The sequence below is a fragment of the Panthera tigris genome, chromosome D4 (genome assembly GCF_018350195.1).
Source record: "Panthera tigris isolate Pti1 chromosome D4, P.tigris_Pti1_mat1.1, whole genome shotgun sequence".
Lineage (NCBI taxonomy): Eukaryota > Metazoa > Chordata > Mammalia > Carnivora > Felidae > Panthera > Panthera tigris.
Window position 1 is genome coordinate 80,838,377 of NC_056672.1, and position 60,948 is coordinate 80,899,324.

The 60,948-nt window shown below is 40.1% G+C and overlaps 4 protein-coding genes across 5 annotated transcripts; 1 reads left to right on the forward strand and 3 right to left on the reverse strand.

The window, feature by feature from the left end:
- Positions 1 to 14,517: 14,517 nt before the first annotated feature.
- LOC102964963 (olfactory receptor 1L1-like) lies at positions 14,518 to 15,462 on the reverse strand. The gene has a single exon (XM_007094511.2). The coding sequence runs from the start codon at positions 15,460 to 15,462 to the stop codon at positions 14,518 to 14,520; it is 945 nt and encodes a 314-aa protein (XP_007094573.2).
- A 4,875-nt stretch (positions 15,463 to 20,337) lies between these two features.
- On the reverse strand, positions 20,338 to 30,428 carry LOC102965258 (olfactory receptor 1L8-like). Of its 2 annotated transcripts, none has more exons than XM_042964062.1 (4): positions 29,409 to 30,428; positions 25,297 to 25,399; positions 24,708 to 24,770; positions 20,338 to 21,084 (listed from the first exon to the last, which is right to left on the reverse strand). In XM_042964062.1, exon 1 carries the CDS (start codon positions 30,426 to 30,428, stop codon positions 29,484 to 29,486), a length of 945 nt encoding a protein of 314 aa, XP_042819996.1. In that variant the 3' UTR covers positions 20,338 to 21,084; positions 24,708 to 24,770; positions 25,297 to 25,399; positions 29,409 to 29,483. The 2 variants fall into 2 exon arrangements, with proteins under 2 accessions (XP_042819996.1, XP_007094574.2); XM_007094512.2 differs by having other exon boundaries at positions 24,708 to 24,869.
- A 14,749-nt stretch (positions 30,429 to 45,177) lies between these two features.
- Positions 45,178 to 46,203, reverse strand: LOC102969528 (olfactory receptor 1L8-like). Its single transcript, XM_007094369.2, has one exon. The coding sequence runs from the start codon at positions 46,177 to 46,179 to the stop codon at positions 45,220 to 45,222; it is 960 nt and encodes a 319-aa protein (XP_007094431.1). The 5' UTR covers positions 46,180 to 46,203; the 3' UTR covers positions 45,178 to 45,219.
- A 10,460-nt stretch (positions 46,204 to 56,663) lies between these two features.
- On the forward strand, positions 56,664 to 57,674 carry LOC102969810 (olfactory receptor 1J4-like). The gene has a single exon (XM_007094370.2). The coding sequence runs from the start codon at positions 56,664 to 56,666 to the stop codon at positions 57,672 to 57,674; it is 1,011 nt and encodes a 336-aa protein (XP_007094432.1).
- The last annotated feature ends 3,274 nt before the right edge of the window (positions 57,675 to 60,948 follow it).

A 60,948-nucleotide genomic window follows, 5' to 3' on the forward strand; every position in this document is an offset into this window, starting at 1 on the left:
AGGATCTAGCATTTTTTATTTGATTTTTGTGTTGTTTTTAATTTTTAATTTTTAATTATGTTATTAATTCTTTTTCTTCCTCCAAAGTGACAAAATGAAGGAATTCACCCCAAAAGAAAGAAGAGGAAGAAATGACAGACAGGGACTTAATCAACACAGTTATAAGCAAGATATCTGAGCCAGAATTTAGAACCATAATAAAAATGTTGGCAGGGGTTGAAAAAAGCATAGAATCCCTGAGGAGATAAAAGAAGTAAAATCTAGTCAGGATGAAATTAAAAATGCTATAACTGAGATGGAATCTTGAATGGATGCCATGGCAGCAGAGATGGATGAAGCAGAGCAGTGAATCAGCGATATAGAAGACAAACTTTTGGGGAATAATGAAGCAGAAAAAAAAAAGAGGGAAACTAAGGCAAAAGAGCACGATGTAAGAATTAGAGAACTCAGTGACTCATTACAAAGGAATAACATCCAAATCATAGGGGTCCTGGAAGATGAAGAGAGGTAAAAGAGGTAGAAGGTTTATGTGAGCAAATCATAGAAGAAAACTTTCCTAACCTGGGGGAAGACACAGACATCAAAATGCAGGAAGCTCAGAGAAATCCCATTATATTCAACAAAAACTGACTATCAACAAGGCATATCATAGTCTAATTCACAAAATACACCGACAAGAAAGAATTATGAAAGCAGAGAGGGGAAAAAAGCCCTTAACCTACAAGGGAAGACAGATCAGGTTCACAGCAGACCTATCCACAGAAACTTGGCAGGCCAGAAAGGAGTGGCAGGATATATTCAATGTGCTGAATCTGAAATATATGCAGCCAAGAATTTGTTATCCAGCAAGGCTGTCATTCTAAATAGAAGGAGAGGTAAAAAGTTCCTCCAGATAAACAAACACTAACCGAGTTTATGACCACTAAACCAGCCCTGCAAGAAATTTTAAGGGGGACTCTTTGAGGGGAGAAAAGATGAAACAGAACAAAAAAGGCCAAAAGCAACAAGGACTAGAAGGGACCAGAGAACACCACCAGAAACTCCAACTCTACCGACAACACAATGGCAATAAATTCATATCTTTCAGTACTCACTCTGAATGTCAATGGACTAAATGCTCCAGTCAAAAGACATAGGGTAACAGAATAGATTATAAAATAAGATCCATCTATATGCTGTTACAAGAGACCCATTTTATTTATTTTTATTTTTTTAATGTTTATTTTTGAGAGAGAGAGACAGGTGAGCAGAGGAGGGGCAGAGAGGGAGAGGGAGACACAGAATCTGAAGCAGACTCTAGTCTGCGCTGTGAGCACAGAGCAAGCCCAATGTGGGGCTCGAACCCACAGACTATGAGATCATGACCTGAGCTGAAGTCATATGCTCAACCAACTGAACCACCCAGGCACCCCTACAAGAGACCCATTTTAGATAAAGACACCTTCAGACTGGAAGTAAGGAGATGGAGAACCATCTATCATGCTAATGGTCGCCAAAAGAAAGCCAGAGTAGCCATACTTATATCAGACAATCTAGATTTTAAAATAAAGACTGTAGCAAGAGATGAAGAAGGACATTATATCATAATTACATGCTCTATCCACCAAGAAGATCTAACAATTGTAAACATTTATGCACCCAATGTGGAACGCCCACATATGTAAATCAATTAATCCCAAACATAAGAAACTCATTGTAAGTGATTTCAACATCCACTTACGACAATGGACAGATCATCTAAGCAGAAAATCAACAAGGAAATAGTGGCTCTGAATGATACACTGGACCACATGGACTTAACAGATATATTCAGAACACTCATCCTAAAGCAGCAGAATACACATTCTTCTTGAGTGCACATGGAACATTCTCCAGAATAGATCACATACTGGTCACAAATCAGCCCTCAACAAGTACAAAAAGATCAAGATCATACCGTGCATATTTTCATACCACAACACTATGAAACTTGAAATCAACCACAAGAAAAAATTTGGAAAGACAACAAATACTTGGAGACTAAAAAACATACTAAGGAATGAATGGGCCAACCAAGAAGTTAAAGGGGAAATTAAAAACTACATGTAAGCCATTGAAAATGATAACACCACAGCCCAAAATCTCTGGGACGCAGCAAAGGCAGTCGTAAGAGGGAAGTATATAGCAACCCAGGCCTTCCTAAAGAAGGAATAAATAATAAATCTCAGATACACAACCTAACATTACACCTTAAAAATCTGGAAAAAGAACAGCAAATAAAACCTAAAACCAGCAGAAAATGGGAAAGAATAAAGATTAGAACAGAAATCAATGCTATCAAAATAAAAAAATAAAAACAGTGGGAATGCAAGCTGGTGCAACCACTCTGGAAAACAGTATGGAGGTTCCTCAAAAAACTAAAAAGAGAACTACCCTACGACACAGCAGTTGCACTACTAGGTATTTATCCAAGGGATACAGGTGTGCTGTTTCGAAGGGACACATGCACCCCCATGTTTATAGCAGCACTATCAACAATAGCTAAAGTATGGAAAGAGCCCAAATGTCCATCAACTGATGAATGGATAAAGAAGATGTGGTTTATATACACAATGGAATACTACTTGGCAATGAGAAAGTATGAAATCATGCTATTTGCAGCAACATGGATGGAACTGGAGGGTATTATGCTAAGTGAAATAAGTCAGTCAGAGAAAGACAGATCATATGTTTTCACTCATATGTAGAACTTAAGGAACTTAACAAAAGACCATGGGAGAAGGGAAGGGGAAAAAATAGTTACAAGCAGAGAGGGAAGGAGGCAAACCATAAGTGACTCTTGAATACAGAGAAAAAACTGAGGGTGGATGAGGGGATGGGGGAGAGGGAAAAATGGGTGATGGGCATTGAGGAGGGAACTTGTTGGGATGAGTACTGGGTGTTGTATGTAAGCAATGAATCACGGGAATCTACCCCCAAACCAAGAGCACACTGTACACACTATGTTAGCCAATTTGACAATAAATTATATTTTAAAAAAGGAAAATAAAAATATTTTTTTCTCTTTCTGTACTCAAGAATAAGAAAAGAAAAAGAAAAAAAAATTGAATATATGGACCAACACAGAATGAAATGCGAATGAAATTATGTCTAGTTTCCCCTAGAAGTCAAACTATGAAGAACTTTATAGTCCATAAACTAAGCAGGCAGAGAGACTTCTGGTGGTCCTCTAGAGCTTGGTTGGCGCAGTTGGATGGGGCTTGGTGTAACAGCTTTGTTCTCCACTAGATGGTGCTGCTTAGTGGGGTGGATTGTTGTGGAGCGTATGCAGGGGTAGGTGCATGTCTGGAGGAGGTGAAAATGGTGTCACCCAGCTTCCAGACTCTAGCATCAGAACTCTGTGCTCTCACCTACCGGCAATCAAGCACTCTCCTTTGTCTCTGGCTTCCATCCACTCCCTGCCTCTGTAGTGCCTGAAACCAAGCTATCAGCCTGCTAGGCAGCACCTCCCTCCTGAATTTTATCTCAGATGGGGCTGTGTTTCCAAACCCCTCACTTCTGAGGGCCCTGCAGCTTGGACCTGCTCTGACCCTTTGGGGGAGGGCCTTCTAAGGAATGTCTGGGTGCTGGCTTGCCCCTGGGAATGGCTACCATGCTGCTGCAGAGGCCCAGAGCCTTTGGCTGGTTGCCCCCCCCCCCCGCCCCCCGAAAAAGTTTGCGTGATTGTGCAACAGCAGCATTTCAGGGACTACAGCAAATCACAGCACTCATCTGGCACCAGGCTTCACCGCCTCCTAACATCCTTGTTCCAACACCAACAAATGTGGTTGTTCTCTGCGGTTCCCTGGGACCTTTGCCTGTGGGGAAGCCACATGACCTCTACCAAATGTCCTCTCAGCAGGGGAATTGCCTCTTCCCATATGGCCCAAGGACCCCTTGGACCTCTCTGTTCCTAGGGATTTGACCTTCCCACCAGAGCTCTGCCAGATAACAAGCTATGGAGTTTCCATCTCTGTGGCCCCCTGTTTATAGAGTCCTAGTGGTATTGCAACCTTCTCCTTTGTTTCTTGTTCAGTCGCTTATGGGTGTTTCCACTCTCACTTTCTCTCCAGCTGCTTTTGGAGGGAGTGCTTTTCATATACTTCCCCCCTGTCTCCATCCTCTCTCTGAAAGGAAAAACAGCTCGCTAACCTCCACGGCTTCTCTCTTCCCCCATTAACCTCTCCATGCCACAAACCTCCTGAGTTCTTTGGCTCAATTTATGCAGATTGTTGTGTTAATCTTCAGATCAATTTTCTAGGTGTGCAAAATGGTTTGGTGCTGATCTAGCTGCATTTCAGGGATGATAGAAGAAGAAAACTTTCATACTGCTCCATCATCTTGCCCCTCTTGCCCAAATCCACTGATTTAAATGTTAATCTCATCCAGGGGCACCTGGGTGGTTCAGTCAGTTAAGTGTCTGACTTCAGGATATGATCTTGTGGTTCAAGACTTTGAGCCTTTTGTCAGGCTCTGTGCTGACAGCTAGGAGCTTGGAGCCTGCTTCAGATTCTGCGTCTCCCTCTCTCTCTGCCCCTCACCTGCTCATGCTATGTCTCTCAAGAATAAATAAACATTAAAAATAAATAAATAAATAAATAAATAAATAAAGTATGTTAATCTCATCAAAAAATATCTTCACAGAAACATTCATAACAAAGTTTGACTAAATATCTGGTTATCAGGGCTCAGCCAAGTTGACACAAAAAGTTAACTATCTTCGTTCTTTTCCTCTCAAATGTCTCCATCTTCACCTTCAACCTCCATAAATGGACTACACTTTTACCAATATCAAAAACAAAAAACTAAAAATAAATAGAATCTTACATTTTTTTGTGTGTGTATATATATATATATCTATATATATATATGAAATAATGCTTATGATCAGAATTGGGACCTTTTATGAAGAAACAAAGTTTAAAAATCTATACTTTCACTACCCAGAGAAAACTATTGTTTCTATGTCTTAGTAGATTTCCTTCTCTGACTTAAAGTTATTTATTATTTATACCAAGTCTTCTTTCTGAAGAGCATAAGACAGCTTAGAAAAATATATAAAATACAAGACAGGATAAACTGAAAATGAAGTTAGATGCAATTGAAGAAGGTAAAAACAAGGGTGGGAACTTAAAATTGGGCCAGGGATGACTGAAAACACAGAGTGCAATGACTCTTGTTAGGGGTGGGCCTCGTATTTGGTTCCAAGCTTTCCAGTCAGTCACAGAGTTCACAGTAGCCAAAGATAAAAATAAGCCAGTTGCTTTGGTGAAATACTATCATGTGTATTCTAAGAACAGACACATATCATGGGCTTTCTTTCAATCAGCTTCAAAATAGGCTTTTGGCAATTACACTGGTATATAAAAATTTACATAGGCAGTAATTTGGAGGCAGAAATAATACCATCTAGATGTTCAGGTCTCCAGTGATCTGGGCTGGCAAGATGTTGGATTTTAGATTTGTAGGGAAGTATGGATGGGTTGCATGTCCTTTGCACTATCTTCTCTAAATGATTTTCCTTTAGAATTTTGATACAAACACCAAGTCCTTTGGTTGTCGCCTGAGCTTTGGCTGGTGTTTATTATTACTTGAGTACACATGAGTCCTATTCAGAGTTGGCAATCAAGTAACACACTGTAGTACTGAGAGCTGGGTTTGGAGTCAGACAGATATTACAAAGCCACTCTCTAACTGGGGCCATAAGCAAGTGTCAGGGTCCTCACATGTAGAGAGGAGATAATATTAGTACCCATCTTCTTGGGTTCTGTGGAAATTAAGTAAGATAATACATGTAAAGTATTTAACATAATAACTAGTACATGATAAGTGTTCAATAAATAATAGTTATTAGTTTTATTATCCCTTTATAAAGCTGAGGGACATAACAAGGACTCGTGCTTACAAAAGAATGCCATCAGACATCTGCTTCCAAGTGAGCTGAGGTAGCATCCATTGAATACACTCAAGGACCCAAATAAAATGTCTACCTTAGACTACTTAAATTTTGAACTACCTCTCAGGTTCAAGTGTATTCCATACCAGTGCTTTTCAGATATCAGTCTATAGCCCATTATTGGTCCATGAGGAAGTTTCCATTGGTCTTGAAGTTTTCAAGTGCATGTGGCAGGTCTCTCTCTCAGCTTTTCAGCCTTGACAGAATCATTGTACATGAATAGATTGTAGAGATAATTACCTGTTTTAGTCCATCTGGGCTGCAATAACAAAAATCCCATAGACTGGGTGGCTTAAACAGCAAACATTTATTTCTTATAGTTTTGGAGGCTGGGAAGTCTAAGATCAAGGTCCCTGAAGATTTGATGTCTGGTGAAGGCTGGCTTTCTGGTTCATAGATAGATGGCTGTCTCTTTGTTGTGTTCTCACGTGGTAGAAGGCGCAAGGGAGCTCTCTGGACTCTCTTTTATAAGGGCACTAATCTCATTCAAGAGGGCTTCACCCTTGTGACCTAATCACCTCCTAAGGCTCCACCTCCAAACACCATCACATGGGGGAATAGGGTTTCAACATAAGAATTTTGGGAGGATATAAGAATTCAGTCGCTGTGTTATTTGAGGTATGAGCTCGGTGTATTAATTCATAGAGGCCAATAGCTAGGTGACTCACCTCCAGCTTTACCAAGCAAGGCTAACTTGGTTTCAATAAATTTCAGGCTACTTGCTATATACGGGCTTGAAACACTGCCTCACATTGTACACTAAGTGTATGGATTTAAGTGGAACAAATGATTCCATTAATAATCATAGTAAGATAAGATCCTGAATATTTCATATAAATGGATATACGACAATTAAATTTTTTAAATATTTATTTATTTTTGAGAGAGATAGAGGCTGAGTGCGAGCACGGGAGGGGCAGAGAGAGAGGGAGACACAGAATCAGAAGCATGGTCCAGGCTCTGAGCTGTCAGCACAGAGACCAATGCAGGCCTCAAACTCATGAACTGCGAGATGATGACCTGAGCCAAAGTTGGATGCTCAACTGACTGAACCACCCAAGCGCCCCAATATACCACAATTTTTATATCCATTTGTCTGCTGATGGATAGCTTAGTTATTTCCAGTTTTTGACAATTTAAAACAAAAGCTTCATACACATGAATGTTTACAGCAGCTTTATTAATAATTGCCCCAAATGGAAACTGACAATACTTGAGTAGATAAACAAACTGTGGTACATCCATACAATGGACTATTACTGAACAATGGAAAGAAATGAACTATCAAGTCATGAAAAGAGACAGAAGAGCCTTAGAGGAAACTTACATGCATATTGCTAGGGGAAAGAAGCCAGTTTGAAAAGGCTGCATACTCTATGATTATAATTATATGACATTCTGGAAAAGGCAAACTATAGAGACAGTTCAAAAGATCAGTGGTTGCCAGGTTTTGTTTGTTTGTTTGGTGAAGGGGGGAGATGAACAGGTGAAATACAGAGCACTTTGAGGGCAGTGAAACTATTCTGTTGTAATCACAGCTCAAATTAGCGTTTCACTGGTACATACACATTCAATTTTAGTATGGAGAAAACATGTCAAATTGTTCTCCAAAGTAACTTAGCTAAATCATCCTCATATGGGCATTGTCAAAGTCCATCATTGTCCCCTACACTTGCCAACAGTCAGAATTTCCAGAAATATTTTTTTCCTTGCCAATCTGTTGTATGTGAAGTATCATCTTGCTATGGTTTTGATTTGTGTTTTCCTAATTACTCCTGAGGGTGAGCATCAACTACCTTTTTGTAAAAATCTTTCCAAAATGAATTATAAATTTTTCTTCCTTTTAAGAGTGGCTATTAAATGTAATTTGACTTTTCTGATGGGCCATGGTCTCTATAAAGTCCCATCTTCCTTCAGGGCATAATAGAGTGTGGTTTTTGGACAGTTTGCTCTTCAAATGAATGGCCCCAGTGGAAGTTGGGCAGAGATAAAGAAGAGGAATCATGATGGAGCCAGTAGGTTTGGGAAGGGAAGTGGGAGAAGGAACTGGAAATGTCAGCAGGGTGCTGATAGGTGTACCCAAGTCTACTGATACGTTGTAATACCAGTCAGGGGCCTGTTGGGGCAATTAGGGTGGAGTTAAAGTTGCTGAGCTCTGGCACGTTCTATTTCCTATGTCTTCCTGTGTCTTACAGAGTCTCTCCCCTGGAGCATGCAGCTGTACACATCCTGGCATGGAGTGGTCATTCCTAAATGGAGTGGTCATTCCTAAAAGGAATGGTCATTCCTAAATGCTGTTGCACAACACAGTACGGAGTCTGTTGCCTCAGATAATCTGAGGAGCATGTTCAAATCCCCTGAGCCTCTTTCTGGTGATGCTGGTCAACTAGTCTGGGATGGGACCCTGAAGGCTATGTTTTCCAGATCTTTCTGAGAGTTTCCCCGGGAACTGCCCCATGGAAAAGGACATGGTATTTTGCTTAAGCCTCCATGTCATGAGGCTAACCCTTGTGGGCTTGTTGCTTTGATGCATCTGAATAGAGGTTTTGCTGGTACCTCCCAGACTGGCCAGAGGAAGGAAACTCCCTGCTCCATATCCACAGCTACATTCCGGAATCTTTCCTAGGTGGCCAGAGCACAGTAAAGAAAAGGATCACCTATTATGATATTACTAAAGATTCAGAAGTACTAAAAGAAAATTTTACCACAGAGGCCACCTTACAAGTACAGCACAGGCCCCAAATTTCTCTAGGAACTCTTACCAGGCCAGTGACTTCCTGTCTTAACAGCGGACAAAGATATTTCACACCCCATCCCTGAGACAGAGGCCTTTTCCTGCCTCAGGGTCAGAGCCAAAGTGGCTCTCAAGACCCACAGAAGGAGGTGTTCCCCTTACCTGTGTCTAGCTCCACACCCCCAGTGTGCTTAGCCATCTAGAATCAGTTTTTATAGTTCTGAAGGAAGGATTAGTGACTAGTATAGAGAACTCTCCAAAGATCGCCTGTAACACCAAGTTCGTAAACAACTACAAGTTTCAAAATACATTAGAAATTTTAAAACATATCTGAACACACGACCAGAAATTTAATAAATTATCAGAACCTCATGCCAAAATGAATATCCTAGAATTGAAATGAGTTCTAAATAAACAGCCTAGAAAGTTCATAGTCTGGGTTGCGGGCTTTGAAAAGTCCCTTGAGGCAGTGTAGTGTAAACCCTGACAGTTGTTTTTTTTTCATTTTTTGTTCAACCCTGACTTAAGGTTGGATCGCCATGACATCCATTTCAAAGAAAGATCCTCTTCAGACAAACACACTGTGAGCCACACAACCAGATAAAGAGAAAGGCCATCTCCCCTGACTGAGGCTCCTTTGTTTTAGAAGTCTTGGTTGATTTTTTTAAAAATTTCCTTTCTTTTCTTTCCTTTTTTAAAAAAAAATTTAAATGTTTATTCATTTTTGAGAGAGAGAGAGAGACAGAGTGTAAGTGGGGAAGGGGCAGAGAGAGAGGGTTACACAGAATCTGAAGCAGGCTCCAGGCTCTGAGCTGTCAGCACAGAGCCCGATGCAGGGCTCAAACCCACGAACTGTGAAATCATGAGTCGAAGTTGGACACTTAACCAGCTGAACCACTCAGGTGTCCCTTGGTTGATTTTGATAAAAGGACCAATTGGGCCATTTGTCTTTTCTCTTCCTTTGCTCTAAATTCCTGCTCTTTAGTTTTTGGTTTGTTTTTTTTTTTTTTATTTTTTAAATGTTTATTTATTTTTGAGAAACAGGTTTGGGAAAAGTATGTTTCTGTCAAAGAACAATTTGCAAGAAGCTCTCTGAAACTAGTTGTGATTATGGGGTACTCTTAGGAGGCATGAGAAACAGGACAATAAGGTGGCAGAGAAAGGCCACCTTTATATGGACAAAGGTTGTGGTTTAGTCAAAGGAGGGAAAGTCAAAGGAGGGAAAATGAGGCTGTCTTCTCCACAGGCTCAGAGATGCAGAGAATTTCTTCCCACTGCAGGTGAGGACTGAGCCAAGCAGATGACCAAGATGACCTTAACAGTTCCCCTCAGCTTGCATTAAATGGTAGCCTTCTTCCTGAATCTGGGACCCCAACATTCCTTTTATTAGAAAACTTGTAACTGTGAATTCTTTCTTTACTTCTTTGAGATATAAATCTTTTAAAAAACTTCTTGCCAGTTTCTCAACCTAGGCTTATCTTTCTCAAGGACCTGGAGCTAACTCTTTGAAATGTAATCATTTCACATGAGATTGTGCCCCATCTTCCAATGTCTGTGGGTGCCTTGCTCCAAGTTGCAAAATTGCCTTCTATCACCAAGAAACAGGAAGTTTATTTTCCCTTTGCATAAAGCCAATTAGCAAACACAGATGGTGTATGACTCCCCTAATGTCCTCTGGTACTTTTCCTCTGGCTCAGCCCAGGGCTTACAAACCCTTTCTTTCAGACTGAATTCTGTTCTTTCTCCCTATTTTGAGAGTTTTAAATAAAGTCTTCCTTTATTTGGATTGGAAGAATAAACATTGTTAAAATGTCTATACTACCCAAAGCAATCTACACATTTAATGCAATCCCTATCAAAATAACACCAGCATTCTTCACAGAGCTAGAACAAACAATCCTAAAGTTTGTATGGAACCACAAAAGACCCTGAATAGCCAAAGTAATGTTGAAAAAGAAAACCAAAGCTGGAAGCATCACAACCCCGCACTTCAAGCTGTATTACAAAGCTGTAATTATAAAGAGAGTATGGTACTGACAAAAAAACACACACATAGATCAGTGAAACAGAATTGAGAACCCAGAAATAGACCCACAAATATATGGCCAACTCATCTTCTACAAAGCAGGAGAGAATATCCAATGGAAAAACGCAGTCTCTTCAGCAGATGGTTCTGGGAAAACTGGACAGCAACATGCAGAAGAATGAAACTGAACCACTTTCTTATACCATACACAAAAATAAATTCAAAATGGATGAAAGACCTAAATGTGAGACAGGAAACCATCAAAATCCTACAGAAGAAAACAGGGATCAACTTCTTTGACCTTGGTTGCAGCAACTTCTTATTAGACATGTCTCTGGAGGCAAGGGAAATAAAAACAAAAATGAATAATTGGGACATCATTAAGATAAAAAGCTTCTGCACAGAGAAGGAAACAATCAATAAAACTAAAAGGCAACCGACAGAATGGGAGAATATATTTGCTAATAACATATTGGATAAAGGGTTAGTATTTAAAATCTATAAAGAACTTATCAAACACAACATCCTCCAAATAAATAATCCAGTGAAGAAATGGACCAGAGACATGAATAGACACTTTTCCAAAGAAGACATCCAGATGGCCAACAGACACATGAAAAGATGCTCAACATCACTCATCATCAGAGAAATACAAATTAAAACCACAATGAGATACCACCTCACACCTGTCAGAATGGCTAAAATTAATAACTCAGGATACAACAGATGTTGGCAAGGATATGGAGAAAGGGGAGCCCTTTTCACTGTTGGTGGGAATGCAAACTGGTGCAGCCACTCTAGAAAACAGTATGGAGGTTCCTGAAAAAATTAAAAATAGAATTAGCCTATGCCCCAGAAATTGCACTACTAGGTACTTATCCAAAGGATAAAAAAATGCTGATTTGAAGGGGAATATGCACACCAATGTTTATAGCAGTGTTATCAACAATAGCCAAATTATGGAAAGAGCCCAAATGTCCATTGACTGATGAATGGATAAAGAAGATGTGTATATATGTATGTATGTACATATGTATGTATGTGTATATATATAATGGAATATCACTCAGTATCAAGAAGAATTAAATTTTGCCATTTGTTACAATGTGGATGGAACTAGAATGTATTATGCTAAGTGAAATAAGTCAGAGAAAGACAAATACCATATTATTTCACTCATATGTGGAATTTAAGAAACACAACAAATGAACATAGGGGAAGGGAAGGAAAAATAAGATAAAAACAGAAAGGGAGGCAAACCATTAGAGACTCTTAAAAAGAGCAAACTGAAGGTTGCTGGAAGGGAGGTGGGTGGGGGAATGGGCTAAATGGGTGATGGGCATTAAACAGGGCAGTTGTTGGGATGAGCACTGGGTGTTGTATGTAAGTGATGGATCACTGGTTTCTACTCATGAAACCAATACTACACCATATGTTGACTAACTTGAATTAAATAAATCAAAAAAGGTCTTCCTTGCCTGTTTCACTTTGCCTGGTGCCAGTTTTGCTTTGATACATGCCAAATATGTGTTTCTCACATTTACCAATCAGGTAAGACACTCATATTCCCTGGGATAGAAACCGAAACAGGGTGGGAAAAAAATGAGACAGTGCCTTAACTAAATCCTCTTCTCATGGAGGAAAAGATTGAGACCAGGAAAGCAGCATTCCCATCAGACAATGATGCTTACTTAAACTTTTTACTCTTAGATGTTCACTTATAATATAAAATTTTCCATCTCATTCTGAATTTTCATTTCTTGCCACTGGAAAAATATCTTCCCAAGGTAATTGAGACTGATATTTCTTTTAATCTCTATTGCCTAATAAAATTATAAAAAAATGTCTAAATCTAGGACATTCTCTAGAGTCAGCCTTACTTGGACATATACTTTATTATAAAATATTATTGTTGCCAGTTGCGAACATGAGGAATTTGAAACTCTTTAATATTAAATTATTTCTATGAATTGGAAGTGACCTTGAATATCATCTAGCTCAATTCCAGTCTGATATATAAAACGTCTTTGTACTACCCTTCTCCAGTGAGGGTGGATGTCACCTTTCAATAACTCTGACATTTGAGTTTCTTTCCTTATAGTGTGTTAGGAATTACTTTCCCCAGTCTTACAAATATTGTGTCTAGTTCTGTCTTCAAAAGCTACTCAGGGTAAACCTCATTACAGAGAAATATTTTTCTCACCTTAGAAAATAGATCAATAGATAGTAATGATGTCAGAAATATAGATACTTCCAGGGTGAATGACACCAAAAAGATGCTCAGAAGAGGCCATGGACCAAAAGCTGTCAGAGGAACAAAGGGAAGGAAGCCAGGGAAGACACAAAAAAGTAAACGTCAGTTCCATTGCACGTGGCTGGTCACCTGGAACATTGGACCTAAGTTGTTAAGTCAACCAGGTCCTGAGGGCCAACTCTTGATTCTATACTGTGTTCAGGACCCAAGACACTGCCAAGAGAGATTCCAAAAAACGAGGAGACATTATCTATTCTCTGTCTTGCATGCAAAAACTTTCTCTGCTGTTGGGGAGTTCCTAATCTTACAGGGAAGACAAAATGCAAAGCACCTGTGTGTGTGTGTGTGTGTGTGCGCACAATATCACCTTAAGTAATTTCAGGGACGTTGAAATTGCTGAAAATTGAATAACTAATTGAAGACGTTTTTTTTTTTAAGTTTTTATTTAAATTCCAGTTAACATACAGTGTCATATTTGTTTCAGGTGTACAACATAGTGATTCAGCACTTCCATAGTGATTCATCACAAGAGCACTCCTTAGTCCCCATCACCTATTTAACCCATTCCCCACCAACCCCCCTCTTGTAACCATCAGTTTGTTCTCTATAGTTCAAAGTCTGTTTCTTGGTTTGTCTTTCTCTCTTTTTCTATTTTTCTTTTTGCTTGTTTGTTGTGTTTCTTAAATTCCACCTATGAGTGAAATCATATGGTATCTTTCTCTGACTGACTTCTTTCACTTAGCATTATACTATCTAGCTGCATCCACATCATTGCAAATGGCAAGAGTTCATTCTTTTTTATGGCTGAGTAATATTCCATCATATGTATGTACCATATCCAATTGAAGATGTTTCTTAAATTACATAAGGATACTGGGAGCTCAGGTTTTTTTGTTAAATGTTTATTTATTTATTTTGAGATACACAGACACACACACACACACAAACACACACACACAGAAAAAGAGAGAGAGAGAGAGAGAGAGAGAGAGAGAGAATCCCAAGCAGGCTCCAAACTGTGAGCACAGAGCCTGACATAGGGCTCGATCTCACAAATGGTGAGATTATGACCTGAGCCGAGATCAAGTCAGACGCTTAACTGACTGAGACACTCAGGCACCCTGGGAATTCAGAGTTATTGACAAGGAGAAATCTAGTCAAGAAAAATTAGTGAGAAATTTTTAGTTGCACTTGGAAGGAGTGGATAGGAAAAGGGAATGGGAGTAAGAGAATGAGAAATGGGTGCAAAGACCCTGGGTCAGTTAGGTGGCCCTAATGAGGTGGCTTTGATTGGTGGGTATATGATAAGATATATTATTATTATTATTATTATTATTACTATTATTATACTGTAAGATAAATATAAAATATTATGAATATATAAGACTTGGTATATAATATTCTAGTCTGGTCACTTATACAATTTCCCACGAACACTCAGTTTAGGTATGCTAACTTCTAGCAGCTTGGTATGTAGACCAGGAATCAGCAGAAATGAAGGCTCAAAGAAGACCTGCTTCTGAGTGTGCTCACGAAAGTGCTGTCTGGGACCTCCTGCCCATCAGCTTCCTCAGGCCTTGCTTCATGTCTTTGTTCCTCAGACTATAGATAAAAGGGTTCAGCATGGAGGACAGAACTGTATAGATGACTGTTGCCACCCTGTCCTTGATAGTATAGCTAGACAGGGGTCGGAAATAAACATAAATAATGCTTCCATAAAAGAGGGTCACCATGGTGAGATGGGAGCCACAGGTAGAGAAAGCTTTACGCTTCCCCGCAGATGAAGGGATCTTAAGAACAGCAATGAGGATCCGGACATAAGAGATGACAACACACATAAAGGGGGTCACCAGGGTTATCAATCCTTCTGTGTTAATTACAATTTCATTGACAAATGTGGGGGAACAGGACAATTTCAGCAGAGGGTTGATGTCACAGAGGAAGTGGGGGATAACATTGGAGTCACAGAAGGTGAGACGGTTTATCAGAAGAACTAGTAACAGGGAATGGAGGTCAGAGATGGAGCAGGAGAAGGCCAGCAGCAGGACGCAGCGGCGGTGGCTCATGGTGGTGACATAGTGGAATGGGTCACAGATGGCCACAAAGCGGTCAATGGCCATGGCAGCCAGGAGATAACTTTCTGTGTTGGCAAAAGCCAAGAAGAAATACATCTGGGTCATACACTCAGCGTAGGAGATGGACTTCTTCTCTGACAGGAAATTCACCAGCATCTTGGGAATGATGGTTGTTGTGTAGCAAACATCAATGAAGGATAAGATGCTGAGGAAAAAATACATAGGTGTCTGGAGTTGAGTGTCAGAGCAGATGGCCAGGATGATGAGCAGGTTTCCTACCAGAGTGACCATGTACATGATGAAGAACAGGGCAAAAAGTGGCTTCTGATCCTCAGGCCGGGAGGACAGTCCCAGGAGGATGAACTCAGAGACACTGCCGGTTTGATTGACCCTCTCCATAATCCTGCATGTACCAGTGAATATGGAAAATTCCAGAACTTTCAATTCAACAAGTTCCAATTTATTCCTATCTCCCCAAGAATTCCTATAAATTGCCCATGATTCTGTCTTCCTTCCCTTCCACAAAAAGGAGTTGAACAATACAAAAGTTTAACCTGTGTTAAATGCAGGGACATCAGAGAAAGGATTTCCTTTCAGAAAGAATCCTTGGTGGACCTCAGTGATGCATGTTTCTCTAGCTACCCATAAATGCTTATTCAGATATGTCAGGTTGAGGCTCATCTCTCTACCCTCCTTGCAAACAAAACAAAGTAAATAAACGACAACAAAAAACCCCAAATACCTAAGTGAAACAGGTAAATATGAATGCTGACATAGGCGCACAGTGTTTATAGTCAACATTTCAGAGACAACATTTCATTAAAAGCTGGCAAAAAAAACCCTCTATTATATGTGAACCTATTTATTAGAACACTCTTAGACACTGGGGATTTATGGCTTCACAATTATTCAACACCGTTGCATTAAATACTCACTGGGAACTCAATTGCTTAGGACTGAACTTTGTACTGAGAGTACAAAGATGAGTCATTCTTGATTCCTAATCTTAAGGTGGTTATAGTCTAGTAGAGAAGAACTTTTTAAACAAATAAGCACAATAAAATGCTACAGGTGTAGTGACAGGTGCACTGGAAAGCAATGAGCTTAGTGTGGTGTCTCTGCTAAGAGCTCACATTTTGAAATCAGCTCCTTCATTTTCTGGGTGTGTGGTCTCGGACTGATTACCTAACTTTGATTCTTGATGTCCTCACCTGTAATATGGGGACAGTAAATACCTTCTCACCTCACCTTTACTTCACCCTTCTCCACTTGCTTTATTTAATTCTTTACTTCCTGCCAAAATCCTCTTGTCTGTCAGGTGTTCGGGGATGCTCTTGAAAGCAATTATTCTGTGTTTCTTGGCAAATCTCTCAGCCTTTGATTTTTCACTGTTTGACCACCCTTCACCTGAGTTTGTGAGACTTTAAGAGAGAAATATTTTTGTGTGCTTTTAGGATCTTAATGAGTATGCAATTAAGGCAAATAATAACAGGTATGCCTAAAACATATCAAGTCTTTGCTATGTATAAGGCACTGAACTAAATATGTACATTACTCAAAACAACTCTGAGCTGGCTCTCAACAGCATTCCCTTTTAACAGATAAGAAAATTGAGGTTAAAGTGTTGAATACTTTTCTCAAGATCATGCAGCCCACAAGGGCCAAAGCCTGGATCCCAACAAGGATGGTCTTAAACACCAAACGCTACCTCCTCACACTTTAGCAAAGCTTCAACAAATTTATGCCAAAAACAAATGGGCTGGGGTGTAATTTTTCACTGTAGAAATTTTCTACCTTAACATCCTTTTTCCAGTAACTGATCCACTTTCAAAATCAATGTTGCATGGAGTCCTTTACTGTAATTGCTAGAGACAGGACCTCCTTCAAATCCAGTGTTGACTGGGGCTGTGTTCATGGAGCTATGGCAGGGCACAGGAAAACAAACTTGGGATGCAGAGAAAGAAGCTGTGGGTTTGAATTTTGGCCCTACTAATCACAATGTGTCTTTGGCAAAATCCCTTCCCTGTTCTGTTTTGCTCTCCTCATACATAAGACAAAATAAAGCCTGTTCTCAAGAGAAAAGTGAGGAAGATGCATGTGGAAGCAGTTTGTAAGCCACAAGCTCAATAAACATTTTGGGGGTGACTGGGAAATGTCTGATAAAGAAGAAGCTGGTGGCTGGGAAGGAGAGGCGGGGCTAGACCAAATACAGAGTGGGAAGGGAAGGTCTTCTGTCTGTGACAACAGAGGGGGCTGGGGCTAGAAGCATGCAGGAAGACTGTGTTGCTGGAATCACAATCATTTTTCCATTTTTTTTCTGTCTAGTGCCCATCAGCATGGGCTTTGTTTCTCTAGGGATCTCCCATGTTTTACCTCATAAATATCTCTTGAATCTTGCAACCTTTTTCATCTCCCCACTCTGGTGAAAAGCCATCATTTCTGCCTAGATTATTGCAGTATTGTCCCCATGATGTACTTGGTTCCCACAGCCCCTCTGACACCCCCTCCGCCATCCATTCTCTGCACTGAAGCCACAGTTTTCTTTTAATAATAAAAGTGTGATCACCTGACTCTTCAGGCTAAAGTCTGGGTTAGCTTTCTAGGGCTTCTGTAATAAAGCACCACAAACTGTGTGGCTTAAAACCATGGAAATATCTTTTGTCTCAGTTCTGGAGGCTAGAAGTCCACCATCAAGTTGTTGGCAGGGTTGGCTCCTTCTGGGACTGCGAGGGGTCTGTCCCATACCTCTCTCCTTGGTTTGTGGATATTGGTCTTCTCTCTTAGTCTCTTCACATTGTTTTCCCTTATGCATGTGTGTTCCTGTGTCCAAATGTCCCCTTTTCATGATGACATCAGTCATATTGGATTAAGATCCATCCTAATAACTTCATTTTAACCTGATTACCTCTGTAAAGACCCTATCTCCAAATAAGGTCCATTCTGAGGTATTGGATATTAGGACTCCAGTGTATCTTTTTTCAGGGACACAATTCAACTCATGACAGACACTTTCCTGCTGCATAAGCCTCCCTATTACCCACAGACTGAAGGCCAATTCCTTCTTGTGGCTTACTGAGCTTCCGTGAGGTAGCTCCTGTGGGCTCTGTGGCTCATCTCCTGCCTCCCTCCTGGCCTTCGCCCATTTCACACTCCAACTGTAAGGCATTTTTTGCTTCTTCTTGACTCAAGCATTTCTTATTCCATCTGCCTAAATCATCCTTTCTCCCTGTCTGTTAGTGCTGGTGGGAGGTCCTCACCCTCTAGCCTCCAGTAGCACATTCTTTTGGACCTCCTCCTGCACACACAGTATGAACTGGAGCTGAATCTTAGTATTTACAACACTGTCTTCCCTGCTAGACTGTGACCTGCCCAAGTATGAAGACCGTGTCTGGTTCTTTGTTACACCACCCTCCCTGGCGTGCTGCCTGGAACATAATAGTCCCTTGATAAATATTTGCAGAATGAAAGAATGCCTAGATGGTCATTTTGGGTTCTGAACAGATGTAAGAAAGACATGCAAAGGACGTCAAGTGGCTGTCTAAAGAACGGCACTCTACTTAATTCACTGCTGGTGGGGCAGAGACCAGCCAGGAATGACAGGAGCCTTCTCTTCTGGAAGGTGCCCCTTGATTTCTTACTGCATCAACTTTAATTGTTTTAATGTTTACTTATTTATTTTGAGAGAGAGAGAGAGAGAAAGAGAGGGGGAGCTGCAAAGAGAGGGCTGGACTTGGGGCTCAATCTCACAACTATGAGATCATGACCTGAGCCAAAATCAAGAGTTGGACGCTTAACTGACTGAGCCACCCAGGCGCCCCTGCTTTAAAACAGACTCATAGGGAATCTGTACAGGAGAAACTCTTAGAGATCATGTAGTCCAATCCCTTCATTTTATTTTTTTGTATTTTTTAAATGTTTATTTTTGAGAGAAAGAGCGTGAGTGGGGGAGGGGCAAAGAGAGAGAGAGGGACAAAGAATCTGAAGTGGGCTCTGTGCTGACAGCAGAGAGCCCAATGGGGGCTTGAACTCATGAACCATAAGATCATGACCTGAGTGGAAGTTGGAAACTCAATCGACTAAGCCACCCAGGTGCCCCCAACCCCCTCATTTTCAAGAAGAGGGAAATTGAGGGCTGCTGGGAAGCTGGACCTTAATTATCATGACCATTTGAATTGGTAGAGTGAAGAATGGAACCCAGGTCTCTTGGCTTCTCCCTGAAGAGAGGAAATGCCTTGCCTGTTATAGAGCTCATACAGCATGGAGGCAAAGGGCATAGCTCTGGCCCACTTTCTACATATGGGGTCCTGTCCTTATCAGGCAAGTGGTTCAGGGCAAGTAAGTTAACCTCTCTGTGACACAGTCTCTCCATTCATAAAGTAGAGATAATGGGAGAATCTGTTTCACAGCATTGTTGGCTCAGTGAACATGTAAAAAGCACAGTGCCTGGCAGGGGGTCAGCACCCCTACCCCCAAAGTTAGTGATTTATATTATAAGTCAGAAGAAAATATTTTGATAAAGTTAAGTGACCAGTCACGGTCAAATTTTGGAAGTCTGCCTGTTCTGTACTTAGGTTAACCAAACATGTGAAAACCGGAGACTTAGTCATGGTGACCACCCGTTCCTTTTTGTACACATAGATAGCACTTGTCTTCGTTGGGCTCATTTTGACAATGACACACGGGTAATCCCTTCCTGATTCACTGATATCTTATCAAAACACTCAAAATGATTTTGACATGGACCCTTTGGAACTCACTGTTCTCAGATGGTGGACAACGTGGAAGGCATGCCTGGTAGGTGTGGACTGTGAATGGAAACTCTAGTCCTGGTTGTTTGCTATGTCCAGATGTTTTCTCTCCAGATGCAGATGTGTCTGTGCCATGTCTGAAAATTTATTCAGAATTTGCACTTTAGCTAAAGGTCCCAGCCTCCTTAGATCATCCCCTCACCTCTGCTGCAGGAAGCCAAGGAGAACAGGGAGGAGCAGCCCACATGCTCAACAGGTTTTCCAACACTGCTTCAAATTTCTTACTTGTCCCCACCTCTCGTCCCCAGCTCCAGCCTGACTCCTCACTTCAGGAGACCATTACCCAGAGTAATGTGTCCAGAGACCTCTCCCAGCCTGTAATGGTTTAATTCCTTCACTGGGCCTCCTTGGGGCCGCTTGTGCTCTGAGGGAACAGGGTATTCTATCTGCTATTCCCTTGGGGAAGTCTGCTCGGTGCCCTCTCCAAGGTTAGAAAGCAAAGCAGAGCCCAAGGGGATGGAGAATGGGGCCTCCTACTTGGTGTTGGCAATATTCTCCGAGCCTGCGCAGATTCATGGCTAGGTCTCATAGGTGTGACTCGGAACAATGGTGGGTATTTTGGAAGATGGGGATGTCAATGGAGGAGACTTGGTATTTTCATTTCAGGGGGGATAGTCTAGGTAATTAGGGGGGCAACAGTTTTCAGATAGTGGAAAGGTGGGTGTGTGTGCACACACACAAGCATGTGTGTGTTTGTGCTAGTCCAGGGACAAGTGATAAAGGTAGATTAGAGTCTGATGTTGGTTTATGAGGTAGTATCAGGTTCATTGGGTTCAAGGGGTATTGATGATGTCAGGGGCTCTTAAGTTTTGGATTTCCAGTATGAAGTCAGAGTAACATTTTACATGGTTTATCCATTGGGAAAGCTCTTAGACTTGTTCCAGTTTCAGCTGAAGTAGTGGCCCAGCTGATGTGGAGTCATCTGTCCTCTGAAGAGAACCTCTGACTCCTGGGTTAAGGAGGAGTGTGCAGGCATGGCTCTTTGGATGCTGGGAAGCATCCTCAAGAATTTCTGTACAGATCAAAGGAGGTGGGAGCATGCTCAGGAGAAGGACCAGACTTTCTGTTAATCTATATGTTGGGGGTCCTGAAAGTTATCCTCTGAAATACCCTAGTCACATGAAAAAGAACTAGTCGAATGCTTGGCTCCCTTCCTTGTTTGCTCTCTCCTTCACTTTCTTTTTTTTCTTTTTTCTTCCTACTTCATCCTCTCCTGAAAAGAATGGAGTTGTTTAGAAGACACATACAACAAACAAGAAAATAAATATATTTAACGACAAAATATCTAATTAGAAAATAAATTAAAAATAGCTGAGGGGCAAGACACAAAAAAGCAAAGTGTAGAAGATGATAGACAGTGTGAGGGAGGGCACAAAATCAGAAGGAAGCTCTGATACCCTTGCTGGAAACGCATTTAGCTCTGCGTTCGCTAATAAGCAAAGTGGAGAGGGTAAGAAAGTCATGTATATGACTCTCAGCATCTACGAGATAGAAGCAAATTGGTTTTGTAGGAGATGCATTACCAATTCTGGCTCTCTGATCTGAGAAATATCTCTTGTGGGTTTTCACGAAGAGATTACTGTGCACTGCAAACAAATCCTTCTCTACAAGACCCTTAGAGGAAACAGAAAATTCTTCTAACTGGATCAGTGGAGGCTTTGGGGGCATCCTGCCAGGATCCAGTTTAGTCAAAGTGATCCTTAGGAGGCCCATAGTGTAGGCAGGTAGGCAGTTCTCTGATGATCTGGCTTGCCTCAGTGTTAGTCTTTACTGAAGGACAGCAATTCTTTTTTTTTTTTTTAACGTTTATTCATTTTTGAGAGACAGAGACAGAGCGTGAGTGGGGGAGAGGCAGAGAGAGAAGCAGAATCTGAAGCAGGCTACAGGCTCTGAGCTGTCAGCACAGAACCCAATGCGAGGCTTGAACTCACAATGCGAGATCATGACCTGAGCCAAAGTTGGACGCCCAACCGAGCCACCCAGCTGCCCTGACAGCTACTCTTAATGTAGAGACATACCTGACTCTCCCAGTGCATTGTTAGGCTACAAGAGACTGTGCACCCTCTGACATGGTGTGTACATTTCCTATGTATGTAGAAATGTGCTTTTTTTTTTCTTTCTGGGGATGACATACACTCTTTTCATTAGATTCTCACATGGATCTTGACCTAAAATGGAGCTGTCTACACAGAGCACTGGTGCTTAGGACATTCTCCATGAATGTCATTTATCTCCACTAGGTTTTTTTTTTAATGTTTTATTTTTGAGAGACAGAGAGACAGAGAAAGAGGGAGGGAGAGAGAGAGTGGGGGATGGGAAGAGACAGAGGGAGACACAGAATCTGAAGCAGGCTCCAGGCTCTGAGCTGTCAGCACAGAGACCGATGCGGGGCTCAAACCCTTGAACTGTGAGATCATGATCTGAGCTGAAGTCAGATGTTCAACCGACTAAGCCACCCAGGTACCCCAAATCTCCACTAGGTTTTGATAGTTGTGTTAGTGATGATGAGTTCTGGATTAGCAGGTGCTCAGAAGGTCACTCCTCTGTGTCTGGTGATGTCTGTCAGCCATGCTGGGCTAGGACTGAGATGTACTTGCCAGGTTAAGAAGCTTAATGAGGACAGGGGCCTTTGCACATTCTAGTTAATGCAATTGGCATCCTGTGGAGTGGGGCAATAGACCCTTGCTTGCTCAGGAGGTTAATTCACCTCTGCTTGGTTGGGAGACTGGAACATTCCCCTGATAAATCCAGTCCTCCCATAGAGAGGAATTTGGAATCTGCTCTAACACAATGATCAAGGCCACCAAACTTCTGTGCCCAAAGCAGGGTCACCATAATTTTAGCCTGGAACTTTCTTTTTGTAGCTCTGTTTTTAAATTTCAGAAGTAGTACATGCTCATTCAAATAATTTAGAAGTTTAGTTAGTGAAAGTGAAGAGTCTCCCCTTCAAATCTCAATAGAACTCTTCCCTTTATACACAAACGTGTTTATATACAAATGAAGCCTTGCTATTTGTATTGTTCTGCAACTTCTTCCCCCCATGAAATATTCTATCAGTGCATATAAACAGCACTGATATTAAAAATTTCTAACAACTGGACTACTGATATAAATTAATTTATAAATATAAAACATATATTCCACTTAGTGTCTAACTCAACTTAACTGTATACATCAGGGGTTATGAATTATATGGCCTGCTGGCCAGATTATGTCCACCACCTGTTTTTGTAATGGAATTTTGCTGGAACACAGAATACTCATTTGCTTACATTTTGTCTGCGACTGCTTTTGCACTACAGTGGCAGGGTTGAATAGTGACAGAGACTGTATAACCTGCAAAGTATTTACTATCTGGCCTTTTACGGAAAAGTTTGTCAAATCCTGATAAATATTATAGAGTCCCTTAGCAAGTCATTACAAGCTGTCAGCACAGAGCCTGATGTGGGGCTCAAACCCATGAACCATGAGATCATGACCTGAGCTGAAGTCAGACGCTTAACTGACTGAGCCACACAGGTGCTCCACATGTATCACTTTTCTAGAGGTAAATTCACTTCTTTCCCTGGTTAATAAGTCTCCCTGGGTATTACATCAACTGGAAATTTTGGTTTGGTTCCCTAAAAGATATTTTAATTCTGGAAAATATGTTATAACTATGTTCCATTTCCATTCATTTTTATAAATTGATGTAAAAATTTTTTACTATATAAAGCTGAATGGCTGCGACAGAGAGATTAAATAATGCTTAACACATCCTCATTAGTTATTATAACAATGCCACTTTCCTAACCTTCCCAGAAAAAAACACCATTTTCTTGTATACCATACATTTCTTGTAACTGGTGTAATTACTAAAGATCATTCCTCAGCAAACTCTAGTTTCTATCTGGTCTGGGGCATAATTATACTTCATTCACCAAAAAACGAGTTTTCTATTAACCTAGGATTTAGGTATCATTGTGGAGCACTGTCCATTTGTCTCCCATGGGGATGATCCATAGTTGATCCTTTACCTGTTCAAAATTACCAATAGTATCGCAGAAAGCCAAATTCCTTTTTTAGAAGTGTCAGTAAACACCATCCTTACCAGTAAAATCTTGCCTTGGTTTAGGCTGGCCATACTGTTCCCACAAATGAACCTCCTCTTGTCTGAGCCTGTAGCACAACTGGCCACTGCTGTTTAAATATATCGGATGTTATTGCTGTCAACATAGCAATTGTTCCTTCCTGGGTGAGGGTGTGTGTTTTTTCCCCGCGGTTATTGACAAACAAGGTGTTGAGTCAGTTTAGTAAAGGCACAGTCCATTCAAATATTGCTTCATCATATTTCTGGGCCAAATGCCAAGTTCAGGCAGTTTACTAGAAGAAAACTCCCTCTGGTGACCATTTAGAATGTAACAGTGAGACTTCAGGATAGTAATTTCTCTTGACTCCATACACTTAATCAAGCTCCTGACTCCTTAACGACCTGTTAGTCCTCAGAGCCAATGCTGTATGATCACAAGTGTTGTTGCCATGAATATTTGTGGTGCAAGACTAATTCAAGTACACTATATTCACCAAAAAAGTGTTATGTTCCTCAAGGAATTGCCAGGTGAGCATGTTCACATAGCAGGTGTAGTTAAGTTCAAGTATCCCAAAGCCTTCCCACAATTTTTTTCGGAGGGGGGGTACTTTGCAGAGTGAAATCATCATTGATATGTGACAACTCTGTAATGTCAACGTTCCCCTCTCGTTCTTAGGTCTCTTCTTTTCTTGTTCTCCCTTCCATTCCTTTTCATGTCCTTAAATCTTAGCTTTAATATGAGATCAAAATTTTAAAAAAACATTTACCTCTTGGACATCATTGTAATTCCTTGAATACCTGGTGGTATAGTTTTCCATCCATGTTTATATCTGGCAAGTTAAAAGAGCAAATTAAATTCCAACATTTTGGCAGATGACAACAATGTGTGTTCCTCATATACAGGTACTTGCTTTAATAAAGGCGTCATCCTGGTTAAAGAAACATAATGTAGCAGTTGTTAGCTAACAGTCACAGTATTCCCAGTGAGGTTCAAAGGCAGGAATCAAAATGATAAACATAACAACATGGCACTAAAATAATAATTCCAATCTACTATTATCTAGACAGCTCATCAAGGAACACTGAGTGATGTCTTCCCTTCAAATTGTATGTATAAAGGGCAGTGTGGCTTTGGTCCAACTGTCCTTGGGAAAATGAGTCCTGGGGCATATTCTAGTATTGGCCATGACTAAATACTACATATGAGAGAAATAGCTAAGTCTATTACTGTCATGCACTGAGGTGGTTTTTAAGGAAAGAGTGAAAACTCCCTTTCCAGCCAGTATTTTCCATTATGTTATTTCTTTTCAACTGCCACAGGTCTCTCTCACTTATTCTAATCATTACTTGTCTTACCTAGACTGGGCTTCACTGAATAGACATCGCTGGTTCAGCTATACTGCCCTCTAGCGGCACGTAGCGGGATTAGGCTCTCCGGAGCTGCTGCTTTTGTTCATTTCTGGGAAGGAGAAGAAAGGCAAAGGATGATGGGCGAATCTCCACTAGGAAAGAGGGAGGCAGCACCTATGGTCACTCTTAATTTAGGGCCGCTAGGTGAAGTCATTATCTGGCTCATTTTTCTTTTAAGAATATGCACAAGTTTAGAGGAATTTAAGTTGAATTCTGAGCTGCAATGTCTCCTTCTGGACTGGATGTGCAGATGTTATCCTGGACTCAAGTCAATTGGATTGACAGGACACAGAGGCATTTTGTGAGGTGCAGATAACTTTTGTGAGGTGATAGGTAGCATCATCTCTGTCCCTCTCATTCCTACCTCTGAATGTCCCAAATTTTCAAAGATATTTCCCTAATACTGTCCCTTGTATTCAGATGAAGCACATATTTGCCTGGTGTTAATCTGTCCTGTGCACAGGTGCTGATAGTCCCAAAGCCTCTTCTCATTATCTCCAGGTCATCCAACTTCTTTTAAAATTGAAATGTAGTTTACATCTAGTAAAATAGTGCAAATCTTAAGTGTATACCTTTTACTAATGATTTGTTTATCTAATTCCTGTTAGTGAACATTTGACTTGTTTTTAGTCTGCTCTATTATGAATAAAGCTGGTGTGAATATTTTGTACAAGATTTTTTTGTATAGACTTAGGGTTGTTTTATATTTAATTTTATTAGGAATTGCCAAACTGTTTTCCAAAGTGATTACATAATTTCACATTCCCACTATCAATATATGAGAATTTTGGTTGTTCCAAATCCTACAAAAATTGTGTATTGTCTTTTAAATTGTAGCCATTCTTTTGAGTGTTATGTGGTATCACATTATGACTTTAATTTCCATTTACCTGGTAAGTAATTATGCTGAGCATCTTTCACATGCAGTATTGGCCACTTGAATATCTTCTTTTGTAAAGTGTCTTTTCAATTTTTATAACTACTTTTAAACATTAAATTTATGCTTTTACTTTTTGATTTGATTAAGTTCTTATATATTTTAGATATGTTTTTTGTCTGATATATGTAGTGTGAATATTTTTCCCATTTTTACTTTCTTTTTTTAAGTTTATTTATTTGTTTTGAGAGAGAGAGAGAGAGAGAGAGCTGGGGAGGGGCAGAGAGAGAGAGAGAGAGAGAGAGAGCATCTCAGGCAGGCTCTGTGCTGTTAGCACAGAGCCCAATGCAGGCTCCAACTCTCAAACCATGAGATCATGACCTGAGCAGAAATCAAGAGTCAGACGCTTAACTGACTGAGCCACCCAAGCACCCCTCCATTTTCACTTTCTTAAGGTGACTTTTGATAAGCAGAAGTTTTGAATTTCATGAAATCTACTCAATAATTTTTCTCTTATGGTTGGTTCTTTTGTTTCTTGACTGAGAAATCATCACTCATGTCAAGGTCACAAATATATTTTTCTATTATTTTTGGATAAAAAAAATTTAACAGTTTCAGCCCTTACATTAAATCTATGAGCCACTTTGAATTTATTTTCATGTATGGTGTGCAGTAATTAGTAGGCTATTTTCTGTGTGCATATCCAGTTGCTCTAGCATAATGTATTGAATGGGTACTCCTTTCTCCACTAAATTGCATTGGCACTTGGTCAAAAGTCAAGTGATTATATAAATAAGTATATATTTCTGTGTTCTCCATTCTGTTACCTTGATCTATTTATCTATTCTACACCACATAAATACTGCACTATATTAATTATGTCAGCTTTGTAGAAATCTTGAAATTTGGTAATGTGTTTCCTCCAACTTTGTGATTTTTCTTCAAGGTTGTATTAGCTGTTTTAGGTTGTTTTAATTTTCATTTAAATTGGGCTTGTCAATTTCCAAGGACAATGACCAGGCTCCTGCGCTGAAATTTGGAGTAAAGTGCATGGAATCAGAGTTCACTCTCCCACAGCTTAAGCAGTAGCAGCCTGGTCACATTTGGTGTAGGGTATCTATAGACTGTGATTAGGGGAGGGGGTCACAAAGGAACATAAATTACAATGACCTCTTGTTTCTCAATGGAAACACTTGATGCAGTAGGACAATCCAGGTTTATCCTTAAACTTTCAAAACTTTTGGTTTCTAGAATGTTATATACCATCAAATTATAATTCGAGTGGCAGAACCAAACTATGATGTGTTTCAGATATGCATACACATAGAAAGTTTCTCCTCTTTGGTACCTTGCAAAGAAATTCCTTCACCATTGCATTGGCCATCTGATTTATTAATCGGTTTACATTTAATGTGCTATCAATATTTATTTAAATGAATTAGAGATTACAAGTGTGCATTAATTGGAAATTCTCTCTGTCCCCTACTACACTTACATTCTTACTGCATTGACTATACCCACATATATATTTATACAATCTTTAAAAACATAATGAATTCATACTTTTATACTTGTTCTATATCTTTATTTTTCCACCTAATGGCTTTTCAAGGAAGTAATAAACATTTATTTGATTCTTTCAACTTGCTACATATTCTTTTTTAAAAAAATACTTTTTGAGAGAGAGAAAGCAAGCAGAGGAGAGGGGCAGAGGGCAGGGGGAGAAAGAGAGAATCTTAAGCAGGCTCCATGCTCAGCACAGAGCCTGATGTAAGAGTTCGATCCCATGACCCTGGGATTGTGACCTGAGCCAAAATCAAGAGTTGGATGCTCAACTGACTGAGCCACCCAGGCGCCCCTCAACTTGCTGCATATTCTTACATTCTATGTAACTAATCATAATATCTCCATTCTTCAGAGATAAGATTTTAGGTTGTTGCCATTTAAAAAATGTTGATGTTTTTATTTATATTTGGGAGAGAGAGAGAGAGAGAGAGAGCACAAGTGGAGGAGGGGCAGAGAGAAAGGGAAACACAGAATATGAAGCAAGCTCTAGGCTCTGAGCTGTCAGCACAGAGCCTGAGGCAGGGCTTGAACCCACAAGCAGTAGGATAATGACCTGAGCCAAGGTGGGACGCTTAACCAACTGAGCCACCCAGGTGCCCCGACTGTTTTGCCAATTTTTATCTGTAATAACTGGAAATCAGTGAAAAAATGTATCTCAATATCCAATATACTTTTATGATACTATTTCCATAGGTTAGAACCCGAAGAGTGGGAGTTTCTAGAATAAAGTATTAATCACATATTTTTAAACATATATGTTTAGGGATAGATGGAGGAAAGAGAGGTTCCAACTTCCTCCTTGTGGAATGGATAACTTTCATATAATCACTCTTGGTTCTTGTTCTTTCTGGCTATTACCATTTTTAAGTTGTATAGTAAAAAAATAAGAGGAAATATAAGAGAAATAAGGCCACAGCAACATAATCAAGAATAGAAAGATAAGGAGCACATGGGTGGCTCGGTCAATTAAGCATCTGACTTCAACTCAGGTCATGATCTCACAGTCATCAGTTTAAGCCTTGTGTCAGTCTCTGTGCTGACAGCTCAGAGCCTGGAGCCTGCTTCAGATTCTGTGTCTCTCTTTCTCTCTGCCTCTCCCCCACTTGCTCTCTCTCAAAAATAAATGGACATTAAATTTTTTTTTAAAGAATAGAAAGATAAGAGTAAAGGCAAAATTTAATTTTTAAGCAAGAATAAGTTTTATGAAGGAAAAAAATAAGAAATTATAAAAATCCTTATAAGAAAATTAGCTAAAATTTAATTCCTCTCCTCCCCTTCCCTCTCTCCCTCTATTCTTTCTCCCTTGAAATGTTTACAAAGATATTCAACAGCTTTAAATTAGGTAATCGTTTTCAGCAATATACTGAAATGTGAAAGGTATTGGAGAGTAAGTCTTAATAAAAGGACAGCAATTTTTTCAGGAAATATTAGTTGGAAATGGTTAGTTTAAAGTATTATTTAGAGGATGAGAATGTGATGAATCTTTGTGAGAAAGTTGAGGAATAGTAAGGAAGAGTATCATGATTTAAACAGAGTGGGGGACAATTGTGGGCTGTCATCAATGCATGTGATCACCCACAATAGCCGTGTCTCACATGGATTAAAAAAAACTAACCTCTAGCAGTTCAGTGGTTCACCAAGATCTAGTAGATATTAGATTCAAGTGAAGCAGATTCCACTTGCGTGTTTGTCAAGAGGGTGCTGCCTGGGATTTCCTCCTGCCCATCAGCTTCCTCAGGCCCTGTTTCAGGTCTTTGTTTCTCAGGCTATAGATAAAAGGGTTCAGCATGGAGGTAAGAACTGTGTAGACAAGTGTTGCTATGTGGTCCCTGGCAGTGTAGGTGGATAGGGGCTGTAAATAGACGTAGAAGATGCTTCCATAAAAGAGGGTTACCACAGTGAGGTGAGAACCACAGGTGGAGAAGGCTTTGCGTTTCCCAGCAGCTGAGGGGATCTTGAGAACTGTGATGAGGATTCGTATGTAAGAGAAAGTGATGCACAGAAAGGGGGTCACCAAAACAACAGAGCCTTCTGACATTATCACAATTTCATTGAGAAATGTGGAGGAGCAGGACAATTTCATCAGGGGACTGAGGTCACAGAGGAAGTGATGGATAACATTGTTGTCACAGAAGGTGAGACGATTCAGTAGCAGTGTGTGTAGGAGTGAGTGGAGGTGAGGAAGTGAGCAGGAAAAGGCCACCAGCAGGACACAGCGGTGGTGGCTCATGGTGGTGACATAGTGGAAGGGGTCACAGATGGCCACATAGCGGTCAAGGGCCATGACCGCCAGGAGGCAGCTGTCAGTGTTGCCCAGAGCATAAATAAAATACATCTGTGTCAGACACCCAGCATAGGAGATGGTCTTCTCTGACAGAAAGCTCAGTAGCATCCTGGGGACAATGGTTGTTGTAAAGCAAATGTCAGTGAAGGACAGGAAACTCAGGAAGAAATACATGGGGGTCTGGAGCTGGGGGTCAGAGTGGATGGCGAGGATGATGAGCAGGTTCCCTGTTATGGTGACCAGGTACATGGTGAGGAAAAGGATAAAGAGTGTCTTCTGGTCTTCAGGCTGGGAGGAGAGCCCCAGGAGGATGAACTCAGAAACACTGCTGGTTTGGTTGACTCTTTCCATTGACTTGAGTCTAGTTATATACAAGACATTTATTTTTTTACCATACTGTAAGACCAGAGCCCAAATCCTGAGAACCCAGCAAGTCTGTTTTTTCTCTGGTTGCAATTAGTTGCTCTGTAGGGACAGCTTATTAGTCTCATGGTCCTTGATTTGGTCCTTCCTTCCCAAATCCATGGGCATCACAAGGGCCTTATATTGAAGGCTGGAGGGATAGAAGAATTTACATTTAGAAACCATATATGTATGCAAAAATACCTATGAAAACATATTAATTTTATATATATTAACTGTTGACATATATGTGCTTTTTCTCAGTCATATCCAATTACCCGGTGATGGATATCAAAGTGGCCTCCATTTATTGCTACTACAAAAGTTTCTGCAATGAGAGATCTTGAATAAACAAAGTGTTTTAAATCAAGTTTTTGGAGTTAGCATATTCATTTATATCTCACCAATGAACATATTACATAAAGGTTCTCAAAGTTTGAGACACTGTTTATTTATATATTCGTTGTTGCCATAAAAATCTCTACAACGAACATGCTTATATCATGAAAGTGTTTGAAATAATTTCTTTAGAAGCAGCATATTCTTTCACACCTTTTCAATGACCCATTTACATTAGATTTTCATGCATTAAAAATTCTTATTCTATATTAATATATTCATTTATTTAATGTTGAAATATCAATGTATTAACTCATTTAACAGTTAAATGCTGTACAGATATTAACAATTCTATAATGTCATGTACATCATGGCGATTATAGTTATAACATTGCATTGCATATTCCAAACTTGCTAAGACAGTAAATCTTTAAAAAAAATGCTTACAATGCAATGGTAAATTGCTAAACATCTTTATACCTCAGATTCACTATGTATGATATTGGACACAAATATTCACATGCTCATGAGAATTTAGTGAGAAATGAGAAGACAGAAGAGAGACAAGCATATTGTGAACACTCAGGAGAAACCCTTTAAAAAAATTTTTTTTAATGTTTATTTACTTTTGAGAGAAAGAGAGAGACAGAGGCATGAGTGGGGAAGGGGCAGAGAGAGGGATACACCGAATCCAAAGCAGGCACCAGGATGCAAGCTGTCAGCACAGAGCCCGACGAGGGGCTCAAACTCACAGACCGTGAGATCATGACCTGATCTGAAGTCGGACGCTTAACTGACTGAGCCACCCATGCGCCCAGGAGAAACTCTTGATCATCATCAATCCCATTGTTGCTTTCCCTTATCTGCTATGACTGGTTGTCCTCAAAATCAATTACTCAGATGCTTGAAGTGTCATATCCCTCAATGCCAAGTGGTCAGACTAACCTCATGATTTTGTAAGATCCTATGGAAGGATGATTTGTTTAGGCATTGAATGATCTGAGTGAACCAGTAGTTAAAGTTAAAAACAATAACCAATATTATTGAAAATGTACTACATGTCAAGCTTGTGCTAAGCACCTCACAAATTCCCACGATGAGGGATCACAACGTATGTGTTGTTATCAGAAGCCTGAGGCTTAGAGTGAAGTGGTTTGCTCAAGGTCACTAAGTAAGTGAGTAGCAATCAGGATTTGAACTCCAAGAGGAATCACTCTGAAGCTCATGCTCTTAACCCTCAGGCTACACTTCCTCGTGTTTTGGTGTATATACTGTCTGTCACAATCACGCACAGGCACTGTTTTCCTCACTGTGTCATTTCCTAAATGACCTCCCTTTCTTTCCCTCTTAACTAACAATCTTTCTTTTCCCATGTTCAGAATCTATCCTTGTAGTGGCTGAAGAGGTGACCAATCTTGCTGTGTTACACAGATTGTGGATTTGAAATTTTGAACATCTATGATTAATTGGCCAAAATCAGGTGGAAAAAATTGGCCATGCATGTCTGGGGCATGTCTGGCATGGAGAGTTGTGGTTGGTGCTGGACAGTGTCCTCGAGTTAAGACAAAAGATGGGGGCTTGATTTGTCCTTGGTCACCTGCTCAGAAGCTGATTCTGGATGTTTTATGAATAGCAAATGAGACACCATGTCTGCAAGACAGTTTTTTAAACACAGGTCAATATTAAAAAGTGAGCCATCTATGAAAAGGCTGCCTGTGGAAATAAGAAATTAGTGGAGATTTGGTTTAATTAATGATATTGGGTGATCCAGGTCATAAGTGAGAGGATCACCTATTCTGATAACTAGAAAAAAGGAAGGTCTTGAATCTGAGAATCAGGAAGAACAGTTCTCAAAGCACAGGGTAAGTGTGTAAGACTGGGAATACAATAGTTTCCTTTCCTTCTTTCTTTCTTTTTCTTTCTTTCTTTCTTTCTTTCTTTCTTTCTTTCTTTCTTTCTTTTCCTTCTTTCTTTCTTTCTTTCTTTCTTTCTTTCTTTCTTTCTTTTTCTCTCTTTCTTTCTTTCTTTCTTTCTTTCTTTCTTTCTTTCTTTCTTTCTTTCTCTTTTCCTTCCTTCCTTCCTTCCTTCCTTCCTTCCTTCCTTCCTTCCTTCCTTCCTTCCTTCCTGTGTTTTGCTTCTAGCAAAGCACATAGGGTAGATGGTCTTGAGGTCAAACTGGATGGACTGAAAACCAAAAGCTGGGTGGAGGTTTTAGTTGGACCCTATGACTGCTTAATCCACACAATATTTGAAAATTCAGGGAGGAAAGAGTAAGTGCCAGAGGTTGGAGGAGCCAAGAGGGTGGCCAGCTTACTGAAGCTCACCTCCAGATCCAGATGCTGCTCTTGCCTTCCACTTTCTCCAGAAGCTGGTCTGCACCACATCTGCTACTCAGCTGCAAGTCTGCTTCTCAGCCAAGCACAGCCCCCTCATGTTTCTCCCATGACACTCTGGGCTGATTAACAAGGAGAGGAACAGGAAAGGCGGGGGAGCTGATGTGCTACTTGGAAGGGATAGCACATTTCCCCTCACTGGCCTCCAATCCCTCAAGTCTGGCCCCCAGCATGCTGCTGCTTTCCCAGCTCCCCATTTCAGAAGGCAGAGACGTCTTGACTCAAGGGGCAAGGACCGTCTTGATGGCAGAAGCTCAGGCAGCGAGCGTCTCCTGAGTCTGAGCTCTGCTCTGCTGGCCTCGGGGGCCCTTGTTAGGCTGAAGGAGTTGTGGTGTGATGACCTCTCAAGGGAGCTGGTCCTGTGATTGCTCTAGGCAGAGGAAGCAGACTGGAAATCACACCTAGCATGGCTGACTCAAGGGGACAGGGGAGACCTGAGGCTTTCTGTTTTGATGTGGGGCTCATCCCAGAGCCACTTAACCTCACTGCAACATCTCAAGGGTGTGCTTTAGTCTCCCCAACTCTGGGTTATCAGGGGTGGACAAACATTTATGTGGGTGAATATTTTTTGTTTGGGGATGCAGGTGTGGACTGCGGTATATTCTAGAACAGGGAGGTGGCAGTTTCCAGGGGATTCAGTGGGGGTAGATCAGTGGTATGTATGTGTGTTCCAGTGTCTTGGCAGGCATGTGGATCTGATTATTTTTTTTCCTCTGTGGGATTAGTTTAATGTCAGTTGATGTATGTTTAAAGCACAGGGTATGAAATGGTTGTTGTCATATTTAGCTAAGGGACTTTGGAAAAATAGTACATGTGTTTTCAGAGTTTAGGCTCAGAGCAGTCTTTTAAGGGTTAGTGTTGAAGAAAGAAGATTAAAAAAATTTTTTTAATGTTTATTTATTTGAGAGAGAGAGAGAGAGAGAGAGAGAGAGAGAGAGAGAGAGAATGAGTGGGGGAGGGGCAGAGAGAGAGGGAGACACAGAATCTGAAGGAGGCTCCAGGCTCTGAACTGTCAGCACAGAGCCGGATGTGGCGCTCAAACCCATGAACTGCAAGATCATGACCTGAGCCAAAGCCGGAGGCTCAACTGACTGAGCCACCCAGGCGCCCCAGAAGAAAGAAGATTTTAATAGATTGCTGGCCTTGCCAGTAAGTTAGTTGCTTTTAACAAATGACTTAGCCTGCATAATAGAGCCTCAGTTTTCATCTGAAAAATGAGGATAATGACTCATCCTGGCATTGAAACCAGATAGAAAATTTCCTTTGGAATTTTATAGACAGAATATTGTATATCATGGTGAACACTATCCATAACAAGATGTAGGAAATGAAACACATTTTGCTGTTGTCGCAATACATGTGTGTGTCTGCTTCCTTAGCCTCAAGGTTAATTTTTCAGCTTTAATCTATGTATTAGAGTAGGTACTACAGAGATAGAAAGTCCTGGATTTTTACTCCTGCCTCTTCCTCTTACTAGTCATGTGGCTGTCCTTTCTAATCATTCATTCAACTTTTTCTCATTCTTTCTTCTTCCTCCCTCCCTCCCTCCCTCTCTCCCTCCCTCTCCCTCACCCTTCCTCCCTCTCTCCCTCCCTTTCCTTCCTTCCTCCCTTCCTTCTTCCCTCCCTTCCTCCCTCCATTTCAGTTCCTTTTCTTCTTCTTCTACTCCTCCCCCCCTCCTCCTTCTCCTCCTTCTTCTTTATATTTTGGTTAGCATACAGTGTAATGTTAGTTTCAGGAGTAGAATTCAGTGATTCATCACTTACATACAACACCCAGTGCTCATCACAAGTGACCTTCTTAATACCCATCACTCATCCAGCCCACCCCTCCCTCACTCACCTCCCTCCACCAACCTTCAGTTTGTTCTGTATTAAGAGTCTCTTGTGGGGGCACCTGGGTGGCTCAGTCAGTAAAGTGTCTGACTTTGCTTCAGGTCATGATCTCACAGTACATGAGTTTGAGCCCTGCATTGGACTAGCTGCTGTCAGTGTAGTAGGGCCTGGAGCCTGCTGGATTCTGTGTCTCCTTCTCTCTGCCCCTCCCCTGATTGTGCTCTCTCTGTCTCTCAAAAATAAATAAACATAAAAAAATTAAAAAAGAGTCTCTTGTGGTTTATTTCCTTTTCTTATCTTTCCCCCCCATATATTCATCTGTTTTATTTCTTAAATTATGTATATGAATGAAATCATATATTTGTATTTATGATTGATTTATTTCACTTAGCATAATAGATTCTAGCTTCATCCATGTCATTGCAAATGGCAAGATTTATTTTTTTGATGGCTGAGTAATATTCCATTATATGTATATACCACATCTTCTTTATCCATTCATCAGTCAATGGACATTTGGGCTCTCTCCATAGTTTGGCTATTGTTGATAATGTTGCTATAAACATTGGGGTGCATGTACCTCTTGGAGTTTGTATTTTTGTATCCAATGGGTAAATACCTAGTAGTGCAATTGCTGGGTTGTAGGGTAGTTCTATTTTTAGTTTTTTGAGGAGCCTCCATACTGCTCTCCAGAATGGCTTCACCAGTTTGCATTCCCACCAACAGTGCAAGAGGGTTCCCCTTTCTCTGCATCCTCGCCAACATCTGTTTATCTACAGTTATTAATTTTAGCCATTCTGACAGGTGCAACTTGGTATCTCATTGTGGTTTTGATTTGATGGTGAGTGATGTGGAGCACCTTTACATGTGTCTGTTGGCCATTGGGATGTCTTCTTCGGACAAGTGTCTATTCATGTCTTCTGCCCATTTCTTCACTATATTATTATTTTTTGGGGGGATGTTGTATTTGATAAGTTCTTTATAGATTTTAGATACAACACTTTATCTAATATGTCGTTTGCAAATAGCTTCTCCCATTCTATCAGTTGCCTTTCAGTTTTGTTGGTTGTTTCCTTCTCTCTGCAGAAGCTTTTTATCTTAATGGTGTCTCAATAGTTCATTTTTGTTTTTATTTCTCTTGCCTCCAGAGACATGTCTAGTAAGAAGTTGCTGTGGCCAAGGTTACTGCCTGTGGTCTCCTCTAGGATTTTGATGGTTTCCTGTCTCACATTTAGGTCTTTCATCCATTTTGAATTTATTTTTGTGTATGGTGTAAGAAAGTGGCCCAGTTTCATTCTTCTGCATGTTGCTGTCCAGTTTTCCCAACACCATTTGCTTTCAGCTGTTTTTGTGTCAGTACCATACTGTCTTGATGATTACAGCTTTGTAATACAGCTTGACGTCCAGAAATGTGATGCCTCCAGCTTTGGTTTTCTTTTTCAACATTACTTTGGCTATTTGGGATCTTTTCTGATTGCATACAAATTTTAGAATTATTTGTTCTAGCCCTGTGAAGAATGCTGTTGTTATTTTGATAGGATTACATTGTATGTGTAGATTGGTTTGGGTAGTATTGACATTTTAACAATATTTGTTCTTCCAATCCACGAGTATTGAATGCTTTTCCATTTCTTTCTGTCTTCTTCAATTTCTTTCATGAGCATTCTATAGTTTTCAGTGTACAGACCTTTTACCTCTTTGGTTAGGTTTTATTCCTAGGTATTTTATAGTTGTTAATACAATTGTAAATGGGATCAATTCCTTGATTTCTTTTTCTGCTTCTTTATTATTGGTGTATAGAAATGCAACTGATTTCTGTACATTGATTTCATATCCTGTGACTTTGGTGAATTAATGTTTGAGTTCTAGCTGTTTTTTGGTGGAGTCTTTTGGCTTTTCCCCATAGAGTATCATGTTGTCTGCAAACAGTGAAAGTTTGGCTTCTTCTTTTCCATTTTGGATGCCTTTTATTTCTTTTTGTTGTCTGATTGTTGAAGCTAGGACTTCCAACACCATGTTGAACAACAGTGGTAAGAGTGGACATCCCTGTCATGTTCCTGATCTTAAGGAGAAAGCTCTCAGTGTTTCCTCATTGAGGACAATATTAGCTGTGGGTCTTTTGTATATGGCCTTTATGATCTTGAGGTATATTCCTTCTATCCCTACTTTCTTGAGGGTTTTTATGAAGAAAGGATACTATGTTTTGTCAAATATTTTTCTTCATCTATTGAGAGGATCATATAGGTCTTACCCTTTTATTAATGTGATGTATTACATTGATTGATTTGTGGATATTGAACGACCCCTGAAGCCCAGGAATAAATCCCACTTGATTGTGGTGAATAATTCTTTTAATGCATTGTTGGATTCGGTTTGCTAGTATCTTGTTGAGAATTTTTGCATCCATGTTCATCAGGGGGGTTGATCTGTAATTCTCCTTGTTAGTGGGGTCTCTAGCTGGTTTTGGAATCAAGGTAATGCTGGCCTCATAGAATGAGTTTAGAAGTTGTCTTTCCATTTCCATTTTTTGGAACAGCTCCAAAAGAATAAATACTAACTCATCTTTAAATGTTTGGTATAATTCCCCTGGAAAGTCATCTGGCCCTGGAATCATGTTTGTTGGGGGATTTTTGAATCAATTTATTGATTCAATTTCTTTACTGGTTATGGGTCTGTTAAAAGTTTCTATTTCTTCCTGTTTCAATTTTGGTAGCTTATATATTTCAAGGAATGTGTCCATTTCTTCCAGATTGCCCAATTTGTTGGCATATAATTGCTCATAATTTTCTCTTATAATTGTTTGTGTTTCTGCAGTGTTGGGTGTGATCTCTCCTCTTTCATTCTTGATTTCATTTATTTGGGTCCTTTCTTTATTCGTTTTGATCAATCTAACAAAATCAATCAATTTTGTTAATTGTTTCAAAGAATAAATTTCTGGTTTCGTTGATCTGTTCTGTTTTTTTGTTTTGTTTCGATATCATTGATTTCTGCTCTAATATTCATTATTTCCCTTCTTCTTCTGGTTTTAGGTTTTATTTCTTGTTCTTTTTCCAGCTCCTTTAGGTGTAAGATAAGGTTGTGTATTTGAGACCTTTCTTCCTTCTTTAGGAAGGCCTGGATTGCTATATACTTCCCTCTTATGACTGTGTTTGCTGCATTTCAGAGGTTTTGGACTGTTGTGTTTTCATTTTCATTGGCTCCCATGTATTTTTTAATTTCTCCTTTAATTTCTTGGTTAACCCATTAATTATTTTCATAGGATGTTCTTTAATTTCCAAGTATTCGTGGTCTTTCCAAATTTTTCTTTGTAGTTTATTTCAAGTTTCATAGCGTTGTGGTCTGAAAATATGCATGGTATGATATTGATCTTTTTGTACCTATTGAGGGCTGATTTATGACCAGTATGTGATCTATTTTGGAGAATGACCCATGTGACCATGAGAAGAATGTGTATTCTGCTGTTTTAGGATGAAATGTTCTCAATATATCTGTTAAGTCCATGTGGTCCAGTGTCATTCAAAGCCATTGTTTCCTTGTTGATTTTCTGCTTAGATGATCTGTCCATTGCTGAGTGGGTGTTGAAGTCCCCTACTATTATGGCATTATTATTAATGAGTTTCTTTATATTTATGATTAATTTATTTATATATTTGGGCTCTTTCAAGTTGGGGGCATAAATATTTACAATTAAAAAAATTTTAAATATTTTTTTAATGTTTATTTATTTTTGAGACAGAGACAGAGTGTGAGCGGGGGAGAGGCAGAGAAAGGAAGACACAGAATCTGAAGCAGGCTCCAGGCTTTGACCTATCATCACAGACTGATATAGGGCTTGAACCCACAAACTGTGAGATCATGACCTGGGCCAAATTTGGACAATTAACAGACTGAGCCACACAGGCGCTCAAAATATTTACAATTTTTAGATCTTCTTGGTGGATAGACCCCTTAATTATGATATAATGCCCTCCTTTCTTGTTACAACCTTTGTTTTAAAAGCTAGTTTTTCTGATGTAAGTATGGCTACTCCAGCTTTCTTTTGACATCCATTAGCATGTTAGATGGTTCTCCATCTCCTTACTTTCAATCTGCAGGTGTCTTTAGGTCTAAAATGAGTCTCTTGTAGGCAGCATATAGATTTTTTTTTTTAAATCCATTCTGAAACCCCATGCATTTTGATTGGAGCATTTAGTCCACTTACATTTAGAGTGATTATTGAAAGACATGAATTTAGTGTCATTGTGTTTCCTGTAGCGTTGCTGTTTCTGGTGGAAAAGATTTCAACCTTTGACCATTGAATATGATGTTAGCTGTAGGCTTGTCATATATGGCCTTTATTATGTTGATGTATATTCATTTTATATACAATTTATTGAGTTTTTGTCATGAAGGAGTTTGCATTTTGTCAAATGATTTTTCTGTGACTATTGAGAGGATCATATGATTTTTAATCTTTCAGTGCAAAGCCCGAAGTGGGGCTCAAACTCACAAACTGTGAGATCATGACCTGAGCCAAAGTTAGATGCTTAACCGAGTCACACAGATGCCCCCAATGGATTTATTCTTAAGCATTTTATTTTGCAACTTGCACTTCATTTATAACATTCTATACGTGTGGTGTATCATATCTGTTGATTTGTGTATAGGGAACTATCCTTGCATCCCAGGGATAAATCCCACTTGATCACCATGCAAGATTTCTTAAATGTTTTGTTGGGTTTACTCTGCTCACACATTGTATTCCTAATTTTGTTTAGTTGTCTATCTGTGTGTTCTTGTACTTTATTAAACTTTTTCAAGAAAATTATTCTGAATTCTTTGTCACACAATTATAGACCTCACTTCTTTTGGATCAGTTATTGGAGCTTTATTAGTTTCCTTTGGTCGTGTTATGTTTACCTGATTCTTTATGGTCCTTGATTCCTGGCATTGGTATCTGAATATTTGAGTAAACAATCTTCTAGACTTCCTAGATTTGATTTAGCAGGGACAGTCCATCAGTCAGTTCAGCTTGGGTTTATGGATGGGCCAGTTGGTAGCATCTTTAAGCAAGTGGGGCTTGCTAGTGGGGATTCTATTGGGTAAGGCCACTGCTGACTCTGATGTCAGGGAGGCTGCAGTGGCCCCACTGAAGCCCCACATTTGAGTGTGCCTGCTTACTGTGGTCCATGATCAGTGGTGACACTAGCTAGGGTCTGTTATCATCTCTGTTCAGGCAAGGTGCTGGCTATGGTGCTATGTTGAGCAAAGACCGTAGGAGTGCAATGGTGAAAGTAAGAAGAGTTGCAATAATGCAGGTGAGAAATGATAGTGGCTTGAATGAAGGTGGTTGCAGTGAAGGTAGATATTTTGTGAAGGTAGAACCAACAAGACTTTCAGATACATTGGTTGTGGCATGGGCAAAAGAGAAATGAGTCCAGAATGACTCCAAGGTTCCTGGCCTGAGCAACTGCAAGGGCAGAGTCCTCATTAATTCAGATGAAGAAGCTTGTAGGGAAGAAGGTTCAGAGGAGATCAAGAATTTGGTTATTAGAGCACCTGGGTGGCTCATTCTGTTAAGCATTCAGCTCTTCATTTCAGCTCAGGTCACAATCTCACAGTTCATGAGATTGAGCCTGGCATCAGGCTCTGCACTGACTACATGAAGCCTGCTTGGGATTTTCTCTCTCCCTCTGCCTCTCCCTCACTTGTGCACACTCTATCTCTCTCTCAAAATAAATAAATAAACTTAAAAAAGAGTTTGGTGGGGGTGTCTGTGTGGCCTCTAACTCTTGATTTCAGCTCAGATCATGATCTCACAGTTCGTGAGTTCGAGCCCTGTGTTGGGCTCTGCACTGAGGTGTGGAGCTTGCTTGGGATTCTCTCTTTCTCCCTCTCTCTTTTCCCATGCTCTCTCTCTCTCAAAATAAATACATAAAGTCAAAAACTTAAAAAAAAAACACAAAAATTTGGTTATTGACATGTTTAGTTTCTGATATTTATTAGACATCCAAGCAGAAATGTTGCGTAGACAATGGATGTACAAGTCATAAATTCAGTGAAAAATCTGTGCTAGAGAGATACTTCACCTATTGTGCCCTGTTTCCTTACAAAACAGGGATTATAATAAACACCTCAAAAAGTTTGGTCAGGATCAATCAAGATGATGCACATACTGTTAAGTATTCCATTATATAAATATACCACACTTTATACAATGAATTTATTCATCCTACCATAAGTGAATATTTAGATTATTTCTAGTTTGTGGCTTCGTAAGTTTAAATTTTTTTTTAATGTTTATTTTAGTTTTGAGAGAGACAGAGTGTGAGTATGGGAAGGGCACAGAGAGAGGGAGACACAGAATCCAAAGCAGGCTCCAGGCTCTGAGCTGTCAGCACAGAGCCTGACATGGAGCTTGAACTCATGAACGTTGAGATCATGACCTGAGCCAAAGTCGGACGCTTAACTAACTGAGACACCTAGGCACCTCTAGGGCCTCATAAGTTTAATTCCTGTATTAAATGTTTTTATTCATGTCTCTTGTTGGACATGTACATGTGTTTCTCTGGAATATATACCCAAGAATGGAATTAATAAATTGCGTAATTTTACTATGTTATGTAACAACAAATTGTTGTCGAAATTGGTTGTACCAATTAATACTCCCACTAGCAGAATAATGATCTACTCTTCCACTTTTTTTTTTCTAACCCTTGATATTTAACTTCTGAATTCTAATTTTGTTTATCTGGTAGGTGTGCAGTGGGTTCCCATTATGATTCAGTTTGAATTTGAATGAAACTCAGCATATTTTAATGTAATTATTGGCCATTTGGGTGTGTGTGTGTGTGTGTGTGTGTGTGTGTGAAAAGCTTAATTCCTTTCCATAGTTTCCTCCATCACTTTCTTTTCCTTCTTGATTGCCCAGGATCTTTATGTATTCTTAGTTTGGGTGTTTTGTTGGTTTTATGAATTTCAAATATCTTTTAACATTTTGTCTTTTTACTCTATAATGTCTTCTGACAAACAGACATAAATTAGTATTTAACTTTAACACGTCCAATTTGCTATTCTTTTCTTTTATGGTTAGTGCTTTCTGTCTACGTCTTAAGAAATATTTTTCCACTTCAAGAAGACAAAGATATTCTCCTAATTCTTTTATGTAAAGGTATAGTTTTAATTTTTATATTTAAGTTTAGAATTCAATTCACAGGTAAGTTTAGTTTTTGCATATGGTGTGTAATAGGGATCCAATTTCATTTTTCTGTGTGAATTCCTAACTGTCTTAGTTCCATTTATGAAAATATGCTCTCCAGTGCCTCATTCCTAAATCAAGTATACACTAATCTATGGATATGTTTCTGGGCTCTCGATTTACGGCATTTGTCTTGTTCATCTAGACTTTCAGAAATATCCATATAGTTTTAGTTACCATAGATCTATAGGAGGTCTTGATATCTAGTAGCCTAGTGATTCTCAAAGTATTGTTTCTAAATCCACACATCAGCATTAGCTGGGGATTTGTTAGAAATGCAAATCATTGGACCTCACCCAGACTTATTCAAGGGACAAAGGACCATGGTCAAAGGCCTATCTATGGCTATGCCCATTCTTGGAGAAAAAATGATCAGAATTTTCTCTTCCAACGCCAGAGTGTTGATAGTAATAAAAGACAACTATGGTTGTGTGGAGGTGAGATTGCTGCACACGTGGAATGTTCCCCTTTACCGGCTTCTCCAACATAAGAATTAGGACATTGAATGGAGGGTGATCTGACCTCCTTTATATCAACCCTTTCCTATCATGCATGATATTATTTCTGTTTAAACAAAAGTAAATGCTATGAAAAACAGAGCAATAGATTATGTTACACTTTCCTTAGTGATTAGTAGTTTTAATCTACAAAAAATATGTGTGCCATTTTAACAACTTCCAATATTACAGATATATACAAAGTAAAAAGCAAACATTATCTCTTGCTTCCCTATTCCATGTCCTCTCCTAGAATTAACAAATTTCTTTAAATTTTTTAAATGTTTATTTATTTTTAAGAGAGAGAGAGAGAGAGAGAGAGAACGAGAAGAGGAGCAGAGAGAGGAGACACAGAATCTGAAGCAGGCTCCAGGCTCTGAGCTGTCAGCACAGAGCCTGATGTGGGGCTCTAACTCACAAGCCATGAGATCATGACCTGAGCTAATCAGACACTTAACCTACTGAGCCACCCAGGTGCCCCTTTAAAAAAATTTTTTTTAATGTTCATTTATTTTTGATAGACAGAGAGACAGCACAAGCAGGGGAGGAGCAGAAACAGAAGGAGACACAGAATCTGAAGCAGGAATTAACAATTTTCAGTGGGAGATTTTCTTACTGAATATATAATCTCACTTATTCAACATACACATTTAAAACACAGATTTATGATTCAGCATTTTATTTATTATTAGGCTTATTCTTTTTTTTTAAATGGGTTTATTCTTGTTTTTAAATGTTAACTTATTTATTTTTGAGAGAGAGAGAGAGATAGCACAAGCTGGGGAGGGGCAGAAAGAGAGAGGGAAACACAGAATTCCAAACAGGCTCCAGGCTCTGAGCTGTCAGCACAAAGCTCGATGCGGGGCTCAAACTCACAAACTGTGTGATCGTGACCTGAACCAAAGTTAGATGCTTAGCCGACTGAGTCACCCAGGACCCCCAAAATGGGTTTATTCTTAAGCATTTTATTTTGCAACTTCACTCATAATGGCTATTCAGGGCAGTGGTAGAGATACACCTTATTATTTATAATTACTATATATTATTTCTTTCTATGGAAAAATTGAACCATTATTTGTCTATTCTCCTATTGATGGGCATTTAGGTTGTTTCTAATTTTTCACTATTACAAACAATGCTGTAATCAATGAGTGTCTGTGTACATGTAGCTTGATAACTTGATATACTATTACTATCGGACATGAGTCTTAGAAATACAAACATCGAGACAATGAAAGATTGGAAATTTTCAAACATTCAGCTGCTCACATAAGGCCAAGTTAGTTTTCTCTATGGGGTGTTTATTAAAATCCAAGTTCACAGCCCCCCATGTGAGACCTGCTGAGTAATATCTTTGGAAATGATATAGAACAGTAAGTGGCAAAAATATTAAGATACAAAATATTGCAGAGTCTAAAACCCCTGAAAGAATAATAGAGAATAAAGAATGAAAAGAAAAGTAAACAGAATCAAGTCATTGCCTGTAGCACTGGATGACTCTACATCCCAGAGCCTCTATGTTTGGTTCTGGAATCTCCTAGTTATATATCTGCCTTCAACGTTCACATACGGGTTTTAACTCTTCAAAAAATATGGAAGATAATTCTAAGTACATACAACAAATCTTTCCTTGTGAAGCAGACAGATTTCAGAGGGGTAGTGATGGTAGAAATAGAGGGGTCTGTAAGAGGAGTTGAAGCTAAGAGAGGGCTCAAGGGGAGTGAGTGCCTATGAGGGACAGACAACAGATGACCAGGGTAAAGACCCAGAGGCAACTCCCCGCTGCATGCTGGCCTGATCATTGGTTCAGTTGTGTGCTGAACTACTAAGTCATTTAGCTAATCAGGGCTAAGAGATGGGCCTGTGTTCCTACAGAGCCCAGAATATTCTGGAATATCCTGCTGTCAATGATAGAGAAGAAGGAAGAGCAAAATCCCTGCATAAAGTGATGGGCCAGACACATTCTTTGCTTTGGTGAAAGTTTCCAATTGATGAAATTTTCAATCTATCTCTGTATCTCTCTCTCTTTCTCTCCCTAAATTACTGTAATTATTTTCAAAAAGCTAGCAAAACTGATTACAGAAGTTCATTAAAGTAAGAAGGATACTAAGGGAATCAAAGTCCTTGAACCGTTATGAATTAGTTCCAGGAATTTATGTGGAAACAGGTTTCAACTGTACTTAAAGGGAATGAAAAAAGATATGGTTTCTTGGAGAAGAGGAAGTAGAGAGAGGTAGAAATGTGAAAACTGGAAGCCAAGATTTTGGTAGACCTTGAGCCAATTATTGAATCATAATGATCTCAATGAAAGATGGTTGCATATGCAAAGAAATGGATACAATCCAACATCCATGACACATATGAATTATCCCTCCTGAGCAGCAGAAACAGGGTCCAAAGGAGAGGAGACACTCATGAACATGCTTCCAGAGGTTCTGGCTAGGACTTCCTCCTGCCCATCAGTTTCCTCAGGCCCTGTTTCAGGTCTTTGTTTCTCAGGCTATAGATAAAAGGGTTCAGTATGGAGGTAAGAACTGTGTAGACAAGTGTTGCCACACGATCTCTCACAGTGTAGTTGGACAAGGGCTGTAAATAGACATAGAAGATGCTTCCATAAAAGAGGGTTACCACAGTGAGGTGAGAGCCACAGGTGGAGAAGGCTTTGCGTTTCCCAGCAGCTGAGGGGATCTTGAGAACTGTGATGAGGATTCGTATGTAAGAGAAGGTGATGCACACAAAGGGGGTCACCAAAACAACAGAACCTTCTGACATTATCACGATTTCATTGAGAAATGTGGAGGAGCAGGACAATTTCAGCAGAGGGTTGATGTCACAGAAGAAGTGATGGATAACATTGTTGTCACAGAAGGTGAGACGATTCAGTAGCAGTGTGTGTAGGAGTGAGTGGAAGTGAGGAAATGAGCAGGAAAAGGCCACCAGCAGGACACAGCGGTGGTGGTTCATGGTGGTGACATAGTGGAAAGGGTCACAGATGGCCACATAGCGGTCAAAGGCCATGACCACCAGGAGGAAGCTGTCAGTGTTGGCCAGAACGTAAATAAAATACATTTGTGTCAGACACCCAGCATAGGAGATGGTCTTCTCTGACAGAAAGCTCAGTAGCATCCTGGGGACAATGGTTGTTGTAAAGCAAATGTCAGTGAAGGACAGGAAACTCAGGAAGAAATACATGGGGGTCTGGAGCTGGGGGTCAGAGTGGATGGCGAGGATGATGAGCAGGTTCCCTGTTATGGTGACCAGGTACATGGTGAGGAAGAGGATAAAGAGTGGCTTCTGGTCTTCAGGCTGGGAGGAGAGTCCCAGGAGGATGAACTCAGAAACACTGCTGGTTTGGTTGACTCTTTCCATGATCATGAAGCCAGCTAAAACAAAGAACATCTTACCATTTCACACAAATTGCTTTCATAACAAGCCAGTAAGTATGTTTCTTCCTATGCTTACTTTTCACCCATAAGGTCATGATTAGCTACCATATTGGCAACTTATCAACTTTGTGGTCCCTGATGCTGCCCTCCCCTCTCAGCTTTCAGATTTCACACACTTCTGGTATTGATAGCATGGACTTTGGGAACAAGAATTTTCTTTCAGGAACAGAGTTTAACTTTCCTAATTCAGCTTAATATTAAATCTTAAACATATTTGCCTATTGAGCACCTACTTTGTGTAAAGTGCTCTTCTGGGAGTAGGGACACCACTGTGAAAAAGGCAGAGACAGCCTGGCTTTTAGATCTTCCATTTTAATAAATAATCTATCTATCTATCTATCTATCTATCTATCTATCTATCTATCTTCATCATCATCATCATCTATCATCTATCACCTATCATCAGATAGTTCTACATTCTATAAAGAAAAATAAACCACATAAGGGGATAGAGACTGACAAAAGTAGAGTGGAGTTATTTTAGATTAGATGGTTTTATTTTTCTCTGTATCAAAACAAATGCTCAGTCATGTCATTCTGAGCTTTACCTTTGAAACTACTTGCCAAAAAAAGGGGGTTGATGAAATGTTCAACAGGGAAATCAGAGGAATAATGAACCTAGGCCAACAAAGTTTTGTTGTTGTGCTTCGTTTATCTTTAGCAGTACTTATTTAGAAGCTCATGTTCCTTAGTGAATGTCAACCTATCATTATCAGTCCATACAAATCCTTATTTATTTATTTATTTATTTATTTATTTATTTATTTATTAAAAAAATTTTTTTTAACGTTTATTTATTTTTGAAACAGAGAGAGACAGAGCATGAACGGGGGTTGGGTCAGAGAGAGGGAGACACAGAATCTGAAACAGGCTCCAGACTCTGAGCTGTCAGCACAGTGCCCGACGCGGGGCTTGAACTCACGGACCGCGAGATCATGACCCGAGCTGAAGTCGGCCGCTTAACCGACTGAGCCACCCAGGCGCCCCAAACCCTTATTTTTAAATTTACTTTTTACCTATTTTTCTTCTAGTTTCCTAAATCTGATCATGTTCCCATATCCTGGACATCCAACCATTAAGCAAGCATATGTCCTTCTATGCCAGCATCCATTTATTTAGTTATATTGATAGCCTTATAAAATATCTATTATTGCTTTGTCTAGGTATTTTTCCTTCCACTTACTTCAACAATTACTTCAATAATACTGTGGCATATATCTCATTCTTTCTTCTTCTATCTATGTATAATTTTGGAGATCTACCAATGTTCTGGCCCTTTACTTCTGACTCTTTCCATTGTACGCGTGCAGCACACTTACTATGTTTCCCTAAATGTCCTCTAAATCTTTGTTACCATGAACAACATAAACTCACATATCCTCATGCCTACAAAGTGTTTTATTTATTTATTCATTTATTTAAAAACATTTTTTAATGTTTATTTATTTTTTACAGAGAGAGAGAGACAGATTGATAGCAGGGGAGGGGTAGAGAGAGAAGGAGGCACAGAACCTGAAGGAGGCTTCAGGCTCTGAACTGTCAGCACAGAGCTCGATATGGGGCTTGAACTCATGGACCGCGAAATCATGACCTGAGGTGAAGTTGGACACAACCGACTGAGCCACACAGGTGCCCCTACCTACAAAGTGTTTTAAATTATTCATCAAGACATTGAGAATGGACACATTGGATAGGCATTTTTTACATAGCAGTTCAAAGAACCACCATTTGTTTATTCATTTGTTCATACAACAATTAAATGCCCACTTTGCAGCTGGTTAGTATCAGGCAAATAATTAAGTATCTTTACATTTCAGTTTTCTTATCTGTAAATAGCTATACTAATATTTTCCCCATAATATTTTTATGATGTTTTCATTTAAAAAATGTGCTTAAAGCATTTAGAATGATTCCAGGGACAGAGTAAATATTTGATACCATTGTCTTTTCCCCATCACTGTTGGTGCCAATGACTTTTTCTCTAACTAGGTATTTGTACACTTTCTCAGAAGTAATGAATCTGAATACTAAAACAACACCAGTCCCCACACGTTAATGCTTTTATGGCCAGATTAACCTTAATATGAATTTACAAAGCTTTCTTAGATGGTGTATTTGTCCATATTTTGAATAATCTGAGAGTGAATCAGTAATTAAATACTTATCTCATACAGGTAGAATTTTGTTTAATCCTCACTGCAAACTTGTGAGGCATAAGCTATTTTTTTTTTTTTTATTTGACTGAGTGAGAAAGATAGAGCATGCAAGTAGGGGAGAGGCAGAAGGAGAGGGGGAGAGAATCTCAAGCAGGCTCCATGTTTAATGCAGAGCCTGATGCAGGGCTCGATCCCACGATGCAGGGATCATGACCTGAGCCAAAATTAAGAGTTGGACACTCAACCAACTGAGCCACCCAGGTGCCCTGGTATAAGGTATTATTATTCCTATTTCCTTTTTCTAATGAGGAAGCAGATATAGAGATAAAATAATTTGCTAAACTCACACATCAAGTAAATGTCCAAAAATAGGTTTCAAATTCAGGATTAACTCTGAATCTCAAGATTTAAGTATTAACCACTTTTCATCTTCTCATATTTTTATAAAGCTATAAAATATGTCTGAAACAATCATGCACAGGATCAATTTTTTTTCCAATTTCATCATTTTCTATTTTAACACATACACATCCCACACATTTTGTTTCCTTAAATGTTTCTCACCCCATGTTAAAAACAGACCTTTGCTGTTATGGTGGGATATCTTTTTTTTCTGTGTTAAACAGATTGCAGAATTTGAAAATTCTCATATGTGTGATTGGCAACAAAAATGGGGAATTTGGTCTTGGATGGCTGGGGCACTGTGTGTATATTAAGTCAAGGGTGTGGTAGAAAGTGCAATGGACTTGGAAGCACAGGTGGGGGGTGTACTTGACCTCTATTACTTGTGCATTGAGTGATTTTAGATATTCTAAAGAGCAAATAGAACATATAAGTGCAGTTTGTAAAATATACATCAGCAAAAATAAGTTATTTATGAAGGGGATACCTGGAGAGAGTGAGATGAAGATTTAAAGGGATCAAGTAAGGTTGGGTACCACTGTGTCTCATCTGGGCGAGTACGTGGCAAAATAGAAGCTTTGGAAGTGAGAATCTGAGGGAATCATTCTCAAAGCGTGGGATGTGTTAGGGAGGGGGACTTTTGTGCATGTATGTAGCTTTTCCACTAAACTCCCCATATCTACTTATTGGGAATCTGATTCCTTAAAAACCATGGTATAGGGCACCTGGGTGGCTCAGATGGTTGAGTGTCCAGCTCTTGATCATAGCTCAGTCATAATCTCACTGACTTGGGATCGAGCCCCACTTTGAGCTCTGTGCTGAGCATGGAGCCTGTTTGGGATTCTCTCTCTCTCCCTCTCTCTCTGCCTCACCTCTGCTCATTCTCTCTCTCTCTCTCTCTCTCTCTCTCTCTCTCTCTCTCTCTCTCTCTCAAAATAAATAAATAAATACCCTCCTCCCAAATCATGGTATAATAACATACTCGCATAGGGATCAAATAGGGTGATCATAAAATACAAAGCCAGACTTAAATGTTAGGCTGAACTCTGATATACTGTGTCCATGTGATTTTTGGAGCTAAAGGAGCTAAAAGGAGGCTGAAATAAGTACCCAGGTCAGGTGGATGGTCAGGTGGGCAGCCAGCATGCTGGTGTTCACTGTCCATATCCAGATATCTTTTCACCCTTTCCGGTTTTAAAAAATCTTTTCTCCCTCCTGAACCCCTTTTCCAAATTGGTTATCTATCCATCAAAGCTGATCTTTGACCTTCTAGCCAGAGATAGCAAGAGGGGTTGGGAGGAAGGAGGAAAAAGCAGATAGGCAGATTGCTCTAGATTCCAGAGGGAAAATGTTTTCTGATATTGCCTCACATCCCTATTCCTCACCCTCTGTCTCTCAGCATCCTTCAGTTGTTCTCTGTTCTGCAGAAGGCAGAGATGCCCAGATTCACTGTAGCAGGAACTCTCCTGGTTGGGGAAACTCTGTTGGCTTCTCATGAGTTTGCCTCTGCTCTCCTGGACTCCTTTGGGTCCTTGCTGGGCTGAGGAAGCTACAGTGTGTTCATTCCAACCGGACCCCTCAAGAGAGTTTGCACTGTGACCTCTCTCTCAATACAGAAATCACAATGGCAACCGAATTGAGCAGAGCTGCCCTTAGGGGAACAACAAACTCCTGAGGCCACCTTCTGAAGATAGAGGTTATTTCCAAGCCTTTCAAACTTACCATAACATCTCCAGGGCATGCTTTAGTGTCCTCAAGTATAGAGTAATCAAAGGGGAGGATGAGTGTGTGTGTGTGTGTGTGTGTGTGTGTGTGTGTGTGTGTGTGTGTGTGTTTGGTTGAGTAGGGAGTGTTACAGTTTGGGTTCTCCAGGAACCTGACTTTCAGATGGAGATTAGCCTGTGGGGCATTTATTAGAGAGGGCTGTAGGGATCCACATCTGTGGAAAGGAGAGGAAGAAAGCAAAGTTGGGCAGAGGGAGAAGTTGGGTTGTGATACAGTCCTCATGAAGGTCTCAGCTGACCCTACTGGGAGCTCTGGAGCTAGGACATTGAGGGGGATGACTCTTTATATCCTCATGTTGATCACTGGGTGTAGGCTGCCCTTGGACAGAAGAATGCTTGTATGAAGCAGTTTCTTTCAGTCAAGGCTATCCCCAAAAAGAGCTTAAAGCTGAGGGCTACCTTACGAGGCAAACCTTGATTAATAATAGTGGAGTCATTATTCATTTTTGACCTACAATTACACAGTGAGCTGATCTATTTATGAACCATGCTCAGGAGTTTTCTTCCTGTCACCTGGTTATAGGGGATATTCTATGCAGCCATAGCTTTCTGATCCCTCTCCTAGATCACTGGGTTTCTATAAATGATACTGGTATAATGGGTCCCCTGCATTTTTGCAGTGATTATCTTTCACCCTCAAGACTGTACATGTCTTTCTAAGGCTCCAACTTGCTAGTAACTTCTTGGTTATCTGATCCATTTACCATGGTGTCATTGATACAGTGGACCAGTGTGATGTTCTGTGGGATATCTAGATTGTCTGCATGTTTTACAACTATATTATGACAGAATTCAAGAGAGTTAACAGAACCCTGGGGAAAACCATATACCATTTCCATTCAAAGTACACGCAAGCTGTTTCTGATCCTTTTGTGTATTAGAGGTGGAAAAGAATGCATCCACAAGATCAGTGGCTGCAAACCATGTAGCTAAGACCACATACTAGTCCTCAGTAGCAAATATACCACATCTGGGAAGATGGCTGAGATTGAGGCTACTCCTCGGTTGAGTTTGCAATAGTCCACTATCACCTTCCAGGGTCTGTCTTTTGTAGGGACTCGAATGGTGAATGAAGGAGAGAAATTATGGATATCCTCTCTGGCATGCTTTCTCTGCCATTCCCCTCGGATTATTATTTTTGATTTATTGCCCTGACTTGGTGATGGGCAATTTCAGAGGATCCCCAAAGGTCAGGGATTCAATGTTGGGGATGTGCCAACTGCCAAGCATTCTTTGTAATTATATTTAAGGAGACTACTGAAGTCACACAGTGAGTCTGCAGATTAAGTGGACCCACTGTATAACCGATTTGGCCAGCACTCCATTTAATACCTTGTCCCCATTTGCATCCTAACAATGACACCATGATGAATTTTCCCCCATATAAATTTGCCCAAGTAAATGGCCATAGGTACCTCTGGGGAAGGACAGGGAGAATCATCATGAGCGCACTCTCTGTGGTGTTGCATGGCTTTTCCTTCTTGGGACGTGGTCTCTCCATCCGTCAGTGGATTCTGGGTCTGAAAAGTGGCTCAGGTCTAAAAATCGAGCAAGGGACTAGAATGTTTTATTGAGTACACTCAGTCTCCTCATTCATCCTTGATTTTCTTTGTTCATAGAGATGGAACAGTACCCCTTACTGGTTGCTGATCTATTTTCTCATAGCAACCCTATCTCCATATTTTTCCCAGGTGAGGATTCCTTGACTGGCACTCTGACCTCACCACTTGTGATGGTTAATTTTCTTTGTGAAGTTGGCTGGGCTATGGTACCCAGTTACTTAACCAAATAGTAATTCAGGTGTTGCCATGGGGGTATTTTGTTGATGTGATTAACATCTACAATCAGTTGACTTTAAGTAAAGGAATATAATTTAAGTAAATGAATAAAATATTTTATAAAGTAAATATATGTAAGTAAAGTAGAATAATGTTAAGTAAAGGAGATTACTCTTATTTAATCAGCTGAAGGCCTTAAGAGTCCAATAAAAAAAATGAGATTTCTTGGAGAAGAGACTCTGCCTCAAGACAGCCTGAATTTCCAGCCTGCAGATCTGTCTGCCCTGTGGATTTTGGACTTGTCAGCTCCCACAATGGCATAGGCCAATTCTTAAAATCTCTATCTCTCTTCCTCTCTCTGTCATATATACATTTCTGTGATGGCATATATTACCATTATTCTGACTTTCAGAAGAAAGAAGACCCATTATCAAAAGCATAAAATGGAAAATAAAGTCTTGTGTTCCTGTTTCCCATCCAGAGTCTGCTACTAGCATAATTTAAAATTAAATGAAGACTTGGGTTGGTATGTTACAAACTTGAACAGTTATTAAAGTGAATGCTTCATTTGGCAAATTCATTAGGATGTTTGTCCCTTAGGCCATTTGTCTTTAGGAAACTGGCTGGGTTTAGTGCTTTAGCACCAGTATCTCACTTAATGCTGACAATAACCTTGCAGTCAAGGAACTGTTACCACCTGTCATAGGTCTGAGGGAGCAGAACGTAAGTCCCTTGCTTAGATGACCCAGTGGCAGAGATTGTACTGATCTCAGGTCAGTCTGTGTCTAATGCCCTGGGATCAATCTCACCATTTGACTCTTTCCTGATCAAGCCTCAGCTCCTGCCCTGCAGAGTATCTCAGGGGAGTGAGGAGACCTGCAAGCTCTCAGGTGGCAGTGGAATGCTTGCTCTGATGGAAGCCAGGTCTTAAATTTGGGAGTCTGCAAGGGCCAGGTCTTATCCTGTTTTGGCCATTCTGTAAGGTATGGAAAGGCTGCCCCCATAGCTATTCAGAAGCCAAGGTGGCCATGGTCACTTCTGCTCTTCATGACATCAACATCAAGGACACCTTCTCCTGGGACTTGTGACTCAGCTCCTCTAGTTCCTTCACAGGTTACCTCCCAAGGGAAAGGCCAGAAATTGGGCAATTAGCCTATATAGGCTTCTGCTCTCATCAGAAGCTTGGGCTGTTCCCCCGGGGTATTAATTTTGTTGGTGAATGAGGATCTTCTTGCCCATTTTTCTGCTGCTGGAAAACAGGGATGAAACCTTCACAAGGTCCCTAGGTCATGAGAAATTGTTCCTTGGATACCAAGTGTCCTGAACAAAAAGTGAAGGCCCAAGGAACAACCTCGACCAGAAGTGTCTGAGCTCACCAAGGAATGTTGCAGGTCAGAGGAAGATGGAGAATTACCACCTGGCACTGGATGTGTATTTTTTTTTGTGTTGTTTGTGTAACCCAGTGCACTTAGTGGTTAACTGACTCACATACCAACTCTGTTCATGTAGACAGGGTTTCAATAGATTATGGAAGGAAAACTCTTCTTGGTAGTGTGTGTGTGTGTGTGTGTGTGTGTGTGTGTGTGTGTGTGTGTGTATTCCTGTGCTGTTTATGCTTATGTTTGTGTGTGGTGTATTTGCATTGCTGCACATGTACCTATCTGTAGATAGTATGTGCTTTTTTGTGTGGGTTGTGCTTTGTTTGGATGACTGTGATGTTTATGTATTGTGTTGTGTGCAACGGTGTTTTATTTATCCGTTGTGTGTAAATTCATGTAAAAGCAACACAAACCCTGAATGTGTTTTACCTAGAATGAGTTTATGTCGTGAAGAGAATGCATATAGATCTGAGGTCTGTGATGGTGTGCATGTGTGTGTGACTACATGTGTGTTTTTACGTATAAAACACTCACACTGTATTTTAACCAAGAATGGGTATAGAAGGGAGAGAACTAAAACCATGATAAGGCAACATGTGTGTGTGTGCATAGTTTTGTGTGTATGTCCATGGGTGTGTGTATGTGCATGGGTGTGTTTGTGTATGATGTGTGTGTCTATGTGTATGTGTTGGATAAACAGTCTGATAGCTACATTCTCCTCTTATGTCTTATCTCCTTTTATTTCAGACAGAGACATCCAGCTCCAAGAAGAGTCATTCTCAAGCCAGGTTATAAGCCATTTGTCCATGTGATTTGAAGACCCCACAGTGCACTGAGGGCACTTTTCTTCATTGGTCTTCCAAAATGCCATATTTCTACTCTTTGAAAAATTTTGTTTCAATGTTTACCTATTTTTTTTTTTTTTTTGAGAGAGAGAGAGAGAGCATGAGTGGTGGAGGGGCAGAGAGGGAGACACAGAATCTGAAGCAGGCTCCAGGCTCTGAGCTGTCAGCACAGAGCCCAACTCAGGGCTTGAACCCACAAACCACAAGATCATGACACAAGATGTGAGACCATGGCCTGAGCCAAAGTCAGCTGCCCAACCGACTGAGCCTCCAGGTGTCCCAACCATATTTCTACTCTTGAGAACATGGTAGTGGTTAAGTGCTTAGGCTCTGGTGTCACACACATTTTATTTCAAATTCTTATTTTGACACTTCATTTTGGACTGTGGGCTCAACCTCTGTGAGGCTAAGAAGGCTGAACTGTAAAGTGATAGGAATATTCCACCCAGTATGTGGCATGTGATAAGCATGCACTAAATGGGTGCTAGCATCATGATTATTCCCTAAATGCATGAGATTTTAAACTTGCTAGTCATTTCTTGACTGTTCAGAGTATTTTGTGCAAAGGCAGGGGAAACATCCAAACAGTCTCTTTCAAACTCCAGCAGACAGCTTCCCTTCCTCCTTCCTGAGGCATGTATCCAGCTGTTTCTTTCACACAGGGGTGGCTTGCATCAGGGTTCTATCTTCCTGGTCCAATCATTGAAGGTGAAGATTCTACTTGACACAAAACTTTTGGATTTCACCCCCAAAATGCTTGAATTCCAAAGAGAAGTTTTATCCAATGAATGTCACTGGGCAGCCACGTATCAGCAGAAGGTTTAAGTCACTGCCCTCCATCTGGTCCCACTGACTGAGATGAGCTCAGAAATGGCTGAGCTCATCTGTGTTCTTTGAAGAGACTCTTCTATCAGATCCTTATCGTTAGAATGATGCTGTCTCACTGGGTTCCATCGTAGGGCTTCTGTATGTGGCCTCTAAGTCTGATTTAATTCCCAGCAAGGGAGCCTGGCCTTTAGTGTAAAGACTATCAGAATCTCTATGCTTTATATCAGAGCCTATCAACCACTACATGCCATGGAGTATGTGACTTCACACCTGTTTCCACTATAGTAAGATGAAAGAATTAACTGCTGGAATTTCTGCTTTACAGGCACTCAATAAATGTTTACTAATTAATGTAATTAAGTGCATGTGAAAGACCTTTGAAAATTGTAAAGTGTGGTGTAAGTAGGTGACCATACATTCTGGCTTGCCTAGGAAAATCTTGGTGTAGACCTATTGTTCTGGCATAATTATTATATAACTTCTCTCCTCAATCTTTTCTAAAAGTTATTTTTAGAGGGAAAGGGAGAGTGCCTGGGCAGAGGGAGAGAGAGAGAAATCTTAAGCAGGCTGCATGCTTAGTGCAGATCCCAACATAGGGCTTGATCCCATGACCCTGGGATCATGACCTGAGCCGAAATCAAGAGTTGGATGTTCAACCGACTGAGCCAGCCAGGTGCCCCTCTTTTCACTCTTAAAGCATGCTGGCTTGGATAAGATAATATAGGGTTATCATATGTATGAGTATAAGTAGGTAATCAAGCAGGTGGCTGGGGTAATTTTGAAGCCCTGAAACAATTCCAAACATGGACTAGAATATTCTGCCAAATGAATGAAGGGCAGGAACAGCAGAATGCTGAAGAGTAGGATCTCTGATTATGGTGACAAAGAGAAAGTCCCCAGGGTCATTCAGGGAGTAAATTATTGAGGTTGGAGTCCAATTCAAGATTTTTAGCTACAGAGCCCTAGCTCCTGATCAGTACTCTATATTGTGCTCAATAATTGTGAGCTCTAAGGAGGAAGAGGATTGCATATTTTATTTTCTGTTTTATTCTCAGTGCCAAGAAAGTATCTGGAACATGGTCAAGTAAGTAAAGAAATTTAGGCTGACCTCCTTTGAAGGAAACCTTGTTTGCTGTTGGAAATCCGATGTACTCTGTGACCACAATGGGGCAGATGGAAGACTCAGACAGCAAAATGTGTGGTGTGTCTGAATTTTGATACAGTTTCCAGGAGAAACAGCATGTGGCTGTAATGTACACATAGTGATGATAAATGCCATATCTCAGTCCCTGACACTTCCTACTCCTTCCATCCCCAGCAGAGATAAGAACAACATGAGGCCTAAGAACCAGAGCAGCATGTCCGAGTTCCTACTCCTGGGGCTCCCCATACGGCCAGAGCAGCAGGGCATGTTCTTCGCCCTGTTCCTGGGCATGTACCTGACCACGGTGCTGGGGAACCTGCTCATCATCCTGCTCATCAGGCTGGACTCTCGCCTCCACACGCCCATGTACTTCTTCCTCAGCCACTTGGCCTTCTCTGATATCTCTTTCTCATCTGTCACCGTCCCAAAGATGCTGATGAACATGCAGACTCAGCACTTATCCATCCCCTATGTGGCATGCATTTCCCAGATGTATTTTTTCATATTTTTTGTCTGTCTTGACAATTTCCTTCTTGCAGTGATGGCATATGACAGGTATGTGGCCATCTGTCAACCACTCCACTACACCACTGTCATGAGGGAGGAGCTGTGTATCTTACTGGTGGCTGGATCCTGGTTCTTCTCGTGTGCCCATGCCCTATTGCATACTCTCCTTCTGTCCCGCCTGTCCTTCTGTGCTGACAATACCATCCCTCATTTCTTTTGTGATCTCACTGCCCTTTTGAAGTTGATCTGTTCAGACACCTCCCTCAATGAGCTAGTTATCTTCACCGAGGGGGGAGTGTTTGCCTTCCTGCCATTGTGTGCTATTTTGGGCTCTTATATTCGCATTGGGGCCACCATCCTAGGGGTTCCCTCCATCAAGAGGATCTGCAAAGGCTTGTCCACCTGTGGCTCCCACCTCCTTGTGGTGTTTTTGTACTATGGGACTCTTGCAATGATTTACTTCATTCCTTCATCAAACAATTCCAAAGTCAAAGATATAATTGCTTCAGTTATATACACAGTGGTGACACCCATGTTAAACCCCTTTATCTATAGCCTGAGGAACAGAGACATGAAACTGGCTCTGGGGATACTTTATAGGAGGAAAATTATTTTTTCTAAGTAACAGTTACTCACTCATATTCTTAATTTTCCTAGTGATGTTTCTAGAGACACCTCCTTGAAAAATTGTGTAGGTGACTGTTGTAGATAGCAAAAATGGCCAAATTACTTCACTGCCCCTCTTATAAATGTGGTTTGTTTCCTTACCCACTGAATCGGGACAGGACTTCTGACTGACTTTGACTAATAGATTCAGTGAAAGTGGTGTGAGATTTCCAAGCCTATGTAGACTCTGTTCCTTCTCCTCTTGGAACCTTGAGACCACCATGTGAAATAGTCCAAGCTAGGGTGTGTGAAGATGGGGGCCATGTGAGGGAGAACCAAGATGCTCCAGCTAACAATCAACCAACTCCCTGGTGACCTGGTAGGTGACAGCAGAAGCATGAGTAAGCCCTTGTTGTGGTCAGTTGAACCAAACCCAGATGAGAGGCCCTATCCAGCTAGCACATTCCCTGCTCAAATTGCAAGTGCATGGAATTGTCATATAAACAAGTGGCTGTTGTTAAGCCACTAAATTTGGGGATGGTTTGTTATGCAGCAAAAGCTAACTGATACATTGACTGCCTTTGTTTCCTTGTTTTCCTTGATTTCAATGGTCTCTCCCCCCTTTTTGGATCCCTACTTGGATTGTATTCCCTGCCTATTTTTCAGGTTATGATCTCCATAACCTATTGCCTTAGCTTTAGGTATCTTTTCTTGTCCTCATTATTCTCCCATAAGCGTTGGTATATGGCATTGTCAGCAACTCTCATTTTTGTCAAGTCAACATTTTAAGGTATGGCCTTATCTATCTGAAGAGATACAAATGAATTGCTGTGATATCAAAACACATGAACTTCTTTTTCTGAAAGAAGGTTACACGTTCTGTTTCTTCTTGAAGAAGAGAAACAATCTTAGACTAAGATTTGCGGTCTAAATTATGTTGCATTTTGTATAAGTTATACCTTCTGACCCCTTAACTTACTGATGCCAAGTTAAAGAGATAAGAATTCTCAAATGTGAGGGGCGCCTAGGTGGCTCAGTCAGTTAAGTGTCTGACTCTTGATTTCAGCTCAGGTTACAATCTCATGGTTCGTGAGTTTGAGTGCCACATTGGGCTCTTTGCTGACAGTGTGGAGCCTCCTTGGGATTCTCTCTCTCTCTCCCTTGCTCCCTACCCCTCCCTGCACTCTCTTTCTCAAAAAATTAATAAACTGTTGGGGCGCCTGGGTGGCTCAGTCGGTTAAGCGTCCGACTTCAGCTCAGGTCACGATCTTGCGGTCCGTGAGTTCGAGCCCCGCATCAGGCTCTGGGCTGATGGCTCAGAGCCTGGAGCCTGCTTCCGATTCTTTGTCTCCCTCTCTCTCTGCCCCTCCCCCATTCATGCTCTGTCTTGCTCTGTCTCAAAAATAAATAAACGTTAAAAAAATTTTTTTTAAATTAAAAAAAATTAATAAACTATAAAAAGTTTTTAAAAGAGGACTTCTTAAAATGATATGCTACTTGTTTATAAAACAAAACTAATATCTGGGCCATTATAGCTGAGTTAGTATTAAGGTTTGTGAAATATGTTTTTGATAAACAAAAAGGCATAAAAATAGTTAATATGACACTGAATAATGAGTAGAATTATTGAATCACTATATTGAACACCTGAAACTAAGATAACATTGTATGTTAACTATACTGTAATTAAAATTAAAAATGGTAAATAAATGCTATTGTTTGTATAAAAAATGACTAATGTGAAATTTAATGATAATTCATAGTGTGTATAAATTTATGTAAATGAGATAACAATAAACAATTTAGTGTTTTTGTCCTTTTGTCTATCATGTCTATAGTTATAAAAAGTATTGCTCTAAGTGTTTAAGGTAAAGAAGTTGAGACTGCATTTGTAATATATTTGCTAGTTACATATTGTGTCTAAAAGTAAAACATTTGCAAATATTTTGGCTTTATTATCCTTAAGTTAGTTTTTGCCTGTGCTAAAAACTCAGCAGAGAGGCACAGTGCATTAAATCTCATTCCCAAATTCCCTAAACCAATGTAGGATGTATTTTTTTTAACTGGAAGTTTCTTTGTGGGGACAGCTTATTTACTTATGCCTTCTTAATTCTAGGTTATAAAAATGGGTTATCTTTTGCTCCACAAACAGCATGACCTGATTTCTAGAAAAGAAAACTCTAAATGTATATAAAAATAATTGATTTTTTGACAGGTATTTAGGACGTGTTTCCTGGGCTTATGGAAATTTCTAGAAGAGAACAAATCAGGCAGAAATACTTTCCTTTTGTAGAGCTTATATTCTAGTAGAGGATGACAATGAAAATAAACATAATATGTGAGTAAATTTCATGGTTTTAAGTGCTACAAAATGCAACACTGTGAAGAAATCAGGAATCCAGGGCCTAGGCTGCTATTTTAAATAGTGTGATGAGGATTGGTCTCACCAAGAAGGTGCTATTTGAGCAAAGAATTGAAGGCATCAGAGAACGGAGCTACAGGGATATTTGCAGGAAAAGCATGTCAGGGAGCAGGTACAGCAGCTGCAATGCTCTGAAATGTGACAATGTCAGCTATGTTCCAGGAACAAAAAGGAGACTGGTCACTGAAGAGGAGTGAGCATGTAGAAGAGCAGAAGGAAGGTGGTCCAGTTTCATTCTTCTGCATGTCGCTGTCCAGTTCTCCCAGCACTATTTGCTGAAGAGACTGTCTTTTTTCCATTGGATATTCTTTCCTGCTTTGTCGAAGATTGGTTGGTCATATATTTGTGGGTCCAATTCTGGGTTCTCTATTCTATTCCATTGATCTATGTGTCTGGTTTTGTGCCAATACCATACTGTCTTCATGATTACAGCTTTGTAATACAGCTTAAAGTCTGGGATTGTGATGCCTCCAGCTTTGGTTTTCTTTTTCAACATTACTTTGGCTACTCAGGGTCTTTTCTGGTTCCATACAAATTTTAGGATTGTTTGTTCTAGCTCTATGAAGAATGCTGGTGTTATTTTGATAAGGATTGCATTGAATGTGTAGATTGCTTTGGGTATTATCAACATTTTAACAATATTTTTTCTCCCAATCCATAAGCATGGAATGTTTTTTTCAAAAATTTTTAATCTTTTTTATTTTTGAGAGATAGAGCATGAGCAGGGGAGGGGCAGAGAGAGAGAGAGGGAGACACAGAATCTGAAGCAGGCTCCAGGCTCTGGGCTGTCAACATAGAGCCCGACACAGGGGTCAAACTCACAGACCACAAAATCATGACCTGAGCTGAAGTTGGACGCTTAACCAACTGA

Excerpts from the sequence above, each read along its gene's own strand:
- LOC102964963 (XM_007094511.2), bottom strand. The coding sequence starts at position 15,462 with ATGGAGAGGGTCAATCAAACCGGCAGTGTCTCTGAGTTCATCCTCCTG.
- LOC102965258 (XM_042964062.1), bottom strand. The coding sequence starts at position 30,428 with ATGGAAAGAGTCAACCAAACCAGCAGTGTTTCTGAGTTCATCCTCCTG.
- LOC102969528 (XM_007094369.2), bottom strand. The coding sequence starts at position 46,179 with ATGTTCTTTGTTTTAGCTGGCTTCATGATCATGGAAAGAGTCAACCAA.
- LOC102969810 (XM_007094370.2), top strand. The coding sequence starts at position 56,664 with ATGATAAATGCCATATCTCAGTCCCTGACACTTCCTACTCCTTCCATC.